Genomic DNA, 72,089 nt, shown 5'->3' on the forward strand with positions numbered 1-72,089 from the left:
AACCACACTTTAAAAAATACCAAGTACACAAAGACTTCCATTCCCTGCAATATCCTGGGGGAAAAAAACAAAAACAAAAACCCTACAAGTACAAAAAAGAAAAAAAATAGGCAGGCTCACTGGTGCACGCCTATAATCTCAGTGGCTCCAGATGGATATATACCAAAAACAAAACAAAAAATTTGTATGTTTTTTTTTTTTTGTACTGGGGGTTGAACTCTGGGGCACTCTACAACTGAGCTACATCCCCAGGCCTTTTTTTTTTTTTTTTTAGAGAGAGAGAGTGAGAGACAGAGAGAGAATTTTTTTTTAATATTTATTTTTTAGTTTTCGGCGGGCACAACATCTTTATTTGTATGTGGTGCTGAGGATCGAACCCGGGCCGCACGCATGCCAGGCGAGCGTGCTACCGCTTGAGCTACATCCCCAGCCCCCCCCCCCCAGGCCTTTTTATCTTGAGATAGAGTTTCCCTAAATTGCCAAGGCTGGCCTCAAACTTAAAATCTTCCTTCCTCAGCCTCCTGAATAGAAGTAGTCAGCATTAAAGGAATATGCCACCCCACTAGGCAATCTTTGTTGTTTAAAGCCACTAGATTTTAGGGTTTGTTTCCAAAGCATATCCTGGCTTACCCTGATGGGTGCAATTCGGTGTTATAAATGTAGAATCTAATGACCCCAGAAACAATCTGTCAGCTTACAACTGATGAGAAATCAACATTCCTAAATGTAATGTCAAACTTACATTTTTTGAATATTAACATTTTAAAATCAATAAATAACAGTTATATATTTTGATCATGCACAGCATACAGTTATGAAATATGAATACATTATGCAGGGCTGGGATGGTGGCTCAGCGGTAGAGTGATCCCCTTACATGTTTGAGACCTGGGTTCGATCCTCAGCACCACATAAAAATAAATAAGTGAAATAAAGGTATGTGTCCAACTACAACTAAAAAATAAATATTTTTTAAAAATACATTATGTAGTGGCTAATTGAATACTAACATTTTCAATTAAAATTATAGTAAGATTTTTAATTTTTATATTTCACATATTCTTTTATCTTAGAAGTTTATTATAATATGGTGATATTGTGCTTCAGCCAGATATTGATTTGTAACATTCTGCCAAAATACATATTCAGAGCCCCTCTAAAAATTATTTACTAAATTAAAATGATATGAATAAAATCTTGGCTATGTATTCTTTATTTAAAATAGTAGTTACTTAACTGAAACCTGAAATGATTTGTGAATTAAGTCACGATTTTTTTTCTATGAAAAAATACCATGATTTTTAAGAAAAATTTAGAAGTTCTTTGTTGCCATTGTACATCTTCTATCATGTCTGTTCTGCTGCCACCAGCTGGCTTCCAGTACTGCTAAACTCCAGTAACCAGCAGGATTCAATTCTGTGCTTTGTTTTGACCGCTGGGCTCCTGATGAGAACACCAACTCAGTTGAATAACTAAATTTTAGGTTGGGAACAGAAAAGCACAATCAACTCATTTCCTCCATATTTTAGGTTATCAGATAGCCACAAGGTAGCTGGTACTGGTCTCAGCAAGTAGTCCAGACAAAGCTTCTGGCTAACACAAGAGTAGCCATTTCAATCCTTAAATTAGTATTTTCTTCCCAGGGAAAAATATTATTAAATGTTAGAGTCTTGGGGCTGGGGCTGTAGCTCAGTGATAGAGTACTTGCCTAGCATGCATTAGACACTGGGTTCAATCCTTAGTACCACATAGCAAATAAGATAAAGGCATTCTGTCCATTTACAACAACATTTAAAAAAAAAAAGTCTAAAATACCAAACAGAGGTCAATTCAAATACAACATTGCACTGATAGCTTTAGTGTAATTTTAGGCTTTAATAACTTCAAGAAGTATGAATTCTATGAATTTACACAAAACATCATTTGAAGGTAAAATTATTTCAATTTCATGATCACTTGGTTTTGTGAATTTTTGAACAGTAAATATATTTTAAATTTTTTGTTTCAGTCAATATTTGCCATCGTGTTGGGATATTAAAATTCAAAATTATTTGAAATTCACAAAATTAAGTAATGGAGCAGCTCAGGAGGCTGAGGCACGAGGATCACATGTTCAAAACCAGCCTCACAACAACAGGCACTAAGCAACTCAGGGAGACCCTGTCTCAAAAAAAAAAAAAAAAAAGGGCTGGGGATGTGGCTCAGTGGTCTAGGGCCCCTGAGTTCAATACCTGGTACCAAAAAAAATGGTGGGGGTGAGGTTGTGGCTCAGTGGTAGAATACTTGCCCTGTACACATGAGGCGCTGTATTCAAACCTCAGCACCACATAAAGTAAATCAATAAGTAAAATAAAGGTATTGTGTTTATGAAAAAAATTAAGTAATGGAGATTTAAATGAGTTTCAAGGAAATTTAAATTAAGAAAATTTAAATGAGTTTCAAGTGATGGTTTTTCTAAGTGTTATCATTTCTACCTAAGAAGTTCTCAAAGTTTAAGACAGCACTAAGACCTTTGGGATACCTGTATGTGAAAATGTGGAGTGGGGGGGGACAAACATAAACTTTTATAATTTATACTCAGCTATGTTCAAAGAAAATTGACAGTAGAATGAGACGGACATGGGCTGGGGATGTGGCTCAAGAGGTAGCGCGCTCGCCTGGCATGTGTGCGGCCCGGGTTCGATCCTCAGCACCACATACAGATGAAAGATGTTGTGTCCGCTGATAACTAAAAAAATAAATATTAAAAAATTCTCTCTCTCTCCTCTCTCTCTCTCTCTTTAAAAAAAAAAAAAAAGAGATGGACATCATTACCCTAAGTACATGTATAAAAACACAAATGGTGTAACTCTACTTTGTGTACACCAATAAACATGGAAAAATGTGCTCTATTTATGTAATATGAATTGAATTGCATTCTGCTATCATATATAACAAATTGAAATAAATAAAATAAAAAAATTAAAAAAGAAAATTGAAACCATTTATAACAACATATACACACATATAAACAACAAGATGTAAAGCTGAGTCAAAAAAAGTATGGAAGCTAGAGAGACATGTTTCTAAGTGACTGAAACATTAGGAAAAGTATGGGAGAATGATGCAAGTTAGTAGCATTATCTGTAAAACAGTTTTCCTATATTATACTACATTTTCACTTTGAAGGGGGTTGAGGATGCATTTATATTTGGGATACTTGTCCTAAAGATAGTATTAAGACCTTGATATTTTTGTATTAACACTATTATTGCTGATGATGCTGTCACAGGAAAGCAAGGAGCTGGAAACTTCAAACCTTGATTCTTGTATTCCGACAAAAGAATTTTTTTAATGTTTACTTTTTATTTGTAGGTGGACACAACACCTTTTTTTAAATTTTATTTGGTGCTGAGGCTCAAACCCAGTGCCTCACACTTGCTAGGAAGCGCTCTCCCACTGAGCCACAACCTCAGCCCCTGATGAAATAAAATTTAAAGTCAAACCCCAAAAGTCATGCAAGAGAACTTTATTATAAGTGAAAGTTAAACCTAAGTAAAACCTAAGTAAGTCTCATACAGGGAGCACTCTGAAAATTTCAGAGTGGGCCATCTCTGAGCAGAGAACGGCAAGGAGACAATGCTGTCTACAAATTTATTACTGTTTGATGTTTACCAGGAAAACTGGGACCACCTTCTGTACTGTACCCCTTGCCAACCAGATGTTCAACTCCTACTTCACATGGGGTGGTTGAGTTTTTCACCTTAGTTGGTCCTCTCCAGAACTGTCATGGTGGCCATCCTATTTAGAGGGGCTTCATTTATAAGTCAATCCCATGTTAATATGGGTGCTAGGGTCAATAGCTGGTCAGAAGTTACCTTAGTGCCCTGCTAAAGGAATCTTCCTTCCCAGACAGATGGAGACACTCAGAGTTATAATTCCTAACTTCACATCAACCTCAGCGGAACCTGTCAAGTTAATTCCATTAATCCTTTTCTCTTGCTGTGTTTCCCCATTAGCTCATTTGTTTCTGTTTATTGTCTACAAATTAAGTATAACCCTCCGTTTCTTATCTACTTTGGAAGTAGTTTAAGAAGACCCTAAAGTAATTTAAAGAACACTCCTGACTTTGCCATGCATTTCACTTCTCTTTGCTAGCTACCATTTAACAATGCTTTTCCAGAAAAGGTGAAACAATTAACTTTGAAAGATAAACAATAAAAGAATGCAGTGGGGGGGCTAGGGTTGTGGCTCAGTGGTAGAGCACTCACCTAGCACATGTGAGGCCCTGGGTTCGATTCTCAGCACCACATATAAATAAATAAAATAAACGTGTTGTGTCCACCTACAACTAAAATATAAATAAATAAATATTTATATATAATATATGCAGTGGGGCTGGGTAGAGTACTTGCAACCATGCGTGCGGCCCTGGGTCCCAGTGATAGAAGAAATTGCAGAAAAACACTTAATAAATATTAGTTTTCCTTCCCTCTAATAGAGATTGTCTAGTTCAGTGGTTCTCAACCTTGGCTCCACAGTGGAAAGACCCCTGAGTTTAAAAAACACAGATCTTGGGTCCCACGGAGCTTTGGATTTAATTGGTCTGGGTTACAAAATGAGCATCCAGAATTTTAAAGCCCCCTGGTGATCCTAATGTGCAGCTGAGGTTGAGAAACACTGCTGTAGTTCAGTATATAATCAAGTATATGTCAATATAAAAATATGTGCACATGTTCAGAGCTCCAATTTTTAACAGTAGCATCAATCTCAAATTTTATAATCAAAGAGGTTGGGGAAAATCAGTCAACAATCAACATTAATAAATCTCAAAAAATATGTCAAGCAAAATATGCCAGACATAAATGGTGTGATTCTATTTACATAAAGTTAAAAGAAAAGAAAACAGAACGGGGCGGGGGGGAGGTTGGGGGAATCAACTGAGGAACACTAGAGGGAAATTCCTGAGATGGAAAAGTTCTACATTTTTGATTAGGGTATATGGAAATACACATTTATTAAAACTCATCGAAATGGACAATTGAGATCTGTGTGTATGATTTCGCCATATGTAAATTACAGTTCCGTAATAAGAATGAATAAGTAAACCTGATTAACTTAAATGTGGATACCTATGACCAGGTCGGGGAGGCAGCGATAATAATTACTTCAGATGATCCCCCAGATCTTACTAGATTAAAAGGAACTGCACACCCCAGATCAGAACCACTGAGAAGGGAGAGCACACAGCAGAGACGGGCAAAACCTAACAAATCTCCACAAGACTGGTAGTCGAAAACAAGGGGTTCCCAAGACAGCGGCGCCTAGTGTCACAAGAATATAATCCCCTACGCCATTTTCCGGTACTCGTAAGTGCGACCGTGTATCGGCACCGGAAGAATCCGGAGGGAAACGTCTCCACCGCCTTAAAGGAACCGCAGGTAACTTGGTTCCCGCGCGGATGTTGGAGCTGTAAGGCGCCTGGCGGTCGGCGGCTGCAGCTCTGAGGGAGGAGGAAGCCGGGGCTCATCTTCTCTCCGCTGCCGCCATGATTCCAGTGTCGCTGGTGGTGGTGGTGGTGGGCGGCTGGACTGCCGTCTACCTGACCGACTTGGTGCTGAAGGTGAGGGCCTCGGGCCTAAGACCCAAGCCGGTGGTGACCAGGGCCCGATCGCAAGGTTCTGTGTCGCCCGAGGCCTTTCTCTTCCCCTGCCAAGAGCCTTCGGGGCTAGAAGCCGCACCGCCGGTGCCCACATGCGGCCTTTTGCGTGGCGCATCCGCCCGATGGAGTAAATAAAGCACGGCTGGCTGCGGGAGGGGTGTGGCGGCCCGCGCAGCTACCGCTGCCGCATTGCGGGTGACGGTCATCGCTGCCTTTGATCTTGCCGGGAAGGCGACAATGGTGGGCTAGGGGATGCGGGGAGGGTCTTGCTGGACCCCACAGCAGCAGTGTACCAGGGAGGAAAATAAAACATCTGTAGGAAAGGCTTTCTTTTCCCTCATTGTTTTAGGGTTACGACCCTCTAGAGACAATGGTATTGGAATGAATCTAAATCAAGTCATGATTGAAATCACTGATTTCAAACTCAGAGGTGCAGAGAGTCATCTTGGGGTTCCGGTTAAAAATGCAGATTCTGATTCAGCAGATCTGGGAAGGTTCCTAAGATTATGCATTTCTAATCCGTTCCTGAGTGCTACCGATGCAGCTGGTCCCCAGACTATTATTGAAAGTAGCACGCTCAAGTATCAAGGATTTAGATAACCAGTTTTCTATTATTCGAATTCTGATTTGCACCCTGCACCTTCTTCACACTAGCCACACACCCTCTGGGTGCATGGTCCATATTTGAGTTATTTGGGAATGGTAGCAAAAAATAGCAACAATTTTCTGACCACGTGCTTCAAGAACCTTTTCCAGTCGAATATTGGGGGGGGGGTGTGAGGGTAACTATATGTGGAATAAGATCATATATGTTCTCAATGGTTTAATAAAAACACCAATTATGAACAGGAAAACCTTTATGTAATGAATACTGTTTTAAATAGAATGCTGTAGTATTGTGTGTCTTAGATATAACAATAAAATGAAGTGATGCTTGTTCGTCATTATTTTTAAACTTGCCAAGTGCAAGAGATTATACACGTAGTTCTTAGGAGAGCTGGGTGCTGCCACTTCCTAACCATTTTGACTGGGCAAATTACTACCTGTGCCACAGTTTCTCATCTTTAAATAGGAATAATAATAGGAAGGATCTCCTGAGATTATAGAGAGGAATATGTTAGTACATCCACATAAAGGCTTGTTATACAACCTAAGGTGTAAGGACCCCATCTCAAAAAATAAAAGGACTGGGGAGGTAGCTCAGTGGTAAAGCACCCCTGGGGTTCAATCCCCAGTATCGCGTACACACACACACACACACACACAAAGTCAAATCTATACAGTCTTTCATCAAGTGTATGAGGTGATCAGGATGTCTCTTTAATTTCAGTAACAGCCCTCAGCTCCCTAAGAGTATTAATTCTCAATCAAAAGACCTAATGACTCATTCAGAGTGTCTGCCTAGGGAATAGAGAGACCTTAACTTCAGGAGCTTGTACCTTCAGCTTCTCTGCTTCTAGCTTGATCTGCTATTCCACCCTTAGTTGTTTTTTGTTTTGTTTTAGCATTTTTTGCAGTACATATCTGCTGGAGGGGTATGTCACTCTCCTTTTAAAGTCTTGGAAAGCTAAGAGGTTTTAAAAGCTACCCAAAGACTGAGATGAGAAAACCTTAGATATGTATATTCAGACTCAGGTCACTTTTTAATCACTGTGATAGGGCTGAAATAACCTTCTAGGACAAATAAGCCTCATATAGGTGAGCATCAGTTATATCTACTTACAGTCCTTATTATAATTGTCAGATATATAACATAGCCTTATGTTATCTATAATCCTGTATTAGTCAAGTACTTCAAACTCTCCTAAATATAAAACTATTGTAGCTGTGTATAAGCAACTATTCCCACAACCCCCAGAGAATTTAAGAGATGTTACTGAGACCAAGATGGCTTTAGGTAAGTTCTGTACTTTTACATGTTGGAAGTTGGCCTAACTTAGGGTTTCTCAGAAGATAGAAAGCACAGATTATAGCTGAGCATGGTAGCACATGTTTCTAACTGCAGCTACTTAGGAGGCTAAGGCAGGAAGATCACATACTTGAGGACAGCCTGGGCCTGTCTCAAAGCAGAAAATAAAAAAAAGGGTTGGAGATCTACCTAAGTGATAAAGGACCTCCGGATTCAATCCCCAGGGTAGCAAAAAGGAAATTAAAAAGAAGGAAAGCACTGATTCCAACTAACCTATCCTTTGTGTTGAATTGATTGTAACATAAGGCCTCTTTCCTTTCTGTGGTAAAAAGGAAACCTGTGCTGTCCAATATGGTAGTTATTGACCACATGTGACTATTAAGCATTTGACATGGAGCCATTCTGAATAGAGATGTGCTGTAAGTTTAAAGTTAATACCAGATTTCAAACAAAGTCAAAACCAGTATCTCAATATTTTATTATATTCATTACATGTTGAAATGATATCTCAGATATTTGGGGTTAAAATACATGCTAATTAATCACTTTTTGATTATTTAAAATTTGAAATATAATTTAAATTTATATGTTGTTAACATTTGTGGCTCACATTATATTTCTGTTGGACAATACCATTCTAAGCAGAGGTCAGCAAACTTCTTCTATAAAAGATTTTAGTCTTTGTGGGCAACACAGTCTATCTGTCATATATTCCTGTTTGTTGTTGGTTTTTAAAATCCCTTAAAAGTGCAAAAACTAGGCTGGGTGCAGTGGCGCACACCTGAAATCCCAGCAGCTCATGAGGCTGAGTCAGGAGGATCACAAGTTTGAGACCAGCCTCAGCAACTTAGCGAGGTGCTAAGCAACTCAGTGAGACCCTGTCTCTAAATAAAATACAAAATAGGGCTAGGGATTTGGCTCAGTGGTCGAGTGCCCCTGAGTTCAATCCCCAGTACCAAAAAAAGTGCAAAAACTATTCTTAGTTCACAGGCTATACTAATACAGGTTGTAAGCCATATTTGGTTTGTGGGCCATGATTTGCCAGACCCTAACTTTAGCAGCTCAAACCTTTAATACTCTGAAGAATAAACAGAAAGCTTTAAAAGACATTTGAGCAGTTCAGCATTGTGATTTCTTATAGAAAATACTTTTTTCACTTCTTATATGTTATAAATTGTTCTTCAAAATTAAGTGATATGAAATTTTTTTCTTTCTCTTATAGTCATCTGTCTATTTTAAACATTCTTATGAAGACTGGCTGGAAAACAATGGATTGAGCATCTCCCCTTTTCACATAAGATGGCAAACTGCAGTTTTCAATCGTGCCTTTTATAGTTGGGGACGGCGGAAAGCAAGGATGCTTTACCAGTGGTACTCTTCATCTTCTCTTTTTGATTTAAATTAGTCATGTTCATGAGGAATAGCTTGTTAAATTAGCCATTTCTATCATATTTTTGATCTACCAAGTTTTTGAATATTGGCAGTAGAAAATTTTTCTAGTTTTTAATAACTTTATAGGATTGTATCATTGTGCTTTTACATACATTAAAAATCATGGTTGTGCTGGGCATAGTGGCAAACGCCTGTAACCCCAGCAGCTCAGGAGGCTGAGAAAGGAGGATGTAGACTTCAAAGCCAGCCTCAGCAACTGTGAGGCACTAACCAACTCAGTGAGGCCCTGTCTCTAAATAAAATATAAAATAGGGCTGGGGATGTGGCTTAGTGGTTGAGTGCCCCTGAGTTCAATCTCTAGTACACACACACACACACACGCGCGCACACACACACACACACACAGTCATGGTTGTACAACTATAATGCACCAATAAAAAATGTGGGGGAAAAATTGTGTTTTATGGTTTGGGTTTACAATGATCTCTAGGATACCCCAGATCCTGACAGGTTCTTAGCTGAGGGAAGGTGGGGTTGGAGGGTGGTCTGAATTCCTTTTTGTTAAAAATATAGCTCCAGATAGATTACAGCTAAATATAAACAATTAAATCATCAAAGAGTTAACAGAAAATGCAACTAATGCTAATCAAAATATACAGTAGAACAAAGGAAATAATAAGAGCAGAAATTAGTGAAATAGAAAGTATACAATAAAGAAAATTGGCAAAGCCAAATCTTGGTTCTTTGAAAGGATTAATAAAAGTAACTAATCAAGAAAAGAAAAAAAAAAACACAAACTCAAAGTCAGAATTGAAAAGAGGATGTTACTACAGATTCTGTAGACAAAAAAGAGACTATTAGGAACAAGTCTACAATTATAAATTTGACAGTTTAGATGAAATGAACCAGTTCCTTGAAAAACACAACTTATCAGAAAGTTAAAAAATAAGCTGGTTGTGGTAGCACACACCTATAATTCCCAGCAACTTGGGAGGCTGAGGCAAGAGGATCTCAAGTTTTAGGCCAGGCTCAGCAATTTATCGAGGCCCTCAGCAACTCGGCTACTCAGCAAGACTCTGTCTCTAAAATTTAAAAAGGCAGGTGGTGCACCTGGGAATATAGCTCAGTGGTTAAACACCCCTGGGTTCAATATTTGGTACAAATAAATAAAATAAAAACATTAGGATGGGCTCAGTGGTTAAGTGCCCCTGGGTTTAATCCCTGGTACCAAAAGAAAAAAAAGAAAATGGAACATATTATTCTCCACTATAGCACAGTAACTTCTAATTATTAAAAAAGTAGAAGAAAATGAACTATTAAATCTTCCCATATTAATATTTAGACTAGTTTATCTCAAAGTAAAGCTAAAATACAATGCAGACAAAAATAAGTGAAAAACAATGGTATATAATGCCAAGAGTTGTCCTAACTATGTTCAAATAAGATCAAAATAGAGCTGTGTAAATGAGCAAATACCATGAGAGGAACCCAACTAATTTTTTTTTAATTGGGATCAACACTGAGCCTCTCTGGGTACCAGAAAATTATAAATTATTATAACTGCTTAAAGAAATTAGCGCCAGTGCTAGAGTCAAGTATTTGAAGTTCAGAGAGGAAAACGAGACAGAGTTGTTGAACATTTAGCCATTATTTTAAAGCTATGAAGTGTGGTTGGGCAGTGAATTTGTTACTGCGCAGATTGTGAAGAGTTGTACATTTATATGATTTTTTTTTTTCGTCTTGACAGGTTCAATTTTGGAATGGTCTTTGGTGTAATTGCCATGTTTAGCTCTTTTTTTCTTCTTGGAAAAACATTGATGCAGACTTTGGCACAGATGATGGCTGACTCTCCCTCTTATTCTTCCTCTTCTTCTTCCTCCTCCTCTTCCTCTTCTTCTTCTTCCTCTTCTTCCTCCTCTTCCTCCTCTTCCTCTGCTCTTCACAATGAACAGGTGTTACAAGTTGTGGTAAGTACCTTCTTTTTGTTTTAAATAACTGTTGAAATGTAGATACAAGATTTCTTTCTGGCTAGTATACCTAGTATCCATAATATAAACATGAAAATAAAAGCCTTAAAATTTTTCAAATTACTTGCTTAAATAAAAAATACTGGGGACTGGGGTTGTGGCTCAGTGGCAGAGCCTAGCATGTGTGAGGCACTGGGTTCAATCCTCAGCACCACATATAAATAAATAAAATAAAAGGTCCATAGACAACTAAAAAAAATTTTAAGTAAAAAATACTAATTAGTAAGTAATGAGAGGAATTGTGATATTTGGTAGTAGCATAATAGTTATAGCAGTGAACAAATGGGCCAGTATCAAAACTGTCAGCAATTACAGAGATATTCAGCTTAATTCATATTGTCATCTTAAGGTGTTAAATGATTGTTGCTTTCAAGGAATAAGCATGCTGACTTAAGGTATCTATAATGTACAAGTAAATTGTATTTTAGTCTTATGCAGAGTGTTCCCCTTTTCATTCCATGGCTTTCAGAGTATAACCAATAATATCTTTTTAATTAAAAGTATAGCTGGGCTGGCAAGATGGTGTGCCTATAATCCTAACAGCTGGGGAGGCTGAGACAGGAGGATTGTGAGTTTAAAGCCAGCTTCAGCAAAAGTGAGGCACTAAGCAATTCAGTGAGACCCTGTCTCTAAATAAAATACAAAATAGGGCTGGGGATGTGGCTCAGTGGTCGAGTGCCCCTGAGTTCAATCCCCAGTACCCGCCAAAAAAAAGTATAGCCAGGCGCATGGCATGGACCTGTAATCCTGGTGGCCTAGGAAGCTGAGGCAGGAGGATCGCGAATTTGAGACCAGCCTTAGCAACTTAGCGAGGTGCTAAGCAACTTAGTGAGACCCTGTCTCTAAATAAAATACAAAAAAAAAAGGTTGAGGATGTGGGTGAATGGTTAAGTGCTCCTGAGTTCATTTCCTGGTCCAAAAAAAAAAAAAAAGTATAATACTGGGATTGTGAGTGTTACTCAGTGGTAGACTGCTTGTGGGCATGTGTGAGACCCTAGGTACAATCCCTACCACCACCACCACACACAAGAAAAGAGGTATAACACCTTTCCAAATAGTCACTGTGATTCTTGATGTAAAGAATAATGTGCTGAATTGTACTCCTTTGACTGTAATCTATTTACAATAATTCTCACATTAAAGAACATGTGTATACCTATACCTACCATTCCATGGTAAGCCCTCTACCAACTGAACCATATCCCCAGTCGTCCCCCCACCCCTTTTTTAAGCAGAACTGGGGATTGCACAACCCAGGTCCTCAGGCATGCTAGGCAAGCACTGTGCCATCGTGCTACATCCCCAGCCCTAGTTGGTTCACTTTTATTTCACATTTTTAAATTTATAGTTCCCATTCCATGAAGCATGGATATTAAGTTTTTAATCATGTTTTGTTAATGGAATATACTGTTTAAGAGTCAGTGACAGTTATATTTGCAGACTGGGTTTTGAACCCAGAGGTGCTCTACCACTGACCTACATCCCTAGCTTTTTACATTAAGTTGCCCAGGCTGGTCTCAATCTTGCGATCCTCCTGCTTCAGCCTCCTAAAATTAGCTGGGATTATAGTTATGCCAACCATGCCCAGTTCCTCTTTCTATTTTTTTAAACTCATTTCTTTGTGATCTCTGCTAGGCTCAGTAATTATGGGAAGATTTAGAAGTCATTTATAGAGAATGATAAATAGTCAGTTTTTTCTTAGAAGTAAAAACTATTCACCGGGTGAAGCACTAGAAAAGTATAGCTAGGCCCTATTTACGTGGGGGACAGAAATCCAATCCTGGCAGAACTTTTAGAAGGATAGCTTTTATGATTGCACTACAGTTGAACATCATATAAGGTGCTGTGGGAACAGTATAGGAATGCAAGGTGAGCCTGGCACTGGGAAAAGAATAAAAAGACAATCTTAACTCTTCTCGAGTTCACATTGACTGGGAAAGGAAGATAGAAATTGGGCATCTCAGTAATGAAACAATGTAACATAGGAGGGAATAATCATAGTAATAATAAGACCTAGTTAACATTCAGCGCTTCCTGTGTGAGCTTTCTGTACCTTTTTTATTTTACTCTTGTGATTATCCAGAGGTAACTGTTGGTGTTCTCCCTGACTTACCGATGAAAAAAATCAAGGCACAGAGATAGTGACTCTACCTGTGGTCACAGCTAGTAAATAATAGGTCCATCATCACTGACCTTAGAGCCAACACACATTATGTTGTATTCCTCTGGAGGACAGATATTTCAAGAAAGTATAAATAATATTGACCTATATCTATGAATTATATGGTGGAAGAATGGGTAGGAGGGTCAGCAAGAGAACAGGACAATGCAGGAGATAAGATGGGAAATATAGGTAGGGTCTAGGTTAGGAAGGACCATTCTAGGAAGTTTTAGTTTTACCTATACATAATAGATATGTGCAAAATGGAGCAAAGTTGGCTAAACTAAAGATAGGGAGACCATTTAAGAAGGCTATTAGAAATGATGAAGATCTAAACTAAATTAGTGGTATAGGAAAAGGAAGAGATGGATTCAAGTTATCTTTTGGAGTGCAGTTTTTAGACTTAGTGGCAGATTGAATGTGAGGTTAGAGGAAGAAGGAATAGTTCATGATGACTCTCAGGTTACCTGACTGGTTATTGCTCACCAAAAAGAGGATAGGATGGAAAGAAACTGATGGAGAAAACATGATAATTGACAGATGTATCTACCTTCTAGATTTTGAATGACAAAATGTTGTGTAGAGAAGAAATTGTTTCTTCTTTCTGATTTTCAGTTTATTCTAGTTTTCACAAAAATATTCATTCTATTAGGCAAACTGTGCTTTGGAACCATTAAGTTAGCAGCCAGCTCAGGAGGCTGAGGCAAGAAGGTTGTAAGTTCAAAGCCAGCCTGGGCAACTCAGTAAAATCCTATTTCAAAATTAAAAAATAAGGGGCTGAGTGTGTAGGTCAGTGGTAGAGTGACCCTCAGTTGAATCCCTAGTCCCTACCCCTCACATACACACAAAGAAGTCAGCAAACCTGTAGTCCACCATGCCTATTTATGTGTAATTAAGGACATTATGTCTGATGGGTGCAGTGGCACACACCTGTACTCCCAGCAGCTTGGGAGGCTGAGGCAGGAGGATTGCAAGTTCAAAGTCAGCTTCAGTGTATAGAGTATAGTGAGGCCACAAGCAACTTAATAAGACTCTGTCTCAAATTTTTGAAAAAGGGCTAGGTATGTGTCTCACTGGTTAAGTGTCCCTGGGTTTAATCTATGGTACCCCCAAAAAAAGAATTTTTGTCTCCTGAGTTTGATATAAGCCATTGTAGCTTAAAGAACATATATTCAGTTTACTGTTTACTCTAAAATTCAGTTTACTCTAAAATTCCCTACACACCATGTTCAGTATTAATTCCTCAAACCCTGGCACTCTTGTGTTACTGAGAGTATTCTGTATTCAGTATTCTGATACAGCTAATACCCTGTGTGATCACAGCAAACAGATGGGCCATTTTGTACTGTTGCCAGCAAATAAGACCTACCATCTGTTGGTATAGTCACACACTAAAATTCTTACCTTATCTCACTTATTATTACATCCAGAAGACAATAAAGAGAAGGAACAAATATCCTATTAGATCAGGCTTACTGGTTTATTTGAAAGGAAGGTAAGGCAACCTGGATATTTTGTGAGATAGAGGATATGAGAGTGAATCTTTTTTTTTTTTTTTTGGTACCAGGATTGAACTCTCAACCACTGAGTCACATCCCCAGCCCTTTTTAAAAAATATTTTTAGTTATAGATGGACACAATACCTTTATTTTATTTATTTATTTATTTTTATGTGGTACTAAGCCTCACACATGCTAAGCAAGTAAGTGTTCTGCCACTGAGCCACAACCCCAGCCCCTCAGCACCCCCCGCCCTTTTTTAAGAGACAGGGCCTCACTAAGTTGCTGAGTCTGGCTTTGAACTCATGATCCTCTTGCCTTCACCTCAGGAGCCGCTGAGATTACAGATGTGTGCCACAGCACTTGGCCATAGTACATAAATTTAGAGAAGGGTCAGAGAAAACTAAACAACAGAATTGAACAGACCTTTAACAACATGAGACTGGAGCAAGTATGTTGAAAAGGGATATTGATATTTGTGAGAAAAAAGTAGCTCAATAGGGTCAAGTAAAGAGAACTTCAGATAATGAGATATTATGCATACATTACGAATGATGATGAAACGGATTTTATAACCAGAGAAAGGAGGCATGGAATTATTGGAATTTGGAAAATGATCAAAGCAGCATTCTGTGAATCTCCTCTTCATTTAATAAAGGAGGCTTAAAAGTGAAACTCCTGGGGCTGGGATTGTGGCTCAGTGGTAGAGGGCTCGCCTAGCACGGGCCGGACCTGGGTTCGATCCTCAGCACCACATAAAAATAAAGGCATTGTGTTGTATCCATCTACACCTAAAAAATAAATATTTAAAAAAAAATGAAACTCCTCTGGAGCTGTGGATATAGCTCAGTGACAGAGCACTTGTCAAGCATGCGCAAAGCCCTAGGTTCAATCCCCAGTACAAAAAAAAAAAAATCCTAAAAAATGAAACTCCTGCTGAATAAATTCTGATTGAGTTGGAATTGAAACTTTAAATCATAAAATTCTTTGAAAGAAAGAACCTCAGATTATTGTTATATGAACACAGAACGAGGAAGGCGTAAAACTAATGTCAAAGTATGAATTTTATGTAACAGTAACACCTTTAATTTTTTTAATTTTAAAGCTGTTTTTTTTTTTTTTTGTAGAGAGTTTTAGATTCCTGGCAAAATTGAGAGGAAAATATTGAGTTTTCCTATATACCTCCCAACCCCTACACATGCACAGCCTCTTCCACAATCAACAACCCCCACCAGAGTGATATATTTGTTATAATTGACAAACCTACACATCTACACTGGTTGGTCATCACAACTCAGAGTCCATAGTTGACATTGAAGTTCATTCCTACCTGTGTACAGTGGTGCACGCCTATAATCCCAGCAATTTAGGAGACTGAGGCAGAAGGATCACAAGTTTGAGTCAGCCTCAGCAACTTAGCTGACACTGGCTCAAAATGAAAATTAAAAAGGCTCAGTGGTAAAGTGCTTGCCTAGTATGTGTGAGGCACTGGGTTCAATTCTCAGCACTGCATATAAATAAATAAAATAAAGTGCATTGGCAAGTAAAAAAATATTTTTAAAAAAGGACTGGGTTGTTGCTCGGTGGTAGAGCACCCCTGGATTCAATCCCCAGTATTAAAAAAAAAAAAAAAAACTCCTAGTATTGTAGGAAATGATGAATCTTGATAGATTTGACTACATTAAATTTATTTATAAATGAAAAGCAAGATAAGATTACAAGACAAACTAGGGAATACATTTGTGATGTATTACAAAGGTAACATAGGAGGGAATAATCATAGTAATAATAAGACCTAGTTAACATTCAGCGCTTCCTGTGTGAGCTTTCTGTACCTTTTTTATTTTACTCTTGTGATTATCCAGAGGTAACTGTTGGTGTTCTCCCTGACTTACCGATGAAAAAAATCAAGGCACAGAGATAGTGACTCTACCTGTGGTCTGAAGTAATCTTAAATATTAGTGAGGAAAAGATGAATATTTATTTTACTTATTTTGGAGCTGTGGGTTGAACCTAGGGGTTCAGACATGTTAGACAAGCAATCTACGCCCCTCAAGATGAATACTTTAGGATTTTAAAAAAAGGTCATAAGATCATAAGTAGGCAACTCACAAATGTCAAAAATATTGACAAAAATATGAGGGAATTTCAGTTTTACTAATGAACAAAAAAATGTAGTTCCATCACAAATTTGAATAAAATGAGCTTGTCCAAGCTTATGGAAGGGTTGGCTTTTGAAGAACAGTGTGATAGTATGTATCAAAGTTGTTAAGGTTTGGATATGACATGTCCCCAAAAAACTTCTGTGTTAATTCAGGAATATTCTGAGGTAAAATGATTGGATTGTGAGAGCTGTAACTTAATCAGTTCATCCTAGTTTGAATGGACTGACTTGATGGTTACTATAGGTGTGGGGCATGGCTGGAGAAGGTGGGTCACTGGGTGTGCCTTAGAAAGGTGTATCTTCCCTCTAGCCCCTCCCCCAAACCCTCTCTGCTTCCTTGTTTCCTTGAGCCAAACACTTTCTTCTGCCACGCCCTTCCTCCATGATGTTCCGCCTCATTCTAACCTAGAGCAATGAAGTCTGCTGCCCTTGAAACTGTGAGCCAAAATAAGTTTCCTCCTCTAAGTTGTTCTTGTCAAGTATTTTGGTCATAGAGACAAAGCTAACACAAAAATCCTTTAAAGTTTGAGAGTAAATGTTTTCTTCCTGTGAGGCATAATGTTAACTAGTGGATAAAGATTAGCACATTTAATCCTCAAAATGCCCTTTTATGCAAATTTGGTTATTTCCATTTTAATGATATAGGAAATTGAAATGTTGAGGAATAATATGCCAACTTCCTCAAGTTCATTTATTTAGTTATTGATAGTCAGGACCTGGAGCCCAAGCAATATACCTCCAAAACCTGAGTCCTTAACAACTATGTTCGTCTAAAAATTTATTCCCCCAAAATATTTGGGTATGTGTATCCATATCTTTATCATATTATTTAGAAGAGCAGAAACTTTTTTTTTTTCAGTTTTTGGCGGACACAACATCTTTGTTTTGTATGTGGTGCTGAGGATCGAACCCGGGCCGCACACATGCCAGGCGAGTGCGCTACCGCCAGGGCTTGAGCCACATCCCCAGCCCTGAGCAGAAATTTTTAAAACAATTAAATGCACAGCATTCCATTTCAAAGACTATAATGTGACTATTAAAACTCGTGTAAAGCCTGGCGCAGTAGTGCACACCAGTAATCTCAGCAGTTCTAGAGGCTAAGGCAGGAGGATCCCAAATTCAAAGCCAGCCTCAGCATCTTGGTGAGGCTCTAAGTAATTTAGCAAGACCCTGTCTCAAAATATTTTAACAACAGATCTGGAGGTATGGGCTGGGGTTGTGGCTCAGCAGTAGAGTGCTCACCTAGCATAGCAAGTGAGAGGCCCTGGTTTGATCCTCAGCACGGCATAAAAATAAATAAATAATAGTATTGTGTCCGACTAAAAAATAAATATTTTTTTTAAATCTTAAAAAAAAAAGAAGTGGGGGTGTGACTCAGTGGGTAAGAACCCCTGTGTATCAGTCAAGGGGGAGGGGTGCGTGAGGTGGGGATGGGGCTTCAAGGAGTTAGGAAAGCATTGAAAACTTTAAAATTTTTTTTTTTGTATTTCGCCAGCAGGATTATACACTTCAATTTTTCTTTAAGTTTTCCAGTTTTTCTTCTTTAAACATTCTCAATTAATATAAAATAATAGTAATGAATGAAAGATGGTATTTTCTCCAGAAAGATAACATTTGGGTCACAACTCTTAGACTGTGAGAAATAGGTGCTCATTATGGAAATTACAGAATCTCTCCCTAAAAGATAGTGTAAGTTGGGAGTGATCATTTACCTTATGAGAAGACTGTGGACTTACTAAAAGAATGTTATAATATCCAGCTCTTATAATAGCAAACTTCCTTTATATATGCATCAATATTTATATGCACAACATTTTAGGGGCACATGATTGCAAGACAACTCCTGCTCCTTGTGTCCATAATGTAGCTGTGTTCCAAGTGTCTTAATTTCTGCATTAAATTTCAATTTATAGGGCTGGGGTTGTGGCTCAGTGGTAGAACACTTGTCTAGCATGTGCGAGGCACTGGGTTTGATTTTCAGCAGCATATATAAATAAGTACATAAAATAAAGGTCCATGAACAACTAATAAAATATATATTTTTTAATTTTATATATATATACACACACACACACACACATACACACACATATATATACGTGTGTGTGTGTGTGTGTGTATCTTTTTGGTACTATTTTCTGACCAATATAATTGACAAACTGAATAGAAGCAATGAAGGGCATTGTTTTCCCATGCTGATCAGATGTTTTATTACACTAGCTTTCATTATCAGCTGTCCTATAATTTAAGAATATTAAAATGAAACTCACTAATTTGGGGCAAGGGCAGGTGTTCTGAATCACTCCACATAAGTACTTAAAACCATACAGTAACAGTAACAATTCAGAGGAAGGATTTATAATTTTTTAAGGACTATAAATTTTAACAAATATCCTCAAATCAAGTATCCAGCCTTTGAGGATGGATCAACTGCTGCCTCCTTCACTGTCACTCTGTACTCCCTGCCACTATGCTGGGCTCTCTCATGGTGAGCTCTTCAGGAAGCTGAAGTTGCAACTTTTTTTTTTTTTTTTTGTGTTGGGGGGGGGATTGAACCCAGGGCCTGTGTGCATGCGAGGCAAGCACTCTACCAACTGAGCTATATCCCAGCCCCAATAAAGTTCCAACTTTTTAACCTAGTGTCTCCTTTTCACTTTGTATTGGTGCTGTGCTTGTTCCAGACAAACTGCCAATTCAGAAACTGACTGGTGTTTCTGCTTTTAATTATGGTATAGATGAGTGAATCATTAATGTTCATGTTATCTTTAGTGTACAGAACATGCAGTTTGGATGTCTAAGCTTTAATACACAGTGAATATCATTATCTCTTGGTGCCCAAGCTCCCTTGCACCTCCAGATGACAGTTACTGCCATGTTGTGTCTATGAACAGGTTCCTGGAATAAATTTACCTGTCAATCAACTGACCTATTTCTTCGCTGCAGTTCTCATTAGCGGTGTTGTACATGAAATTGGACATGGAATAGCAGCTATTAGGTAATGATATTTATCTTTGTTCTTTTCTACTACATGCAAAGAAGCTTTTCATTTAGGAGGGTTAGTTACTAAAATCTGCTGTATTTAATAACTATTAGTCTTTCTCTGGAAATTGCCCAGTGCATATCCCTCATGTATTACTTTGAGGTAGCTTCTTTTTTTCTAGAAAAGATTAATATATTGATGAATGTGCATATCTATAATTTGTGTCTTTCTGCCTTTTGCTGGCATGGTTGTGGCTTCATGGTGCTTCAAGGTTTTTCATCCCATCTTGAAAGCTAATGTTTCTGTTTGTCATTGGGTTAGAATGATAACCATTGCACTCAATCTCCCTCACACACCTTGCTACTTTCTTTTTTTTTTTTTTTAAGTTGTCAATGGAACTTTATTTTATTTATTCATATGTGGTGCTGAGAATCAAACCCAGTGCCTCAAACATGCTAGGCAAGAATTCTACCATTGAGCTACAACCCCAGCCCCCACCTTGGTACTTTCTTTGGCTTATTAGCTGAAATAATTTCCTGCATCTGGTCATGTGCAGTATTGGCTAGAGTAAGAAAACTAAAAATGCTGATTTAACAAATATCATAGCCTATCTAGAAACTCAAGTGGAAGATAAGAAGAGGATGAAACCTAGGACTTCCTTTGAGAATCATGTCTTGGTAGTCTTTAATACCCAAGTATAATCATTCTAATTATACCTGAGTAATTAAAAGCCTACTAAAATTATAAAATCACAATGGAGCCAGGCATGATGTTGCACACTTGTAAACCCAGCAGTTCAGATCACAAGTTCAAAGCCACCTCAGCAACTTAGCTAGACCTTGTTTCTAAATAAAAAATAAAAAGGGGCTGGGAATGTGGCTTAATGATTAAGCCTAATGATTAGCCCTAGGTTCAATCCCTGGTGCCAAAAACAACAAAAATCATAGTGGAAAGAAGGTACATCACAACTTCCTTGTCACCCTGCTGATAATTACTGCTATAACCAAGCATGCTCACAGGAATGTGTTTCATCCTTTTGAGTATGTAGCCGAGAGAAAAGGCAAACTACTATTTAGAGGAAATAACTTGATTGCTTCTTATTATTGTCCAGTTGCTTATGAACTAGAGTCTGTTGGCAATAAATCCTCATCTTGACAGAACATACACTGTTGCACAGATGTGCATGGTAGTGATTTAAAGGGCAATTAACTTTTATTTTAACTCTCACCTTTGCTTTTATTTTGCAGTCTTTTAGGGTTTACATATAGAGGTGTTGTTAACAACTTAATAGTATAACTTGGGTAATTAATTTTTTAATAAAATCTCAATTGCCAACAAAAGTAAATTGTATTGTCTTATATATTTAGTATTGACAGCACAATATATTAGGGTGCTGCTTTTCTTTTAGAGTAGCTGTTTGGTCTTATGAGACTATTAGTATAATGCTTATTTTAGAAAATAAAGTGATAAAAATAGTTCTCTTAAGGACAATCTGAGCATTATATATTTTCAAAAATATTTAACATTACCTCAATAGGAATAAATCTCCCCTGCTATTTGTAATAGCTAAGATAATTAGAATTATTTGATAATTTACTTGAATTATATATTCTTCTGTGTCTTTCTCTAAAAATAGTTCATAGGAAACCATAAAAATTATTATCATTTAATTTCTCAGCAATAACCATCTGTTTATATATATGTCTAATTTCAATTATTATTCAGCATAATGAAGTTGTTAGTCTATATCAGAATGCTCTCTGTTTTATAATTTTTAATTTCTTAGACAGCCAAATATATACTACACTATTCTAAAATCATGATTATATATTGTATCAACACAGTTTTTTAGATTCCAGGGACTTGGTTTTCAAATCAAAATTTGAAATTAGAGTGATTTTTTTTTAAATTACATAAATTATTAATATGACAAATGCAATAGTATTAGTAAATTCCTTTTTCTCTTGTGATTTCTTAGGGAACAAGTTCGATTTAATGGCTTTGGGATTTTTCTCTTCATAATTTATCCTGGAGCATTTGTGGATCTGTTCACTACCCATCTGCAACTTATATCACCAGTTCAGCAGCTAAGGATATTTTGTGCAGGTAACAGACGACTTTTTCTTTTTTTTTTTTTTTAACATTCATCTGTGGTTTTTGTTTTAGTTTTCTATGGTTAGTGGTTTTATTGAAAGTACTGACATCAAAAATTACATCTTTTGGTTAATAAACTCAGCTTATAAGGCTACCTTAAAAGTAGTACAATAAAATAATTTATAATTATTTCTTTAATACCAACTGAAAGAACACAAATGGTTAAAATTTTAAAAACGAAACACAGAAGAAAGCTTTGTTTTTACTGACGCAAAAAATGACCAAGGGGTGGGGATATAGCTCAGTTGCAGAGCACCTACCTAGCATGTACCTAGTTCCTGTGATCCCCAGCACTACAAAATAAAAGAAAAACAGAGCCTGCAAACTATGAAGAATGTTACTTCAGCTGAAATACAGGGCAATTTGCTCAAATCAAAAGAGAACTTGAAGAATCAACCAAGAGATAAAGGAATTCAGAAATGGAGAAGAGATAGCACTCAAGGATGGGGAGGATGGATAATGACTTCTAACATTGTCAGAGTTCAGAGAAACAGAATCACTTGGAGATATACAGCTACATAGGAAGAAATTCTGGGATACATAGATCCATCTGAGTTAAATTAGTATATGACAAATTCATCACAATTCTGCATCTCTTTAAAAGGAATAACTGAAGCTAAGCAAGAGTGTAATTATAATTCTTTTTTTTTTTTTTTTTTGGAGTGGGATACCAGGGATTGAACTCAGGGCCACTCAACCACTGGGCTACATCCACAGCCCTATTTTGTATTTTACTTAGAGACAGGGTCTCATTGAATTGCTTAGTGCCTCACTTTTGCTGAGACTGGCTTTGAACTTGCAATCCTTGAACAGACTGTGATTATACAAGTGTCCAAAAAAAATTGGAGGTGAGGAAAGTAAAAACAGGAAGTCTAAGTACTAATGTTCTCAACTTCATCATAGTGGAAAGAGAGTCTACCTGAAGTTGATAAATCAGAAATAGAGGCTTGACTGTACCACTTAAATGTAAACATTACAAGATCTAAAGACACACATAAAACTTTCAAATTACAATAGTGAAAGCATGAAACAGGTCAACAAAACTGATATCATCAAAAGATAAAATAAGCTGGGTGTCTCAGGAGACTGAGGCAGGATTCCAAAGCCAGCCTCAGCAAAAGTGAGGCACTAAGCAACTCAGTGAGACCCTGCCTCTAAATAAAATACAAAATAGGGCTAGGAATATGGCTCAGTGGTCAAGTGCCCCTGAGTTCAATCCCCAGTACCAAAAAAAAAAAACCAAAAACAACCAGAGCTGGGAATGTAGCTCAGTTGGTAGAGTGTTTGCCTTGCATGCACAAGGCCTCTGGGTTCTAATCCCCAGAACCACACACACAAAATAAATAGTGCCAGACAGCCAGAAGAATGAGAAATTATACTCCATTATATGTGATGTATCCAAAGTGCATTAAGTGAGGCATAGGAATCACTTAGTAATAATGAAGAATATAAGATAATATGAAAACATAATAGTGGGGCTGAGGGTATAGCATTGGCTTAGCATGCAGAAGCCTTGAGTCCAATACACAATACAACAAGGGAGAAAAAAGAAAAGAAAGAAAGAAAGAGAAAAATAAAACAATAGGGGCTCGGGATGTGGCTCAAGTGGTAGCGTGTTCACCTGGCATGCGTGAGGCACTGGGTTCAATCCTCAGCACCACATAAAAATAAAATAAAGATATTGTGTCCACCAAAAACTAAAAAATAATCATTTAAAAAATAAAATAAACAATAGTTATGAATCTTGTTGTATGAAGTAACAAACCATCAAAACTTAGAAAAAAAAAATGGAAAAGGCTCAAGGAGAAACAAATTTAATAAAGATATTCATCTTTCAACACATAATGATAAGTATAAGAAAGACAAGCTATGGAAGCTCAAATTAGTAAAATAGGCAAATCAAATTCTATAACATAAACACAGAAGACAATTTACTTTCAAGTGCCCATGAAATTAAAAAAAAAAAAAAGACCATGTATTAGTTCACAAAAAAGTCTTCAATAAATTACCAAAATAATAGTAGGAACTTAAGTTCCTAAATTAAAACAAAATTTAGAATTTTGTTTTAATCACATGTTGGATCAACTTAAAACCAGAATTGCAGTATAAAAATGATGATAATTAAATCATTTTACCAGAATAAGTTGTGAAGTTTTGCTAAAAGTTTGCCATAAGGAAAATTCACTATCTTAGGTGATTATTATGCAATTAGAAATGGAAATAAATAAGTTAAATATTCAACTTGAGTATGAAGATCTGGGGTGTAGCTTGGTGGTAGAGCACTTGCCTAGCATGGATAAAGCCCTGAGTTCAATCCTTGGTACCGAAAAAAAGGAAAAAAAAATGAAGAGTAGGAAAAGAGCTATAAAATAGTTTTTAGAATGAAGAAGTAATAAGAATATAGGGTCTGGGTCTGTAGCCCAGTGGCTGAATGCTTGCCTACACATATGAGGCACTGGGTTCTATCCTTAGCATAAAAATAAGCAAATAAAATAAAAGCCTATCCATCTACAACTACAAAACAATTTTTGAAAAAGAATAGAGGCAGAAAACAATGGAAAAAATAAAATTAGAACTTAAATCTAAGAGTTATTTGAAGAAAAAAAGATTAAATGATGGGAGGAAGCATCTATAGACAGAATTAGTCAGTGTGGGAATTGACAGCTAATGCAGAGAAAATTAAAACAAAGTTGATGAAGAATGTCCCTATAAAATTCACAGGTAGAATTCTTTAATTTTTTGTGTTACCATGGATTGAGCCCAGGGTTGCTTAACCTCTATAGCCCTTTTTAGTATTTTATTTAGAGACAGGGTCTCACTAATTTTCTTAGGCCCATGCTAAGTTGCTGAGGCTGGCTTTGAACGTGCAATCCTCCTGCCTTAGCCTCCCCAGGCACTGGGATTACAGGCATGCACCACCACTCCGGGCTCTTTCAAATCTTGAATGTATAGATTTTCTTTTCTTTTTTCTTTGGACCAGGGATTGAACTCAGAGGCACTTAACCACTGAGCCATATCCCCAGCCCTTTTTATTTTTTGTTTTGAGACAGGGTCTCACTAAGTTGCTGAGGCTAGCCTTGAACTTGTTTTCCTCCTGCCTCCCTCTTCCAAGTTGCTGGAATAACAGGCTTGTGCCACTGCCCCAGCAAAACTGAGACTTTTTTAAAGTCAATATACCAATGATATATCTTTCGTGTATAGAAAATTTATAAGCATATGGCCTATCTCAAGAATGCAAGGATGGCTCATCATTAGGAAATCTATTTGACTGTAGTAAATATTTTTCACCATTAGGGGAAAAACTTTCCTCATCTCAGAAGATACTGACAGTGTTTAACAAAATTCAAAATCTGTTTATGGTTTGTAAAATACTAAAAGTAGGAATAACTGTATATTTCATACTGGTTTAACATTTAGAAGCATTTCTATTAAAGGACAAGACAACGAATCCCACTATCAACTATTGTTGATACTATTAAATGTTGATCTGTAAATGTGGATCAGTGTAATTAAATTAGAGGAAATAAAGAAGCTTAAATATTAAAAATGAGTGGCTTTTCTTTTTTCCCCAGATACTTAATTATAAGCCTGGTTGGGGGGGTTACAAAATCAACTGAAATGAAATGCAGAAAAATTCAGTAAGGATCTGGACAGCAAAATTAATGTTCAAACAACAGTAGCGGGGCAAGAAAGCCGGACGTTCAATGCGAACACGCGAGCACAAGCACGTGGGTATAGAGGAGCACGTGGGCATTGACGTGGGTATAGACGTGGGCACGCGATTGCTCAGTGGCCGGAAGTGCCTGCGTGTGGTGCCCAGGCGCATGCGCTTGGTGTTCCCAGAAGAACGAGCGTCTTCTGACTCAACCGCCTGTAATTTGCCTTAGAGCCCACGCTTTCTTCAAGCACACACGCTTTGCAAGCTCGTGCCTTCCTCTGCAGTTCGTGGTTTTGTACCTGAACCTGCGTTCTCCTTGGTTCTCCGCCATCTCCTGGCCTGTACCAGCTGCGCCTGGCCTGTACCAGCTGCGGAGTAGCTGAGACCACTGCAAAGTCTCTGCCATGTCTTCAGACAACGTTATCTACATTACCACAGAAAATTTGGAGATGCCTGTAGATGTTGTAGAACTGCACCAGATTAATGTGGAAACGGTTCCTTTGGAGACTATGGCCGTGCAAACCATTGAAGTGTACGAGGATATTAGCGGTAATTGGGCCCACGGTGGCCACAACCACCCACTGCTAATTGCACTTCAGCCTCTGGTCACTCCCACTGCCAGCCACGGAGAACACGATCAGGAAATGATCATGGTGCAGACCCTAGAGGAGGTGGTGGGTTACTGTGATGCAGACAACCTGCCAGCCAACAATGAGCTCGAGGGCGAAGTGGTTGACCCAGTCGGCGGTGAAGATGTCAGTTTCCAGCAGACCCTAGCATCTCTTTCTGGCTCCACCATGTCCTCAGCCTGTGGTCACAGTGGTGGGAAGCACACCAGCCAGAGTGGCAAGCACAGCAGCAAGAATGCCAGCAGTGAGACCAAGGTAGGAAACGGCAGCTCTGAACTGGGCAGTAAGAAGTGGGAACAGAAGCAGGTGCAGATGAAAACCCTGGAGGGAGAGTTCTCTGTCACTATGTGGCCCTCAGTTGACAAAGGAAACCAGGGGACAGAGGTTCAAGGACAGACTGAAAACTCACCTCCTGATTATTCTGAGTACATGACAGGGAAGAAACTTCCTCCCGAAGGAATACCAGGTATTGACCTCTCTGATCCCAAGCAGCTGGCAGAATTTACCAGAATGAAGCCAAAAAAACCCAAAGAAGATGGCCCAAGAAACATCGCTTGCCCTCATAAAGGCTGCGTGAAGATGTTCAGGGATAATTCTGCTATGAGAAAACATCTGCACACCCACGGTCCCCGAGTCCACGTATGTGCAGAATGCGGCAAAGCTTTCGTTGAGAGCTCCAAATTAAAGCGACATCAGTTGGTTCACACTGGAGAGAAGCCCTTTCAGTGCACCTTTGAAGGCTGCGGAAAGCGGTTTTCTCTGGATTTCAACTTGCGCACCCATGTACGAATCCACACTGGAGACAGGCCCTATGTGTGCCCTTTTGATGGCTGTAATAAGAAGTTTGCTCAATCAGCTAACCTGAAGTCGCATATCTTAACGCATACCAAGAACGAGACCAGCCAGTGAAAAAAGATCCTTCCCCAATTCGGGAAGTATCTTCCACTGGTATGGTTGAGAGTATGTCTGCCCTTTGTTGTTTGAGGGAAAAAAGGTGTTTTCCAAGAAAAAAGGAAAATGTATCCTGAATATGCAAGGTCATGTTTTGATAGAATAGTTAAAGTTAAAATATTTCTGAAAAAGCAAATTTTATGTAGCATAATATTGTTAAAATGCACTCACTGCCTTGTTCTGTAATGATATTTCTGTGAAGTTTTTTCCCTACAGGAGAATGATTGATGAGCCTGACATCAAAGGACAGCTTGTTCAAGCTGAGTTAGAGACTTTTGTCATTCTTAAAAATATGAAGTTCACTTATTGCCTATATTTTAAATTTTTATTTTCCAAATGTTCATCTTTATACTCTTAGAAATATGTTTGGGAATACTGTTTTGATTTTTTTTTTTTTGGAGGTGAACAAGTTTGAGTGCAGAGGTTTTCTTTAAAAGAATGAACATTTACATACTTAGGTATTTTCCTGCTGAAGAAAAGTAACTTTTATTTGCTGTCTTAATTTTGGTTTTATTCTTTGATGTTAATACATTTTGCATAACTAAGCTGCATTGAATTGAATGACATTGAACATTAGATGATTTGGTAGTATTAGTCAGTTTGAGCCTATTTTGGTCAATTTTATTTTCCAAAAAATATTACCAAATGTTATCATCCAGTGTGATTTCTTTGCTTGTTAGAGTAGTGCTCAGATGGAGAATATATTGTTTGCATGTTGATTTTCAACACATTATATACATCCTGTGTAATAGAAAAAAGCAAAAATAAAATAGCTGTTCTAAAAGAAGGGAAATAAAGCTTGTCTGTATAAATACAGTGTCTAGGAAATGTAGGAAAAGTGAAGGGTGCTACTGGTGTCTGATGGGTATAGGGATAGAGTACTGCTAAATGTCCTATAATGCATAGGACAATCCCCCACGACAAAGAATTATCCTGCTGAAATGCCTGCAGTACCAGTGTTAAGAAACCTGTTCTAGACAGTCAAAGTTGTAACAGTTTTCGTGTGTGCTTATAGACAAATCATTAATGGATGAGAAGGTTAGAAAGAAATTTGTTCCACCATCCCCATTGTCACTTAAGCTATCGTAGACAAATTCAGAATCTAGAGGGGTGATAACGGTACTAGGCTGCATGCCTGGCAAGAAATAGGAGACCACCTGTAGAGTCAAGGAATCTATGCAGCTGTGTGCCCTTACCTTCATTCCTTTTGTTCATGCCTTGTTTCTTTGACTAGTATTAGCACCATGGGGTTGGGAGTGGGGGTGGGGAGGAAGATGGATAAAGGGATAGGTGCGCAGCAGGGGCATGAGGGGGGCATGAGGGGGGCATGGGGAGAAAAAGGAGTCACGGAGAGGGAGGGGGAGCCCGTGGAGCCGTGGGGGAGGGCACGCACCCGCAGTATTCCGAATTCATTTTCCCAGAGTGAATTGAAGAAATTAGAGGGTTTTTTGTTTTACTTTTGTTAATAAAGCTATGAAAGCTGTATAATAAAACACATGTGAGTATCTTTTGTAATCTTAAAGTGGAAAAGACTACAAAGGAACCCACTGACCATGCCAAAACTTAAAATGCCTATAAATGCAAAACTACAAAACGAGCCAAAGAAACTCAGAGGAGAAAATTATAATACCTATTACAAAGGACTAAATTCCTCTATTTATATTTTATAAGTAATAATGTATGCAAATTAGGTTTTTAAAGGAGAGCGCTTAGCAAGTGACCAAGGATGTATGCAGGCATTGGATGGAAATATGCAGCTCTCTGAAGAAATATGAATAGCCTTATAGAATGTGTAGGATCTTTCATGAGACACAGCATCAAGCCAGGTGTGGTGGCGCATGCCTGTAATCGGGCTCAGGATTCGGAGGCAGGAAGGTTGCAAATTCAAAACCAGCCTTAGCAATTTAGCAAAGCCCTGAGCAATGTAACAAGGCCCTGTCTCAAAAAAATAAAAAGGTTGGGGATATAGCTCCCTGTTTAACTGCCCCTGGGTTCAAACCCCAGTACCAAAATAAAATAGAAATCAAGACAGATTTCATTTTTCACCCAGCAGATTGTATCAAAGACTAAATTTAATGATAGTATCCACTCTCTTCAGAGGGAAGAGAAACTTCAAATATAGGAACATAAATTAATGTAAATTTGTTGAAGGTCAATTTTATTTCACATACTTTTTTGATCCAACAATTCCATTTCTAGATAATTTTCTATCTCCTTACGGATACGTGCTTAATTAGATGCATAATAAAAGCAAACCTGTTGCCAGGCACTGTAGTGTGTGCCTGTAATCCCAGCATTTCTGTAATCCCAGCTGCTCATCCCAGCAGCTTGTGAGGCTGAGGCAGGAGGATCAGGAGTTCAAAGCCAGCCTCAGCAACAGTGAGGTGCTAAGCAACTCAGTAAGACCCTCTCTCTAAATAAAATACAAAATAGGGCTGGGGATGTGGCTCAATGGTTGAGTGCCCCTGAGTTCAATCCTTGGTACCAAAACGGGGTGGGGGTTAGTCATGACTAAATATGGGAAAAGGTCTAAAATATAGTATAATACCTAATGTAATACCATTGCTAGGGTTTTTTGTTTGTTTATGTTGCTGGGGATCAAACCCAGTGCCTAGCACATATCAGACAGCTGCTCTACCACTGAGCACACCCCCAGCCCACCTTTGGTGTTTTTAAGGATGTATCTGTATATAATAGAAGATATCATTTACCCCATAAATTCTAGACCAGACTTACTCTGGATATTTGTAGAATTAACCACTTAGAAAACTTTTTAAAACAATTTGCAATGTGCACATGGTAAATGGAACATGTGTTTACTAGGTATCTACCTGCTTTAATAACTAAAATAACAGTGACCTAAATTATCATAAAATTTTCCAAATATAAACAGTTCAGTGTTGATATGATGATTCTGTGATTTGGCAGACTTTTGGGCTCTTCCTGTCTTGTGAGCTCTTCTATTCCCAGCATTCAGCTTCTTTGTCACAGACTCAAGTCCAACTCCATCATAGTACATTCCAGCGCAGAGTTGTTCCTGTTACTTCCACTTATACTAATAATGCACCTACCCTGGTTCTAATAATTCCTCTATCCTGTCGATGAGAAAAACTGTTATGGAAAAAGGGAAGACTGTATATAGGAGGAGAGTATGCTAGTGAATGCTTAACTCCTGGCTCTGGAGGGTAGGGTGGGAAACCCTGATACTAGCATTTGCTGGTTTCTATGGTGTAAATGCTCCCACCATGATCAGTTTCAAGCGACTGACCTACAGTTTCTGAAGAAGGAATTGGAAAGAAATGTACACAATTGACCTGGCAAGCTGGTAGGAACAGTTCTACCACACCAATGAGTTCATGTAATTATCTCTGCCACAGGATAAGGTATAAGTCCTAAGAGAAAAAAAAAAATGAGTTTTTTTATTGGTTGTTCAAAACATTACAATGCTCTTGACATATCATATTTCATACATTTGATTCAAGTGGGTTATGAACTCCCATTTTTACCACGTGAACAGATTGCAGAATCACATTGGTTACACATCCACGTTTATACATACTGCCATACTAGTGTCTGTTGTATTTTGCTGCCTTTCCTATCCCCTTCCAATCCCCCCTCCCCTCCCCTCCCATCTTCTCTCTCTACCCCATCTACTGTAATTCATTTCTCTCTCTTGTTTTTTTCCCCTTTCCCCTCACATCCTCTTATATGTAATTTTGTATAACAATGAGGGTCTCCTTCCATTTCCATGCAATTCCCCTTCTCTCTCCCTTTCCCTCCCACCTCTCGTCCCTGTCTAATGGTAATCTTCTCATGCTCTTCCTCCCTGTTCTGTTTTTTAAAAAACTATAAAACAGGGCTGGGGTTATGACTCAGTGGTAGAGCGCTTGCCTAGCATGTATGTGTGAGACACTGGGTTCAATTCTCAATACTGCATATAAATAAATCAAAGGTCCATTAACAACTAAAAATATATTTAAAAAACACTAAAACAGAAGGTTGGAGTGTAGCTCAGTGGTAACGCACTTGCCTAGCATGCACAAGGCCCTGGATTCCATCCCCAACACTGCAAAAGAAGTATGTTTAGAATCTGGGGGTATAGCTCAGTAATATATCATGTACTTAGCTTGTGTGAGACCCTGGGTTTGATTCCTAGCACCAAAAAGGAAAAAAAAAAAAAAGGAAGGAAGGAAGGAAGGAAGAGAAAAAGCCAAAAACCTGTATCCAGTTTTTTTTTTTTTTTAGGTTTAAATTCCCATTCACTTTTTTAAATTTGTTCTTTTTAGATACACATGACAGTAGAGTGTATTTTGACATATTATGTATACATGAAGTATGAATTCCTATTCTTGTGGTTGTACATGTATATTAGTTGTGTATTCATAATGAACATGGGAATGTCCGATTCATTCTATTGTCTTTCCTATTCCTATCCTCTTTCCCTTCCCTCATTTCCCTTTGTCTAATCCAATGAACTTCTACTCCCCAACCCCACCCTTATTTTGTGTTAGCATCTGCATATCAGAACATTTGTCCTTTGGTTTTTTGGGAATGTCTTATTTCACTTGGCATATTTTCCAGTTCCATTTACTGGCAAATGCCATAATTTTATTCTTCTTTATGGCTGAATAATATTCCATTGTGTATGTACAACACATTTTCTTTATCTATTCATCTATTGAAGGGCACCTAGGTTGCTTTCATAGTTTAGCTATTGTGAATTGAGTTGCTATAAACATGATGTGGCTGCATCACTGTAGTAGGCTGATTTTAAGTCCTCTTCAAAAACCTGTATCTTAAAATGCCCTTTATTGTGTTTGTATACATATTTCTGGACATTCACAATGCATCATAACCTAGAACTAAACACCACATTCATTCTTCAATAATTGTAACAATACAGATTTTAAATGGATAATTATCTTATGAGTCCTTTAGCCAGCCAGTCATAGTAGTGGGTGCCTGTAATCCCAGCAACTCAGGAGGCTAAGACAGGAGGTTTGCAAGTTCAAGGCCGGCCTCAGCAACTTAGTGAGACCCTGCCTCAAAAAAATAAAAAGGGCTGGGGATGTAGCTCACTGGTAGAGCCCCGCCCCTGAGTTGAATCCCCAGTACTGCGGGGGGGGGGGGGGGGGGGGGGGGGGGAGAGTCTTTTAAAACCATTCTTAAGTATCCTTAAAGAATTATTAGAAAACATTCTGGTTTTTTTTTTTTTTTTTTTTTTAAATAAAGTTCGTTTCTTTTTTTTTTTTTTAAAAGAGAGAGAGAGAGAGGAGAGAGAGAGAATTTTAATATTTATTTTTTAGTTATCGGCGGATACAACATCTTTGTTTTGTATGTGGTGCTGAGGATCGAACCCGGGCCGCACGCATGCCAGGCGAGCGCGCTACCGCTTGAGCCACATCCCCAGCCCAACATTCTGGTTTTTACCTTTGGATAAATAAATATATGCATAAATATACTCACATACTTGCTGGTGTGGGCAGAGAAAATTTCAGGAGGGATAAAAGGAAAATGTTGAATATGTTTACTGTGAGTGGTGCTGGTAGGTAAAATAGGGAAATCTTTTTTTTTTTTTTTTGCAGTACTGGGGATTGAACCCAGGACCTCACATATGGTAGGCAAGCACTCTACATTCCCAACTAGGGCCAAAGAAAGTTATATGTCTCCAGCAATAATTGGGTCCACATATCTCCTTCAGAGTTTACTAATTGGCATAGGAGTAACTAGTCCTGCTATCTATCTACCTAACCCGTCACCTTGTCATTCCCAGTTGGAAGTTGTCAGCCTAGTGGAGAATGAGGTGGCTTTGCTCTGCCTTCTTTCCCAGGCAGAGGGATAAGGAGAGGTGGAAGGGGGGATATGCTCATCTTGCCATAAAATCAATAGAGGGCAAATTCAAAGATTTAGAATTATCTGTAAGAAGGGATTGATCAGAGCTGTGGTTGTGGCTCAGTGGTAGAGCACTTGCCTAGCATGTGTGAGGCACCGGGTCCGTTCCTCAGCACCACGTAAAAATAAATAAATAAAATAAAGGTCTGTCAACATCTAAAAAATATTTTTTAAAAAAAGGGATTAGTATCTCATTCCCTGCTAAATAGTTACTGATCTGTGGGCTCACCTTGCTGTTACCCAAAGTGGAAATGAGCAAGGGGGAATATACATAAATTACATACTTAGAGAGAGAGAGATAACAGATTCATGTGCACATAATGCCTAGCTTATTGATTTTAAACTTAATAATTTCATTGCTTCTAAAATGTCTTCCCACTTCCATGTAAAAAGTCCAGAATATTATTTATGGTAGTCTACTGAAGAATACTTAATTCTGCTTTTGTAATGCTACTTTTAAAGCACTGCATATGTAATAGCTACTGTTTTTGAAGTTTTTGTTTTGTTTTGTTTTTGCTTTTGTTTTTGATACCAGGAATTGAGCCCAGAGTCTTTTAATAACTGAACCACATCACCATCTCTTTTTATTTTATTATTATTTTTTTAAATTTTGAAACAGGGTCTCACTATGTTGCTTAAAGTCTCACTAAATTACTGAGGCTGACTTTGAACTTGTAATCCTCTTGCCTCAGCCTCCTAAGCCACTGGGATTACAGGCATATGCCATCGTGCCCAGCTAATAGCTATTTTTTAAAGCAATGAAATACATACTGATTTTGAAAAGGAAAATCCAGTAGCCATATATCTGAAATTTGGTGAGGAAGAGAGATGAGATAGATGCTTCCTGAGCAAATTTTATAGGAAGGTGTTTAAATTTTGAACTAAAGTATAAAGAATTTTCAGAAGGGAGATTAAATAGTACCTGCTGTCCAATCCTAAGTGAAGAGCAAATTGCTTTTAAAAAGTTCTTGGAGCCGGGCATGGTGACACACTCCTGTAATCCCAGCAACTCTGGAGGCTGAGGCAGGAGGATCAGGAGTAAAAGCCAACCTCAGCAATTTAGCAAGACTCTGTCTTGAAATAAAAATAAAAAGGGCTACGGATATGGCTCAGTGGTTAAGTGCCCCTGGATTCAATTCCTGATACCAAAAACAAACAAACAAAAAAAAAAAAGTTCTTGGGCTGAGGGTTTAGTTCAGTGGTAGAGTGTTTGCCTAGCATGTGTGAATGTGTGAGCCCTGGGTTTGATTCCTAGCACTGCCAAACAAAACTAACTAACTAAACCTCTATGCCTTGCTGCTAAAAAATCACTTTAAATAATAAAGAAAGTTTGACTATTCTGGCTCTATAGTTAAATTTTTTAAAATCTTAAATATTGAAAATCTTGTTTTTATTTATATCAGCTAATTGAAAGTTATTTATGGGGTCAAGTAAAAATATTAGTGAATCTGGAAATGATAATGTAATTATAGTAAGCAATGGTCTTGCTAGTCAGTTTATATTCCTTCAGATATAACTACTATGGATGATTCTAGGAATAATAATGTGAGTTGATTTTTTTTTTACCTATTAAGTCATCTTGTGTCCTAAAAATCACTTAAAATCACTTCTGTGTGTTTGAGAATTGAAGTAGTTGTGTTTTATTGTTTCCAAACTATACTGAACACAAGTAGGGCTTGATTGAAGTAAACATTAGCCTCTTCAGTAATGATTACCAGCCTCAAGGCAATGGGTACCTTGCTGCTTTGATCACAGCAATAGATTTTCTTCTCCCTTGATCCATGATCTCAAACTTAAACCCTGGATCACCTATACTCATATTTTTCTATTTTTACCCTGATCTCATTGCTTAGTATATAAACCAATTCCATCTAAGCCCTGATGTTTCTTGTTTCATTAAAATCCTGAAGGAAGCAAGAGAAGACGTGCTATCACAACTATTTAACATTGTTCTAGAAGTTTTAGCCACTGCTACAAGACCAAAAGAGGGGCTGGGGATGTGGCTTAAGCGGTAACGCTCTTGCCTGGCATGCGCGGGGTGCTGGGTTCAATCCTCAGCACCACATAAAAATAAAATAAAGATGTTGTGTCCACCGGAAAAAAAAAAAAGACCAAAACAGGTGGGATAGGGAGGAAATAAATTATCATTATTAGAAGAATTTAGAGACCATGCAATTCTATATGTAAAATTCATTTTGGTGGTTAAGAAGTAAATGAGTGTAGTGTTCCTGAAACAACCCAACAGCATCCTAGGAAGAAAAGATCCCATTCAGAGAATTATACACTGTACTAAAAAAAAGTTAACTTTTTTAAAGAAATATATAGGTCCAATATAGAGAAAACTACAGATCTTTAGTGAGAGATGTAAAAGATTTGAGTAAATGTAGATATGCCAAGATCATATGTTAGAAATACAGAATTGTGGATTCACTCCTAGTTATTGTAGTGGTATTAGAAATGCTATTCTGAATACTATTCGGTGGTTGCAAAAATGATTCTCAAATTTTTCAGAAAGAATAAAGGAGAAATAACCAAAATAAAAAAATTAAAATAAATTGAAGCTATTTACTTGCTAAATACTACAATATTATTACTACCAGTAATTATGACTGCTTTATCGTCACTTAAATAATCTGAACAGTGGAAAAGGGTGGAAAATTCAAAAGCAAATCAATGAATGGATGCAAGTATACTATAGGTGAAAAGTAACATTTAATTTAATGAGGAAAAAATATTAAACATTTGAATAAAATCATACTTATAAATCACAACAACATACACACAAAAATTCCAAATGATAAAAGACTTAAATGTCAAAACAAAACTATTTAAGACCATCTTTCTAAACAGAAAGAGTAATTACTTACATAATATTAGGGATAGGAAAAGTCTTCCTTTGAATGGCTGCAAATGTTGAATATATGATGGAAACGATCAGCAGATCTGGCGGTGTAAATATTAGCTTTTTTTTTTTTCCTGGTTGTTTTTTTTTTTTTTTTTCTGATACATGCTTGACTGGTACACTACCACTGAGCTACATCCCCATCCCTAATTTTAGCTTTTTTTTTTCTTTTTAAAAGAACCAGTTCCTTTATAAAGGTCTGTTGCTTTATAGTCTGTGACATGATATAAGATACATAACTAGTTGTTCCACCAAAATTACTCTTTGTAATAGTTCAATTCTTTTTTTTTTTTTATTTTATTTTTATTTTTATTTTTTTTTTAATTTTTTATTGTTGGCTGTTCAAAACATTACATAGTTCTTGATATATCATATTTCACAATTTGATTCAAGTGGGTTATGAGCTCCCATTTTTACCCCATATACAGATTGCAGAATCACATCAGTTACACATCCATTGATTTACATATTGCCATACTAGTGTCTGTTGTATTCTGCTGCCTTTCCTATCCTCTACTATCCCCCCTCCCCTCCCCTCCCCTCCCCTCCCCTCTTCTCTCTCTGCTCCCTCTACTGACATTCGTTTGTCCCCCTTATATTATTTTTCCCCTTCCCCTCACTTCCTCTTGTATGTACTTTTGTATAACTCTGAGGGTCTCCTTCCATTTCCATGCATTTTCCCTTCTCTCTCCCTTTCCCTCCCACGGAAACAATCCTTTTTTCTAAGTGCCACTTGGGATTTCATATCCCAGTTTGGCAAGATTTTTTTTTAATTTTGTCATAACTTTCACTTGAATATATTTGAGATTTCCTTCAAATATCACAAATATGTTTAAATTAATGATGTATAGATTTTGTGAAGAGAATAGTAGAATATATTAGTTCTATTGGTATTAAATATACTAGCATGTGGTCTTTCTAATGTGATATTAACAAGCCCATTTTAGATATTGGTATCTGAATTGAAGGTAGCGTCTAACAGAACATTTGTCTGCTATATTAATCAATAGCTCTCTCTACTTCACAGCTTCTTCCGGTCACTTTACTAATTTATCAGAATACCTACATGTTGTAAAATCCAGCTACCTATGGCACTCTTGCCCCAGTTGAGCTTACTACTTTTTTTCTCTCTTTTCAGGTATCTGGCATAATTTTGTTCTTGCCCTCTTGGGTATTTTAGCTCTTGTTCTACTCCCGGTAATTCTCTTGCCATTTTACTACACTGGAGTTGGGGTGCTTATCACTGAAGTTGCTGAGGTAAATAATGGATTACTGGTACTTGGGGCACTCTTTCTCCAGATGATATGATCTAATACTTAGCATTTAATATCTGGCATTTTATTCAAGTTCTCATACACAGAATGCTCAGTTTCTTCTGAAGAAATTAGTGCAGTTCTTTCAAATCTAAATATAATGTTGGGAAATACTTTCACTCACTTTTTCTTTCTTTCTTTTTCTCTTTCTCTCTCTCTCTCTTTGTTTCTCTCTGTCTTTTGCTTTATCTTTCTCTCTTTGTCTCTCTTCTTTGTCTCTCTCTTTCTCTCTTTATCTTTCTTTCTTTATCTCTTTCTTTGTCTCTCTTTCTTTGTCTCTCTCTCTTTCTCTCTCTTTCTTCCTTCCCTTCCTTTCTTTCCTCCCTTCCCTTCCCTTTCCTTCCTTCCTTCCTTCCTTTTTATTGTGACTTGAGGATTCAACCCAGGACACTCTACCACTGAACTATATCCCCAGCCCTATTTATTTATTTATTTATTTATTTTGAGACAGATTTTTACCAAATGGCCCAGATTTCTGATCCTCCTATCTTAGCCTTCTGAGTTGTTAGGATTATAGGTATGTGCCACCATGTCCAGCTCTTCTATTCTTTTAAGGTATTTTTTAAAATTATTTTTTAGTTGTAGTTGGACACAATACCTTTATTTTTATTTTTATGTGGTGCTGAGGATTGAACCCAGTACCTCACACATGCTAGGCAAGCACTCTACCACTGAGCCACAACCCCAGTCTAAAGATTTTTTTTAATGTGTCTACTGCTGGGGTTTTGTTTGTTTTTTTGTTTGTTTGTTTGTTTGTTTTGCAGTACTGAAGATTGAACTCAGGAAAGCTCTACCACTAAGCTATATCCCTAGACCTTTTTATTTTGTATTTGGGGACAGGGTCTCGCTAAGTTGCAGAGACTGGCCTTGGACTTGTGATTCTTGTGCTTCAGCCTCTGAGTCACTTGGATTATAGGCATGCACTGCTAAACCAAACAGATATAAAGGTTTTATAATACTAATTTGAGTATCAAAAGGTTTTGCCTTTTAAAAATTCCATGGAAATTGTTTTGTTCTGAGTTACAAAGATAATATCAAGATTATCTATCTCCATGTATTTTGTTAATAAAATTAATTGTTTACATTTACTGTTAATTTTTATACCTCTGCTTTTGAGACAAATGTCATTTCTCCTAAGTAGTAAGAAAGATGAAACCTAAGCTATCCAGACAAAACATTTTATAGGAGTTTAAGTTAATATTTTCAACTTTGTATTTCATTCCCTTATACATGACTACTATAATTGCACCAGATCTTCTCTTCAGACATTTTTAAAGAGGAAAATTGCTTTTGTGAGCTTACCTGTTTATAGTGCTGATAGTATTGTCTGCATATTTGGGATTATATTTATATACGGACTTATAAAATTATATGTATTTTGAGAATATGGGAAAGTTTCTCCAAAATATGGTAAAAGCTGTGTGTGTGTGTGTATGTGTGTGTGTGTGTGTATGAGAGAGAGAGAGAGAGAGAGAGAGAGAGAGAATATGAGGCTTGGTATTGAAACCAGGGCCTCACATATGCTAACAATTCACTCTCCCAGTCCTTTGTCATTTTAGTCTTAATGGTCAGCAAGTGGATTTTTTTTATTGTGACAAAGTCAAAATCTTGGAGACTTAGAGAAAGCAACTGTAATTTTTGGATTTTATTTAGGTAATTTTCTAGGACTATAGGTTTTAGATTCAAATCTGGATTATTTTCTGCATTTAAAAAATATTCTACTTAATTGACTTCATGTCTTTTACTATTGTTTGCTCAAACTAATCATAGCTTGTCTTCACATGTTGTCTGATTTGTTTTTTCCCTCTTCCCAAGGACTCTCCTGCCATTGGACCCAGAGGCCTTTTTGTGGGAGACCTTGTCACTCATCTACAGGACTGTCCTGTTACTAATGTGCAAGATTGGAATGAATGTCTAGATACTATCGCCTATGAACCCCAAATTGGTTATTGTATAAGTGCCTCAACTTTACAACAGTTAAGCTTCCCAGTTAGAGGTATGTGTATTTTGTCAGTGAAATATAATGCTTTGAACACAACTACCTTCTATTCACTAATCCTTAGACCATGTCTATAGATTTATTCTCTTCTAATATTTTTAAAGCAAGTCAGCAAAATAAACAAGCCCAAACTAAGCATTATTCTTGGTAAACTGGATACTAAATATATGTTTCCTTTATTGTATATTATTGTTGAACTTCTAATTTATAATATCATATTTGATTTTTTTCAGGGGAGGGGTACCAGGGATTGAGCTCAGGGGCACTCAACCACATAGCCACATCCTCAGCCCTATTTTTTGTATTTTATTTAGAGACAGGGTCTCACTGAGTTTCTTAGCGCCTTGATGTTGCTGAGGCTGGCTTTGAACTCACAATCTTCCTGTCTCAGCCTCCCCAGCCCTTTGGATTACAGGCGTGTGCCCCCACTCCTGGTTTATATTTGACTTTTAGAATTACAAAATTCTTTCTGTTCTTAGAAAATTTGCAGTGGCACACACTTAAAATCCCAGTGACTCTGGAGGCTGAGGCAAGAGGTTTGCAAGTTTGAGGCTAGCCTCAGCAACTTAGCAAGACCCTGTCTCAAAATAAAAAATAAAAAGGATTGGGGACACAGCACAGTGGTAGAGTGCCCCTGGGTCCAATCTTTAGTACACCACTCCTCTCACCCCAGCACATGCCTGTAATCCCAGCTACTCAGAGGCTGAGATAGGAGTGTCAGCTACTCAGAGGCTGAGATAGGAGTGTTGTAAGTTCAAGGTGAGTCTGGACAATTTAGTGAGACCTTGTCTCAAAATAAAATTTTAAAAATGGGCTGGGATAGCCAAGTCATGGAACCAGTCTAGGTGCTTGTCAAGAGATGAATGGATGAATAAAATGTGGTATATATACTCAGTGGTGTTCTACTCAGCCATAAAGAAGAATGGAATTGTGGTATTTTACTATAAATGGATGGAACTGGAGAACAACATGCTAAGTGAAATAAGCTAGACAGAGAAAGTCAAGGGTTGAATATTTTGTCCCATATACAGAATCTAGACCAAAATAAAGAGGAGAAAAATGGGGGATCCAATGAAAATTAAAGGAAGATCATTGGAGCAGAGGAAGAGAATTGAAGGGAGGGAGGAGGAACAGAAAAAGAAGAATAGTGGAATGAAATTGATCAAATTTATACACACATCATGGTGAATTTTACCTGTATGTATATCTACAATGCACCACTTAAAAACAAAAACAAACAAACAAACAAAAAAACAGTAAATAAATAAAAGGAAGACCAGTAGAGTAGAGGAAGAAGAATGGGAAAGGGAAGAGGGGAGGGAAGGAGGAAGTACTGCGGAATGAAGTAAATTATATTCTATATATGTATGATTATGTCAAAATGAAACTCAATATTATGTATAACTATGATTCATCAACAAAAAAAATTTTAAATATAGACTGGGGATATCATTCAGTGGTAAAGTGCTTACCTAGCATGTGTGAAACTCTGGGTTCAGTTCGCAATACCATAAAAAAAAAAAAACTTGTTAAGGGGCTGGGATTGTGGCTCAGCAGTAGAGCGCTTGCCTCACACGTGTGAAACCCTGAGTTTGATCCTCAGCACCATATAAAAGTGAAATAAAGGTATTGCATCCAACTACAACTAAAAAATAAATATTAAAAAAAAAATTGTTAAATCAGTACTCAAACTCAACCATAACCAATTAACTAAATTTAATTTAATTAATTAGGGGTACTTAAATACCCTAATATAATATCTTTATGTGTAGAGATATAATAGTATTTTCGTTTATATAATTTTGAAATTAGTTTAAGTAACAAGAAGCAATTTTCCTTTGCATAAACTTTCCCTTACATATTCTGGCTAAAATATACCTAAACTTAAACAATTCTAGTGGTAGCTGTGTGTGAATGGTGGCATATTTAAAGCTATTTGGGATAGAGTTATTTTATATATTTTAGGTGGCAGAAATCCAGGAAAAGTTTTCTTGGCTAATGAAAATACCCCTTGAGGTCAGATATGTTGTCCTGTGCAGCAGGTAACAGGACTAAAGTAAGTTTCTTCTCAGGACCCACTAAACATTTTGAGTTCTCTCAGCTCTAAAAAAGTCAGCAACTGGGCTGGGATTGTCACTCAGCAGTAGAGCGCTCACCTAGCACATTAGATGCCTTGAGTTTGATCCTCAGCCCCACATAAAAATAAATAAAATAAAGATATTGTGTCCAACTACAACTAAAAAATAAATATTTTTTTAAAAAGTCAGCAACTTGGCTGGGTGCAGTAATGCATGCCTGTAATCCCAGTGTATCAGGAGGCTGAGGTAGGAGGATTGCAAGTTCAGCAATTTAGTGAGGCCCTAAGCAAATTAGTGAGATTTTGTTGCTAAATAAATACATACATAAATGTGTGAGGATGTGTGTGTGAAAGAGAGAGAGAGACAGAGACAGACAGATAGATTGTGTTGGGGGCTTGAGAGTAAGAGAGAGTACTAGGGATGCATGTAGCTCAATGGCAAAGCATCCCTGGGTTCAATCCCCAGTACAAAAAAAAAAAAAAAAATCAGCATCTCTATTTCTTTTCTTTTTGTAGTACTGGGAATTGAACTCAGAGGGCAATCTACTACTGAGCTCTATCTCTAGCTGTTTTTTTAATTTTGAGACAGGGTATTACTAAATTTTTCAAATTGGTCTTAAACTTGTGATCTACTTGTTTCAGCCTTGTAAGTTGCTGGGAAATCATCAGTACTCTTTTTTTTTTTTGTTGTTAGTTGTTGATGGACCTTTATTTTATTTATTTTAATGAGGTGCTGAGGATCAAACCCAGTGCCTCACACATGCTAGGAAAGCACTCTACCACTAAGCCACAACCCCAGCCCCATCAGTATTCTTTATACAAAATTGTTGGGCCCAAATTTTTAAAGTGTTCCAAAATACAAATTATGTTCACAACCTGTATTTTTAGGTCAAGAAATACCCTAGATATTTGTCCACAACTACTGGTATAGGTAAATATGATTAATATTCGAGAATAATTTTACTATGCAACAGAGGCAAAGTAGTGAAAACCATATTTTAATTTTTTTCTCAAATTTAGTCTTCTATATATAACTTTATTTTCAGTGCTTGGGATTGAAGTCTACCATTAAGCTACATTCCCTGCCCTAGATAACACACTTTTTAAATTTTTTTAAAGTTGTAGCTGGGTACAATACCTTTATTTTATTTATTTATTTTTATGTGGTGCTGAGGATCGAACCCAGTGCCTCAATGTGCTAAGCAAGCACTCTACCACTGAGCCACAACCCCTGAGCCAAAACCCCTGTATAACCCATTTTAAGAACATTTTATTAATAAATAAATAAATATATAAAAGCCAAGAGTAGTATAAACAAGCCTTCATGGACCTTTTTTGTCACTTTTGTCATCTAAGCAGCCCACTATTGGGAGGAGTATTTTAAAGCATATCCCACCCTATCAATTCACCCATAAACTTAAGCCTCTTTTTAGAAGGTGATTACTCTTTAAACATGAACACAATGCCATTATCACACCTGTTTTATTCAGCAATTTTGCTGCTGCGACTAAAGGGTCTGACCAGCACAATTATAGAGGAGGAAGAGTTTATTTGAGGACTCACGGTTTCAGAGGTTTTAGTCCGTAGAAGGCCGGCTCAATTCCTCAGAGCTCAAGGTGAGGCTGAACCTCATGGCGGGAGAAGATGACAGAGGGAAGCAGCTCCCATCACCAAGATCAGAAAGCAGAGAGAGGGACTCCACCCTCCAGGTACAAATACATACCCCAAAACCATGCCCCAACTCCCACCTCCTCCAGTCACACCCTACCACTTCAGTTATCACACAGTTAATCCCTACCAGGGTATTAAATCACTGCTTGGGTTAAAACTCTCACAGCCCAATCATTTCTCCTCTGAATCTTGCATTGTCTCACATGTAAGCTTTTGGGGCACACCTCACATCCAAATCATAACAACACCTAACAAAATATCTTATTGCTGTTCAGTTTTCCTTAATTTCTTTTCATGGTGCTGGGGGGTTGAACCCAGGGCTTCACATAAACAAGGCAAGCACTCCACCACTGAGCCACATCCCCAGACCCCTAATTATTTTTTAGTTGTAGGTGGACACAATAGCTTTCTTTCTTTCTTTCTTTCTTTCTTTCTTTCTTTCTTTCTTTCTTTCTTTCTTTCTTTTCTTTCTTTCTTTCTTTCTTTCTTTCTCTTTCTTGTGCTGAAGATAGAATCCAGTGCCTCACATGTTCAAGGCAGGCACTCTACCATTGAGATACAGCCCCAGCCCCGCTAATTTTTTTTTTAATACTTGGTTTGTTTAATTTGGCTTCTGAAAATCTCTTTTAAGTTGTTAGTAGTTTCCTGACTGTTTTTGAAATGGTATATGTTTATTGAAGAAACTGAACCATTTAAACTTCATTTATTCTGGGTTTTTCTATTTATATATCCTTTTGATGTCACTAATATGTTCAGATGCCCCTGGTTTCCTATAAACCAGTGGTTAGGTCTAGAGGCTTGATTTGATTCAGGATACTCCTTGTTTTTTCTTTTAGCAGAAATGCTTCATAGGTAATACCTAATATTTCCTATTGATCATAACAGGAGGCACTTGTATTCTCCCATTTAGTAATGTTAAAATTATTCAGTGGGCCAACCTGATTCTTTTTTAAAAAAATATTTTTTAGATGTTGATGGACCTTTATTTTATTCATTTATTTATATGTGGTGCTGAGAATCAAACTCAGTGCCTCACACATGCTAGGCAAGCAGTCTACCATTGAGCCACAACCCCAGCCTGCAATCTGATTCTTTAAGGTTGAAATATTTGTCAATTTTCCCTATTCTCAAGATTTACTATCTTCCAAAACCTCTCAGAAGTAGATAGGCCCTCTTCACTATCTACTTCAGAAAGGGTTATTATTATAAAACCTACTGAAATCCTGTAACTCCAACTTTATGGGTGGATAAGTTTATGAGGACAGCTTACCTAGGGTTAAGTGCCACTTTTGATTTCAAATTGGATGAATTGCTTTTTATAATGTAAAATCAAACTGCAGCAATTAGCTGTCAAGCTAAACACTGAATTATGCAGCTTCCTGATTCATATGCCATTTTATTTACTTTTTGCCTTAAAAAAAGCAAACTTTTTATTACAAATATGTAACAGATTCTAATAATCAAATAAGCACTGTTTCTCTTTAGCATACAAACGGCTAGATGGTTCCACTGAATGCTGTAACAATCACAGCCTCACAGATGTGTGCTTTTCCTACAGAAATAATTTTAATAAACGTTTGGTAAGTTGCCCTGAGGCAATCTTGCTTGTCTGATATAATTATAACAAAATAAGCATAGAAAGCTATAATGGAAATTATGAAAATTTCTCCCTTTTTTCTCTGTTTACTTTGTATCATTTTATTAACATCTCTACATTTCATGTCACATTTTATCTGAGAATCTTTAAAAATTTATACTAATGTAATATCTTATATGACCACGGTGGAATATTTGAAATTAATTTATAGTGTATGTACATAAATGGCAATTCCTTTATGTGAACTTCACTGCTAATATGCTAGTTGACATGAAAAATATTGATAAAATGTAACTTGAATTTAATAAATCAATAAATCATTTTAATATTTACTAATTAATATTTTATTCATAGCATACATGTCTACCCGCCCGGAAAGCAGTTGAAGCCACTCAAGTTTGTAGAACCAATAAGGATTGTAAAAAAAGCTCAAGTTCGAGTTTCTGTATAATACCTTCTTTGGAAACTCACACTCGCTTAATAAAAGTAAAACACCCACCTCAAATTGATATGTTATACGTAGGACATCCACTACATCTTCACTATACAGGTGGGTATTATTGTGGTGGACCTGTAGGAAACTGTTAAAATCACCTATATTTTTAGTGTAGAAATTCAGTAGAAGTCCTTGCATTAAGTTTGTTTATTATAAATTTGATCACTTGTCAAAGTCTTATTTTCTTGTTCTTAAGCATTAAATGAAATTTAGGCAGTAGGAAAATAATCTGAATTTCTGAAGCAAGAAAGAGCCTGCCCATGAATAGTGATGAATTTTTACCTTCCCACTATTTATGTCTAAGTCAAATAGGTGATGTCTTAGAGATGTTCTCTGTGAGTTTATTAAATTATTCAAGCTCCCCCAAATAGTAGCAAGAGCTCCATACCCTAGACAACGCCATGATGTATGGGCATGTATGCATGACACATGAACGTAGGATTACAAAGTTGGGCCAGCATAGTCATTTTACCAGTAGCAGCCTGATTGAACTAAATATATAACTTCTTCATATGGCTTATATAGTCCAACTCATTTTATTGTACAAGATTCCTAATGTTATTTTTTCTTATAACAATTCATCATACAGTTCACACTTTTAAAATGTACAAATCAATGGTTTTTAATATGTCTTTGTCTCAAAATGAAAAATAAAAAGCTGGGGATATAGCTCGATGGCAGCATGCCCTGTACCAAATAAATAAATCCTTAGTATCAAATAAATAAACATAAGGCTTTTTCATTGCTTTGTAGTCATATCCTGATAAACAAATCTGGGTCATTTTTCTTATTTATTCATTTGACACTAAATGACTCTAGACTGCAATTATTCAGTACACCCTCAACATATGAAGATATGTCCCAAGTTTAGATCATTCATAAATGTGTACTGTGGGTTCTGCCTAATTACAGGATAGTTTTAAGTGTTTTGAACAAAGACAGGATTTTGGAATCCATGGAAGAGGAAGGACTTTAAAGATTGCCTAATCGTAATCCTTGTTTTAGCAATGAAGAAAAAACTGAGACCAAAAATAGATTAAATAGCATAATAATTGGAGTAAATGTGATTTTAAAGTTATAACTCTTTGAAAGGGTAGGAGTTCTTTAATGTAAACTATAAAATGTTTTTTCAAACTCCGTATTTAGTAGTCATATTTGGTATATAGTCCCCTTTATCTTACTCTTGCTTCAAATTATAAATACATACTGGGACATGAATTCTTTCATTCCAATCATTTTATTAGCTATTCTGGAATAATAATTGCTTTTATAGACTGGGCTTTCTCAACCTGTTTAATAGCTAGCCTACATTTTGACCTTATGGTAAAATTTATAATGCTATTGCTTATCTGATATAAATAATATGCATTATTCCTTGTTTCTCCTTTTTAGTGAGCATCACCAGTTTTATCCCACGTTTCAACTTTTTAAGCATAGATCTGCCAGTGATTGTGGAGACATTTGTTAAGTATCCTTTCTGGTATGAAAAAAAAAAAAAAGTTTTCAAAGCGTTGTTTGGAGATTGGTCAGTTTTACTTTGAATAGAGTATTGGAACCTTACAAGAATCACTTAACTACTAACAACTAAAAAGGAGACTTTAAAGAAGTTGAAAGAGCTTAGACTGTACCTGGGAGGGAAAAAGGAGGGAAAAAAATTATCAGAAAGGGAGAAAGGTTAAGATCTGTAAGGCAAGGAACCCTGAATACAAATTAAAATTTGAATTTACAGGTCTAAAACCTTTTAGTAAGTTTATAAAGGATGAAAGCTTCAGTTACTAGTAAGGTGATGAATTCTGCCCATCTGAGCTTGTTAGTTTTGACTAAATGGAGGACAATTCTTACATACATAACTAGGAATTATGTAAATGCATTTCACTGGTCCACTAAGGAATGCCTAAGGAAGATAAAACCAGTTTACATTAATAAAATAGCAATTCAGAGGACAAAATCTCATGTAGTCTATAGCATATCCTGTTTGCATATAAAAGGTGAATTTTTTAAAAGAAATTGATTATTATGTAATTGGAAGAGTTCTTTATTTTTGTCACTTTTAAATCTTTAACTTTCTTTCCTTGATGATTTGGATCAAAATGAAATGGAGAACAAATGAGCAGTTAATTAAAAAAAAAAGTGTATAATCAAGATTGTATCTTGGAGACTCTGCAACTTTGTCAGAGATACTTAATGCTATAACCTTATAGATGATAATAAAATAAAGCAAGGTTCAAGGGTCAAAAGCTTCATTTCCTCAAATGAAGGAAGTCTTTGTAAAGACCAAAAAGTAATTTGGGGACTGGGGGTAGAGCTCAGTGGTAGAGTGCTTGCCTAGTATGTGTGAGGCCCTGAGTTCCATCCCCAGCACTGTCAAAACAAAAAAAGTAATTTTCCCCCAATTTCTTATTCCTTCCACATTTCTTTCCATGGTGTCATTAAAGGATTAGAGAAGCTTAATCTTTCTAGGAGTTCATTATAAATTGGTTTGTCTATAAGTGGTTTGCCTTATTTTTCTTGTCAAGATTTCTGAACTTCAAAATAATATAAACTCTTTTGTTTTAAATAATAGATATAATGGCAGAGATGTTAAAAAATAAAAAGTAGAGAAATCCTTCATAATCTCAAATTCAGTCCCAGAACAGTATCTTCTTGTGACTCTCAGAAAGGTAGTTTCTACTCAGCTCACAGCTGGCTCCTTAACTGATTTTAACTCAGGTATCTGATTTCCCTCTCCGGAGCACTGGCTATTGTTAATGCAGTGCCCTGCTTTGCTTTGGATGGTCAGTGGATTTTAAACTCTTTCCTGGATGCCACCCTTACCTCAGTGATTGGAGACAACGATGTCAAAGATCTGGTAGGATTTATCATCCTACTTGGTGGCAGTGTACTTTTGGCTGCCAATGTGACGCTAGGTCTCTGGATGGTTACAGCACGGTAATATTTGCATTCATCTGACAAGTCTCTGAGTTACAATATACATCTACGTGGTAATGTCCATTGCCATTGAAATCATTACTTGGTATGAAATGTAAAGTGTTTCCTTAAAATTACATTTTGGCCTACATCTTTATGCTCCTCCTGTATCCAGAGTACCCAAACTAGTGGTAGAGGATGAGCAAAAGAAATGAAAGGCATAAATCCCTAACTACTCTAGTTTTATTTTATTTTTTTAAATTTTTTATTGTTGGTTACATTCTAGTTTTAAAGACTGAATGTATGCATTTCACATGCTTGTGGAACAATTTTTAAACAAGTGAAAATTCATTCTTTTAATATCATTTTGTGTGACCACATACTGTCTTGAAATAGTATAAAGGAGAACAGAATCAGGTGAAAGTAATTAGGAAAAACTTAAAAGCACCATTAATCTAGATTTAAGGAAGACCAGACTTTGGCCAAGTGGAAGGGTGAATGTGTTCTTGGTCTACATCACTTGTCATTTTTCTTGAAAAGTATTTTATAGTTTATTGGTGTATTATTTTGTACTTTGAAAACTGTGAGAAGTCTGATTTTAATTAAATTAATAAACTTCTAAAAAAAGAATTTGCTTACATGAAAGGGAAAATCTTTCTCAAATGATAGCAAATAAAACCAAAATCGGAAACAGGGCCAATGATATGAGATGGCTTTGTCCCACAAGCATTATATTCATTGATGATGTATCTCCACATCATGAAGAAGCACTAACCTTTGATATTCAGAGCCAGCTGCATGAAGTGTCTCACACCAGCAGCTTGTGAGCTGAGGCAGTTAGGACCAAACCTCAGAAGTCAACTGGGTCCTCTGACAGATCACAAGACGAACCCAGGATCTTCAGTAGACCTGGTTACCATTCTCTTATAGAGGTTTGAAGCTTAGAGCTCTTCCAGGGTAGACATTTTCTCTTGTGCTACCAAGGCCATCTGGGGCCTGTCTTTAAAAAGCAACAACTTTAAACCCTGAGCCATACTCTGTCCTCACCAGCGGCTCCCATGTTTCTCTGTGTTGGGTAGTTAAACACCTAGTCCTTGCTTTCTATCTCCCCTAAGCTACCTCTGCGGGTCCATAGAAGACTTGGTAGTATATTGAGAATGGCTGCATGTGAAAGGGGACAAATTTGGATTAGCCAGAGCCTAGGAACAGATTCTTGAATCTGAAAGAGCCATACCTGGTTTAAGGTCTTATGGAATGAAGATGCAGCACTGGGAAGTTTGGGAAGTCAACAGGCCATCATGAAGCAGTTGGTCTTTGAAGTGTTATGAGCATGCTGGTTCTTTGATGAAAAATATACACTTCTCTCATACACTCAAGAAGTGATAAAAGGCAATAACTTATTAATAGCCATGTATCCAACTTCTTCACTAAGTGAGGTACTCTATGGATTACCTTTGTGAGATCATTAGTTGCTCTTTCAGCACTAAAACTTTTAAATCATTTTTAAGAAACTTTTTAGATTGTATTAGAATTTTACCTTGCTTCTTAAACAGAAATTATATTTTGAATAATTTTAATCTTTTATTAATGACTTGGGTCATCAGTCAATACCCCAGTACTAAAACCATGCAAATTATTGGTTATCCCAGAAAACATGGCATTTGTTCTACTCTTAGGTAGAACAGTCATTCTGGACCAAAATGTATTAGCCTAGTAATGCTTAAACCTGTTTTGGTAGTAGACCTTAGAGAATGCTCATGAAATACTTATGTAATTAACTTGTTTACATTTGAATTAAGCAGTTTACTAATGAAAATGTATGTGTGCAAGTCAATTTTTAAAAAATTTAGGGAAAAAAATTATGTGTGTGTGGTGCTGGGGATTGAATCCAGGGCCTCATGCATGCTAGACAAGCGTTCTGCCACCGAGCTATACCCCAGCCCAAGAAAAAAATTTAATACAGGAAATCCTATCCATTAGCTTCTTTTTCTGGATAAAAACAAAAACACAACCTTATATTATTTTAGCTTTTAAATACCTTGCTCTGTTGATCCATAGGGTTAGGATTTGGAAACACTGTCATAAGAAATTGAGCAGATCAGTACTGTTTGTATAGAAATGGCCTCATTGTATAAAAAAGGAAATGTTATGTGTTGTTTTTTTTAGCTTGACTATGGGCTCTTCTAGATCAAGGACTATGTCATATTCAGCTTTGCATCCCTGGCACAGTGCATGAGACATCATAAGTACTTAATTAATGTGGTTGGATGGATGGTGATTAGTGTTATTTATGGATTAGAAAAGCATGTTTCTATTTAAGCTGTAAAGTATTATTGAATATTTACTGTAAATATATGTTAACATAAAAAAAGAAAAAAACCTTGGAAGCTCTTGTCCCTGGCATATTATCATCTTTCTGGAAAGAATTCATTTTGGTTTCTGTAAAGTGATTAGAAAAAATTAATTATTTTGAGGATTTGAAGAAAGTGTTCTGTGTTGTCACTTTGTTCAACAGTTAAATTTTTATTCTCAGTGTTCCTACTCTGCGTTGTTTACATTTTTGAAAGTTTTTTTTAATCACCTACACTCTGTAGAGAATGTATATATATTTTTCAGCATCTCAGTTTGAAAAGACACGCAGTTAAACCTGACCTTTTAATAATATAATAACTCTGCTAGGTCTTTGTCTGTTCTAATAGCAAATTGTAAATGTGTGCTTCATGGTTATGTGATTTTCAGCCATCATTTTGTCCTATGGTATTTATTGAATGTCCACATACTGATGGTACACAGGTATTTTTTTTTCTGTAGATCTTTTGACCGTGCTGTAATTCATTCTTAAGCTTTAACTTGAAGGTATCATAATTGCCAGTGTTTGGTGTTTAGCAATAAAAAAATAAATGTTTATCAGCATTTTATGTTTGTCATAATCTATGTGTTGTCTTTTTTAAAAAATTGTACTCTGTTCTGTCAAAATTGTTCTGCTTACATAGAGTAAGATCTTAATCATTTAAAAATTCCTGATCTAAAAGCAGCCTTCAGTTTTTATTCATATAAAAGTTGTTGCAGGCCTTGAAAAGAAATCTTTTAAACAAGATTCCTGTGTTCACTATTATCTTGGAAATGGCTGGTTTATGGATGAAGAAAAAGGACTATCATGTTTCCTTAGTGTGGACAGAATTCTCCTGTAAGTTCATCTGTGTTTTGGGGAATTCCTGAAAAAAAGCATTTTAACTGTAACATTTGGTTTCTTCTTGACCTTTTGCCCCCCTGCTTCCTCCCTTGTTCCTAGGGCCAACCTTCCCCCATCCCTGCCTTCCTCCCCTCTCCCTGTGTGTGTGTGTGTATGTGTGTGTGGTGTTCTCTCAGCTGGGAATTTAGCCCAGTTCCTGATTAGCTAGCCTCATTCACTCCTCACCTCTGATCATGTTACACTACAGTTAAGAGCCACAAGACTAAGTGACTGATTAGCTAAACCACTTTTTTAAAAACACCTTTATTGAGGGGCTGGGGCTGTAGCGAACGTGCCTGGTATTTGTGAGGCACTGGGTTCGATTCTCAGCACCAAGTATTAAAAAAATAAAGATCTATCAGCAACTAAAAAATATAAACAAAAACATCTTTATTAAGATAAATACTATAAAATCCACCCATTTGAAAGTGTGTGATTCAATGTAGAATCATTTTTCTTTTAGTGTCTTATCAAACAAAAGCATATATGTGTGTTATGGTTTGGATATGAGATATCTCCCCCAAAACTTACGTTAATGAAAGAATCTTCAGAGTTGTAATGATTAGATTGTGAGAGCTGTGACCCCCTAGTTTGAATAAACTAACTGGGTGGTAACTGTAGGTAGGTGGGGCATGGCTGAAGGAGGTGGGTTGCTAGGGGCATGCCCATAGGGATTATATTGTTTTCCCCTGGCTCCTCTTTTCTTCTTTCTCTGCTTTCTGGCTACTGTGAGCTGAGCAGCTTTCCTTCACCACACCCTTCAACCATGATGCTCTGTCTCATCTTCCACAGCAATGGAACTGACCAACCATGAACTGAACTTCTGGAACTGTGAGCTAAATTTTGTTTTCTCCTTTAAGTTATTCTTTTCAACTATTTTGGTCACCGCAACAAAAACCTGACTATATACTTTACTTTAGTCTAACTGAATACTTGTACCTGTGATAAGACTGGGAGGAAAACAATTACATTCAATTATTTCACAACTATATTAACCTGGGGTGGTTTTTAGCGCCAGAATAAAGTTGAAGTAAAGGCAAAGTATGCAGATACACTTTCTTTGGGAAAAGCCTTTTTAATCAGTACACTTCTGAACTCCTCTTACTATTTAGGAAACACTAATTTGAATAATCCATTGTATATTTTATCAGGCCATGTCAGATGAATTCAATGAAAGGAAAAACTATTTCGGAATCTAGTGCTACAATAGGTTACACTCAGAGTGGAGGTAGAGAAAAATGTCTAAAGGAAGTTGTAATTCTAATTACAAAACAATTAATAATATTGTATATTTCAATTTCCCACTAAAGGGGGGAATCCTTAATAAGTTTATTTAGCTATTAACAGATAATCAATAATTGTCCTGTCTTATTAACTGAATACCTCTCAAACTTTTCTATTGATGTGTTACATTGTAATAGAGGGAAAACCCAGAAGGATCTAAGAATATAATTCTGTAATTGACCCTCCACAGTATAAAACTGAAGTCTCACTTTATCTTAAATTCAAGTGGATTTTGCATTCCATTAATCAGCTATCATAAAGCCAGCTCTCCTCTTAAAGATATGAAATGCTATACTATAAAAGGTTTAGATTGCAAGAATATTAAGATTTTCACCCTTCTAAAACCTATTGATGTAAAGTAATTTATAGCAGCTGATCTATATATTACTGTTATCTATGATGGTACTTTGGTCCATCTGTAGTGAAGTTAGAAGAAGATTGTGTATATTTTCTTTAGTTACAACAATGTATGTGTGATGCTATAAGTCTGCCTGCTACCCTTTATCAAAGTGCTCCCCTTTATTGCAGTGTGGAAACAATTTTTTTAGCACTGCCAGATTGTACTCTATAATGGCTTTTTTATAATTGACATTTTTAGGGACAAAGCATGAGGTTTCTATGTTTTCCTATACCCTTATCTCCTACTAAATTATATGACTTCCAGGTTTTGACAAATCTATTGGATATAAATTGACAATTCTAAGCAATTTATGTTTCTTAAATTATTCCTTTTTCATGGCGGGGCAGGTACCAGGGATTGAACTCAGGGGCACCCAAACACTGAGCCAAATCCCCAGCCCTATTTTTTATTTAGAGCAGGGTCTCGATGAGTTGCTTAGCACCTCGATTTTGCTGAGGTTGGCTTTGCATTTGCTATCTTCCTGCCTCTGCCTCCCTTCCCAGCTGCTGGGATTACAGGTGTGCAACACTGTGCCTGGCTTCCTAGATTATTCTTAAAGTTGCACACCCATATACTTATTTGTCCATTTCGATTTTTCATTCTGCCAGTTGCTCATTAATATCCATTGCCCAGCTTTCCACTGGGTGTCCTAATTTCTCTTATTGATCCATAGGAATTCCTTATATATTCTAAATCATTGGTCAACAGACTACAGCTTGTAAGCCAAATCCTGATTACTATGGATTTTTGTAAATAAAATTTTATTGGAACACAGCCACATTCATTCATTTACATATTGTCTGACTGCTTTTTTTCTACAATGGCTGAGTTGAGCAATTGCAGCAGAGACTGTATAGCCCACAAAGCCTAAAGTATTTGTTATATTTTATAAATCCACAAAAGAACCCATGTTCCAGATATCAATCTCTTGCCCATTTAAGATGTTGCAGATCTATTCAGCAGGCTGATGCAGGAGTGTCACAAGTTTGAGGCCAGCCTGGGCAACTTACCCAGACTCTGCCTCAAAGTTTATAGAAAAGGGCTGCAATTTAGCTTAGTGGTGGAGCACTTGCCTAGCTTGCACAGATTCCCTGGGTTTGATCCTCAGTAGCAGGGAAAAAAAAATGTTGCAAAGGATTTTTCACAGGCTATTATACATCTGTTAATTTTATTTATGAGGTCCTTTGTTGAGTAGGATCTTTAGTTTGATACAGTCAAATTTATTAATTTCTTGGTTTATTATTTGTGTTTTGTGCATCTTATTTAAAAAGCCCTATCCTGTCCCAAAGTCATAATAATATTCTACATTTTCTTCTCTATTTTAGAGTTGTACTTTCACAAGGAGATTTTTTTAAATAACTTTTTATTTATTTATTTATTTTTATGTGGTGCTGAGGATTGAACCCAGGGCCTTGCACGTGCCAGGCGAGTGCTCTACCGCTGAGCCATAACCCCCCAACCCCCTTTAATATTTATTTTTTAGTTGTAGTTGGACACAATACATTTATTTTATTTATTTATATGTGATACTGAGGATCGAACCCAGGGCCTCGCACATGCCAGGTGAGCGCTCTACAGCTAAGCCACCCCCGGCCCTGCACAAGGAGATCTTTAACTCCTAAAAGATATGGTATAAAGTAAGGAACCCAGACTTATTTTTCTATGTAGACTTAACTATACTTAAAATAGACATGATAGTATTTTTCATTATAAGATTATTGAATAAAAATTTAAAGTTCTTAATATGGTACCTAGCATACTCAAGTGTTATATACTTAAATGACTTATTTTCAGAATACAGAATTATGATATGCTTTGTCCTGATAGTTCAGTCCTCATTAGTGTTAGGTGCTGCCTTATTTTGGTATGCCTTCGAGATTTCCAGTGCTTTCAGACTGGTTCTGGTTTTCCAGAGTATCTTCCAGGCCTTGCCCACCCCACCCCACCCACTTTTTTGTGGTGCTGGGTTAGAGCCTTATACATGCTATGCAATCATTCTACCATTGCACTGCATCACCAGATCTTTTTATTTATTTATTTATTTTTTAATTTTGAGACAGGGTCTTATCAAGTTATCCAGGTTAGTCTCAAATTTGCAATTCTTCTTCCTCAGCACCCCAAGTAGCTGGAATTATAGGCCTGTACCACTGCATCCAGCTGGCCTTGGTCCTTTTAAGTATTTCTTCCCCTGATCAAAATGGACCAAAAATCACAATATTTAAGCTATTGGTTAAGGATTTTGCTTATTGAAACTGGTCAAAATAAGCCAGGTGCCGTGGCTCATGCCTATAGTCCTAGCAGCTCTGGAGGCTGAGGCAGAAGGATTGCAAGTTCAGAGCCAGCCTCAGCAAAAGCAAGGCGATAAGCAACTCAGTGAGACCCTGACTCTAAATAAAATACAAAATAGAGTTGGGGATGTGACTCAGTGGTTGAGTGCCCCTGAGTTCAATCCCTGGTACCAGAAAAAGAAAGAAAGAAAGAAAAAGAAACTGGTCAAAAAATAACCTGTGTTCAAGGGAATGTTCATTGATGGTAACATAACTAATATTTAAATCTGGTTTTATGAAAACAATAGCTTAACAGAAGGAGACACTGCAGCAAATAATTATTGGAGAGAATTTGGGCAGGATATCCCTTTTTTATTAATTAATTTTATTTTTACACAAATGGAGCATAACTTTTCATTTTTCTGGTTGAATATGATGTAGAGTCACACCATTCATGCAGTCATACCCATACATAGGATAATAATGTCTGCTTCATCCCACCATCTCCCCTGCACACACACACACTTCCTCCCCTCTCCTCTCTTCTTTCTGCTCAATCCAAAGTTCCTCCATTCTTCCCTTGCCCCCCACCCCCATTATGGATCAGTATCCACTTATCAGAGTAAACATTTGGCCTTTGGTTTTTGGAATTGGCTTAATTCACTTAGCATGATGTTCTCTAGCTCAGTCCATTTACCTGTAAATGCCATAATTTCATTCTTCTTTATGGCTGAGTAATATTTCATTGTGTATATATACCACAGTTTGTTTATCTAATTATCTATTGAAGGGCATCTAGGTTGGTTCCACAGTTTAACTATTGTGAATTGAGCTGCTATAAACATTGAGGTGGCTGCATCACTGTAGCATGCTGATTTTAAGTGCTTTGGATATAGACCAAGGAGTAGGATAGCTTGATCCTTTGAGGCCACCAAATCAGATAGCACAAAACCCTCTGCTCTGTGCATGATTTGGGGTATTGTATTGCAAACTAAGCTCTTTTTATGTGTTCACTTAAATTTTCTTTTCTTTTTCTTTTTTTTTTTTTTTTTGATTAGAAAGAGATTAAACTTTGGAAAAAAAAAAGGTCTGTCCTTTCGTAGATTGTTTATCTACATCTTTTGCCCATATTTTACTGGAACAATTGTTACTTTGTTGCTTGTCATGAATCCAGACTCACATTTTTAGAGTGTTTATAAACTTCAAACTTTTAGACCCTATTTTAACTCCTTTTTTTTTTTCCTGGTACTGAGGATTGAACCTAGGGGTACTTAAACACTGAGCCACATCTGCAGTCCTTTTTTATACTTTATTAGATACAGGGTCTCGCTGAAGTGCTAAGCACCTTGCTAAGTTGCTGAGGCTGGCTTTTAACTCATGATTATCCTATCTCAGCCTCCTAAACCACTGGGATTATAGGCATGCACCACAGTGTCCGGCTCTATTTTAATTTCTCTTATAGTCTCTGTCATACTTTTTTCAGAGGATTCTTTTCTTACCTTTTGACCCCTTTGATTCCATTCCTTAATGGCTTCTAATTTTTTTTTTCCCTAGGCTTTACGTATCACCAGAAGTCTAAAATGTAGGTAGTACTATGCAATTTATAGAATGTTTACTTCTCCCCTTATCATTCATGGAAATTTCTAGGAAAAAGATATAGGTAATCAGGGGTTTGTTTGGAGAGAATACAATTGGAATTTTAAAAAGAATGCAATTGAGGGCTGGGGATATAGCTCAGTTGGTAGAGTGCTTGCCTTGCATGCACAAAGCCCTGGGTTCAATCTCCAGCACTCCTCTTCCCCCAAAAAAAGAATGCAATTTGAGTGGCCTTTATAGGAAAATTTCTTTCTTGCTAGAAAAGAAGTACCAAGTGTATTATAGAAAACAAGTTAATGAAAATAGTGATTTATTGAAAAAATAGGATTATATTATATATGAACCAGTAAACTGCTGCTTAAACTTGACAATGTATTATTACAATCATTTTTCCATGTTATTAATATTCCAATGTTATTTCAATGATCATATAATATCACTATGCAAAATATGCTATAATTTAATCAATTCCTATTCTTTCCAGTTTTTAAACATTTATAAGTCACTAGGAATATCCTTACAATTAAATCTTTTAAGTCTTTTTCCATATTTATGATTATATATAATTCCAGAAAAATCTTAGGAAAGTTCTAGAGGGAGCATTTCTATCTTAAAGTAGGAATAAAGTTATATATATATATATATATATATATATATATATATATATATATACATATACATATACATATATATTGCCTTGTTACATTTGAATTTTTATCTGTTAATTGGGTATGCAAAAATGACCTCATACTTTAATTTGTACTTCTTTGATTAGGAAAAATGTTGAACATTTTAAAATGTGTCAATTGGCTATTATGGGACTTTTTTGTTTATCCACATTCTTTGCACATTTTTCATAGAAGTGACTATTTTCTTACCGCTTTTCTCATACACTCAACTGTACCATTTGATTTGTCATGTGAATATATTATAACTTTAAGTGTAATGCTATCTTTATGTTTTATATACCCTGATATGCCATTTCTTGCCTATGTCTTCCACCTTTGATGATACATTTTGAAAGCCTTACCCACCCCAAGATTTATAAATATTCACAAACATGATTTGTTTCAAACATTTAACTCTTTAACCCACATATAATATATTTTAATGTTGGTGCAAAATAGGGATATAGCCTTATATTTGTTTTCCCCAAATGATTAACAAGTCCTCCCAAGGAGATGGTAATCTTCAAAGATATTTCATACCAACTAAGGAAAAGTGTGAATCTTTTTCTTTGGAGAGAATAAATATAATTAGTGAAATTATCTATTGTTTGAAAAATAATTCTTATTTGTATAGGAGGCAACTATTTATTATTTTACTTTCTCAATCCAGTAATACAATAAAGTAAGTATATGGCTCATGTATTTTTTCATTAAAGTGTTTTTATTTTTATAGAAATAATGTTTCTCATTCCTAAATAATACAGATAAGTAATCTGAAGATTATACTTAACATATGTCATTATTGAAAAATACTGTTTTCATCAACTTCTTAATTTGAAATATTTTTGCTTCATAAATTTCAAAACTTTTAATTCCTCTGAGGGTTATTTAAGACTAGTTTTTAAAGGTTGAAAAAAATCTGTCTTTAGAACAGATATCCTGATTTTTAAAAGTATCTTCGTGTGTTTTAGTTATATAATGATGAAGTACAGAGTGCTGAATTCCTTGTTCACTTGTTCAAATACATTTATTAATTTTTACCATCATAATTTAAATTTCAAAAATAAGGTATAATGAAGATACCATGAATTTATATTTTCTTATAAAAGTTTAATAATTTTTCCTATTTATAGTAAATCATCAGTTTAAAAGAAGTTAATTAAGTGGCGTGGTGTGTGTGAGAGTATGTGTGTGTGTAACTAGGAATTGAACTTAGGGCCACCCTACCACTGAGGCCACCCAGCCCTTTTTTATTTTGAGATGGGCCCACTAAATTGCCCAGCCTGGCCTCAAATTTGCAATGCTACAATTTTGCCTTCTGAGTCATTGAGATTGCAGGTGCATGCCGTCACATCAGGCTTAACTTACCATATTTTACAATATGAACCTTGTACGTATGTTATACTAAGAGATGTGTATTGGATAAAAATGGTTCCATTTTTTCCCTGCTTGTTACCATTCTTCAGTCACTAGAACTGATACATACAATCTCTCTCTCTCTCTCTCTATGTCTAGCTCTCCCTCGCTCTCCGTCTGTCGCTCTCTCTCTCCCTCTCTCCCTCTCTCCCTCTCTCCCTCTCTCCCTCTCTCCCTCTCTTTCCCCCTCTCCCTCTCCCTCTCCCTCCCTCCCTCCCTCCCCACCCTTTACTGAGTCTTGAACCCAGGGACCCAGGCACACTAGGGAGGTATTCTCCCACTCAGCTACATCCCCAGCTTTCTTTTTTTATTTTTTATTTTTTAATTTTTATTTTAAGACAGTGTCTTCCTAAATTGCCTGGGCTGGCCTCTAACTTGTAATCCATCTTCCCTTAGTCTCCAAATTGCTAGGAGTATTGATGTGCTGATGTGCACCACCACACCTGGTTACATATAGTTTTTTGTTCATTTAATAAATACTTACTACACACCTACTATGTGCCAGGAACTGTTCTTCGTTCTGGGAATGCAGCAGTCAATAAGACAGTTTTTCTCTTTAGTAATGTGTAAGAAAAAAAATGCCATTTGGTTTTGAACCAGTAAATATGCTAAGCATTACTGAATTTTGTAAGCATACAGTGGAAGCCTTCAATTGAGAAGGTTGGTAGAGGCCAAGTTTTAGAAATACATTAAGGACATGATAGGCTTTAGTTTCACTGCAAATAGAGAGCCAGTGAAAATTTCATGCAAGAGAATTCTGTAAGAAGGTAAAGCATAATGGGAGGGAAGCAAAACTGGCAACAAGGAAATTGGTGAGCAGACTGTTTAGTAATCTCTGGCAAGAGATGATGGCAATATAAAATGAGGTGGTGGCAGTTGAGATGAAAAGAGAGAAGACAATGAGGACAAATTCAAAAGTAGAATCCACTGTACTTGATAGTTTGGTATAGAAAATTCAAAGAGGGTCAAGAAACTGAGCACAGTAATGCATGCCTGTAATTCCAGCCTCTTGTGAGGCTGAGGCAGGAGGATGGTAAGTTTGAGGCCAGCAAATTAGTAAGACCCTGCTGAAAAAAAAAAAAAAAAAAAACACGTGCTGGGAGTGTAGCTCAGTGGTAGACTACTACTAGGTTCAATCCTTAGTAAAAAAGCATATATATTTTTTTTCATTTGAAAGGGGAGCAGAAAAAGGGTGTAGGACCCAGAGAATGATGTAGGGGGAAGTTGTTATTGTGTTAGCAATGGGAGAGTCACATGCATATTTTTGTTGCTAATGAAAGGACAAGATAAAATGCCCAAGGGAGGAGCTGGGATCCAGAGCACAAGTACAATAGCAGCCTTCAGTAAGAGAGATGCCCTTTCTATAAGGAAGTAAAGAGGGGGGAAATGGGTGCAAGCACAGTTGTCTGTGGGTTTGATGGAGAACGTCATGTGGGTCTCTGTCAAACATCACATGAATCCAAAGTGTCTATAATGATGTTTGGCATAGAGAAGGCACTTTAGAAATGTTTGGTTAGAGATTTTTTTGAATCTGGTCTTGAACAAATTTAATGATGCAGGGGGCAAACATTAGTAAAAGGCCTATGACAAGGAAAGGGGTCAGGAAAGAAAGTGTTACTGAAGAAGGGGGTTACTTAACTGCCATCCTCCAACAGAGGAGAGCTGTTGTTTCTGACCTTCAAGGTCCTGTTGGAGTTGTTTTATCTCGTCTTTGACTATACCAGATTGATTGACATAAAAACAGCATTCCTCCTGTAGGTATAGACAAAGTCTGCCTTTCTCTGCTATTAACAGGTCCAGTCCATAGCTGTTTTATTATAGGACCACAGAGGCTAAGGAGTCCAGTTGATTCTGGAGGGTTAGTATAGACTCAGTTACTTGTTGGATATCCCCTATCAGCTGATTGGAGAGCTGATGAAAATAGGTAATGGTTGTGGTTATTCCTGCAGTTTCTGTGGTGAAGCTTGCCATAACCCCAGGGAGGCTAGTAGGGAAACAAATTGAATAGTCCATTTGTGTCAAGGGCTCATATGAGTATGGACTTACCAATGAGCTGTTTAGGCTAGAATACCTGCTATTAAGTGAAATAAGCCAATAATCTCTCACCAGGAGGTGTGAGGGCTAAGAAGTTGTCCCTATAACAAGGTTGGAGAGTACAAGGCCTTTATTTGGGGACATAAATCTTTAACATAGCCAGAGTTATCAGGAATGCAAACACAACAGTTACCTTTTAATGTTACAGATGTCCATCACCATAAGATGTAGTTAAGCTACTTAAGTGTCATCTGATCTCTAAAACCTTTCTACTGATGTGACCTCTGTGTCTAGTAGAGAACCTTTTATTGGGGCTGGGGTTGTGGCTCAGTGGTAGAGTGTTTGCCTAGGTTCGATTCTCAGCACCACATAAAATAAATAAAGTAAAGGTATTATGTTCATATACAACTAAAATATTTTTAAAAAGAGAGAGAACCCTTTATTTCTGTCACTTAGGGCTAGATAATCATGTTAGAAGATATTAATCCTACCTGTGTAGGAGGTTAGGAAGATCTGTAGGCCTTAAACTGACTAAAACCTTCTGACTGAGCAGTTTCACTTGATAGTTATTAGGCATACCTTCCTAAGAATCTCTCTTTTGTAGCCTCCAGACTTACTTATTTTGGGGGGTTAACACAAATGTATATCCTAAGTTACATTTTACTATTATTATTATTTCTTTTTTTTTTAAATTTTTTATTGTTGGCTGTTCAAAACATTACATAGTTCTTGATATATCATATTTCACAATTTGATTCAAGTGGGTTATGAGCTCCCATTTTTACCCCATATACAGATTGCAGAATCACATCAGTTACACATCCATTGATTTACATATTGCCATACTAGTGTCTGTTGTATTCTGCTGCCTTTCCTATCCTCTTATTATTATTTCTTAAAATGCTCAGGAATGGCTGTGTATTGGTTTTAATTTTTTTTTTTTTTTGCTAGGTATTTATGATGAAGCAGGTCAAACTGACTTTTGTTTTTATCTGCTGTTAAGAGTCAGCTGAGTTCCCATTTAGAAGTCACTCTTGGGGAACTTGAGAGCAGATTTTTAGCTCTGCTAATGCCTTTTGCACCAGGGTGGGTCCAGGTCTTGCTAACCATGTGGCTTCCCTTGGAAGCATCAGGGATGTCTCCCTTCTCCAATGACCTTCCTGTTCATAGCAAGTGCACTGATTGGCTTTCAGTTTTCTCCAGGGGTCTCATTAATCTCCCTAATCAGGAGATTATGTGGCTCAGAGTTGCAAAGCTCTTTAGAGAAGGTCCCTGTTCCCTGGATTCAGACTGACTCGGAGACAAGAGCCAAATTTTGGTTCTTGGCCCTTTTAACTTTAATTTTTAAGTCTTGATCTTAAACATCTAGTAACTAAGTCTCATTAGTCTTAAATTAAGAGTATTGGGCTTTAACTTTAGTCTATAACCTTTCAGTCATCTACCCCTTTTATTAATTGGGATCTATATTATCCTATCTGTAGGTGATGGCTTATTATCTTAAATTAACCAAAGTTGTGTGTCCTTAAAGCAATACCTCTGCAAAACAATAACAGGCAACATTTAGACAGAATATAAGGAAAATATAAAATAAAATTAACAAGAGTAAAAACATATTTATTCTGTGTAATAACTATCTTGAATTTTGGCTGAGTTATATATTATATCTCCTGTTTGAGATCCTGGTAATCTTTTTTTTTAATATTTTTTGTTGTTGATAGATCTTTATTTAATTGTTTCTACATGGTGCTGAGAATCTAACCCAGTGCTTCACACATGCCAGGCAAGTGTGCTACCACTGAGGCACAGCCCAAGCCCCAAGATTATATTAATCTTAACAACAAAAATCAATCTTTTGAATGTAACTTTAAATGAACTGAAGTCTAGCTTACTTTGGAGTCATCTTAACATGTCCTAAGGTGGTGGGTAGAGTCTTATCTCAGGTAAGGTGGGGCTCCTCACAAATCTTAGGTCAAGTGTTCTAGTTCTACAGCTGATCTTTGCCTTTTTCTTATATAACACTTTACAAGGTTCACATATATTATTTCTTGAGTTCACATGAAAATTAGTTAACACAATATGATATTACATTTAAAACACGAATTTAAAAAAGGCTGAGAACTTTTAACTATTTTGTGGAAAAGTAGCAAAATGCTTTTGTGCTTTACAATATTAACCTTTACATAGATAAGGCTCTCATTAACTTAAAAATACATTTAAATTGTACCCCAGTGTAAAAAGTAACATAAAACTTTATATCTTATTGATAACAGATCTAGTTATAGAACATTAAAAGATATAAATAAATCTCCAATAATATTTATTATCCTCATAAGCCTAAAATTACCATACAGCTTTAGTTTGGAGAACACCAGCTTGATCTAATGCTCTTTTAAAGTTTCTACCTTAAAGACTTGTATACCTGGAAGATATGAACACATTTAATATACAAAGAGGAGTGATAGCATCACAATTATATTGATGGTTTTATATTAGTCAAGTCTAGCTCTTAAAGAAATAACATATTACAATATTCCAAAATAACAGTAACAACTGTTTAACCACGGTTGTATAATCCTTAATTCCTTCAAGATTACTTACTCAAAAAAAAAAACAAAACAATAAACACAATGTATGGGTAAATTAATGTTTGAAGAAATCCTTGTCCTTTTAACACATAGATTAAGCTTTGGTTTATATCAGTACATTAACATTTGACCTTAGGAAAAAACACCTTATATAGCTTTGATTGATTATTTCATATACATATATAAATAACTTATATAGACGATCTTTATCACTTATTTAAATCCTCTTATTTACTTTATTACTTAAAGACTTTCTTATCCAGAAACACTTTAATTTCCTTCTATTAAATGTGGTTTCCATACCTAGAACCTTCTAATTTCTCTTTCCCATCTGTTAACCCTCTTTTCTGTTTACTTTCTGAAATAATCCTTGTAAATTTATGAATTTAGATAAATTATTTCATTTTAATAAAATAGAGACACTTTATGTTATCTACAGTACTCTTAATTGCAACAGTTGAAACTTTGGGCCTTTGTATATAGAAATCTTTCATAAACCTTTGTATATAGAAAGAATCACATCTGTTTACCATTTCATAAAAACACAATCTTCAAGTATATAGAATTATAGCTGTTGGGACTCTAAAATTTTTAGTAACATTTTCCCAGTGATGACAAAACAACTTTAACCCCTTTTTTTTCATTTACCAATTTATGAAAACATCAATCATATATTCAATGGAATTCAAGGAGTTAGGAGTACTTGATGGTATATTTAATAGTTAGCATTTTAAACTTGTAAATTTAATCAGATGTCTAACAAACACATTTATGAGAAATCCCATGTCAAATCTTTTTATTTTTACCAAGATATCAGATAAGTATACTGAACAGTATTAGCCATTTCTTCCTTGTTGAAGAAAAGTCCTAGAAACAATGGATATTCAACATTTTATAGACATCAACATTTTATTCTTTGTCCACCTAGATAGACTTGTGAGTTAAGTTTAATTTTAAAGACAGTTTTACTTTCATCTGTTTACCCAATTTAAATTGAACCATTTTAAATCATGTGCATTAAAGGTATTTGGATCCATTTTTTTAAATTTATGAGCACTCATTTTCAATCTGCCAATTTTGATATCATGTACATGACATATGGACACACATATGGACAGACAACACAACACACAGTGTGCACACATACAAAAGTAAAGACCTTGTAGCTTTTTACAGGTGAATCTCCATTGCAATGTTACAGATGTTTAAAAACTCGGTAGTTGAATAAAAAAATAGGACTGATCAGGAAAACATTAACCTAGGTACATAGGACCAAAATTATGAGTTCAAAAAATGTGGAATTTTTTTTAATATTTATTTTTTTAATTTTAGGTGGACACAATATCTTGATTTTATTTTTATGTGGTGTTGAGGATCGAACCCAGTGCCTCATGCATGCCAGGCGAGCACTCTACCACTTAAGCCACATCCCCAGCCCCCAAAAATGTGAAATTTAAGAAAAACAAAGAGTCCTAGAAAAAATGACCAGCTGATAATTAGTAAAGTACCATACAATTTACTTTTTGGTTTAGTATAGTATGAGGCTTCTTCCATTTATATTTCCATGTAAGTCCTGACATAAGTCTGGAAGGAGCTGGGGAAAACTGCTATTCCCAAACTCTTCTGCAATCCTCGAGTAGGAAAGTTAAATCGTATTACTGGGTTAGGTATTGGAATTCCTTAATGTAACCTGAAGGATTGGAGGTGAAAGACCCCAGCCTTCTTTTAATTTGGGAAAGGTCACTAAGGGAGAAAGGGACATGTACACAGACAACTCCCTCCGACCCTGCTGTTTCACAAAAGGGAAGCAGAGGTGCGAGCTGGGTAGATGGGGCAGGGCGAGAGCAAAAGCGAGTAGCAGTGGACTGTAGGTGAAGGAGATCCCAGAAGAATCAGAGCAGAAGGTGGAGAAGAGTAGGGAGGGGGTTCGTCAGCGGGTCAAAGTCTGGGGTTTCGCGAGGGTCCTGAGGTCAAGAAGAGAAGGTTTAAGAGCCAGCAGAACCTGGGCGGGAGAATAGGAAGAGCAGAAGGACAATTTGGAAGGAAGGAAAGAGAAGGCCTGAGGGTAGGGGGTTCTCTTTCCATTTTCCCAAAAAGCTCACAATAGTTAAAAGATCCCTGATAATATTGGGACCTAGAGTGCCGTTAAGTGGCCATTTAGAGTCATTATCCAAAGGATATTGAGGCCAGATCTGATTGCACAAGCATATATGTTTTGGGGGGTTTAGGTCCTGGTGAGAGAGAAACTAGGTTAGCCAGGAGGCAGCCTAGAGGACTATGGGAGGGAATGGATGAGGAGCCACCCATGGTGAGACGTAGGAGGTGAGTTTAGAGGAGGGGCATCCCTCAGTCTCTAGTATCACCTAGTCGAGAGGATGGTTACGCTCAGGGGTCGTCACCACCGCTGTGTAAGTGTCAGGGCAGGAGCCCATAGAGGCACTTGAGCACCTGGCTAGGACTACGTAGTAGGGGCAGAAGCCTGTAGAAGGGGCAAAAGCCCATAGAGATTAACCCACAGCCAAGAGGTAGTCTCACCAGGAACAACTCCTAATCACCTCTGGTGTTTTTTTCTCAAAACCCAGGACCCAAATATAGCTTCAGGTGACAGGAGGGATCAGCTGTAGCTGAGAAAGCTGTGGCTGGGGGTGCCCTCACCACACAGTAACCCTGGGAGTACCAGAGGATCAACGGACACCTCCCAGGATCTGTAGGTCGTTTAGGTCGACCAGAGACAGTCTTATCTGAAATGTCCAGTGGTGAGTGCAGAGAGGGCATTCGGCAGAATGGAGAGCCTGGTCCCACGATGGAATCCAGATTGGGGCCCAGGCATGCTCAGTGACCCTCGAAGAAGGGAGCCGGCTCACCATGGAACTCGATCCTAGGTATCAGCACCAAAATGAAAGGAAAATGAGAAAGCAAGAGATGGGCGAGTGAGAAATGAAGGATGGAGACCAGGCAGAGATACACACAAAGGTTTATTTGTCAAAGCTGACAAATAAAGCCCATCTCTATAGAGAGGAGAGAGGCCCCAAGATGTTCAGGTGTTCAGCTTTTGTGGGATAGGGGTTTGGAGTTGTAGCAGTGGTGCTATGGGATAGGCTCAGGGGTGCTTGTGTCAGAGCTAGGGAAGTGGGGATAGCATGGGATTGGCTTAGGTCGATGGCACCATGGGCCATTCCAGAGTTAAGGGGTTGTGTCCTTTTGGGATTGGATTAGGATTATGGTACCATAGGGGGAGGTCACTAATGGGGGTGGGGGGAGTTTGGGTAAGAGGAAGTACAAGAAAGCAATTCTTATAAGATGGTGGTTAACATTTAAGATGGGTGCTCAGATGTTAAATCAAGACCCTATAAGATGAGGCTGGGGCTGGGACTCAGTGTTAGAGTGCTTGCCTAGCATGCGTGAGGCACTGGGTTTGATCCTCAGCACCACATAAAAATAAACAAAGATAGTGTATCCACCTATAACTAAAGAATAAAGTAAAAAAAGACCCTATAAGAGCTTTATCAAATGTTTCAGAAATATTGCTTTTTCTATGAGTACCTACTTTTCCCCTGTCCCTTCTAAGAATGCATTTGTTCTCCCAGAAGTATCCTCTGCTCCTCCTCATTCCCTATTAAGATGGCATATAAGCCCCAAATTCTAACCACCTCCTTGAGTCACATTTTTTTATGAACTCCCATCCCTACCTACATAATAAAAAACTGTTTTCTATATTACTACTCTATATTTTATCAGCTTAATTTGCAGGTCTCCAAGAACATAGGAACATAAGTTTTTCCTCCTTGACAATATAAAACAGGTATGATGTTTGAAGTTTACTCTCAAATGATTCAAGGAGAGATAATAAAGCATATAGAGCAAAACATCAATAATTGTTAAAGCTGGGTCAATGATACAGAATTCTTTTTTTTTTCAGAATTCTTTGTACTCTTGAAATTTTGCTTGAAATTCTTTCAAAATAAAATTATTTTTTAAAAGAACAAGTGTCTGCATTTATTGATCAATTCTCCTTTTTTATTTTCTATTTCATTCTATTTCCAATGTCAATACCTTTTTATTTCACAACTTTCCAAGGGTGCAAAGGGTAAGGTATTTGAAAGATAGCTGCTTTGGGGGCTTAGACAAATTTTGTATCTTCATTTCTTGCTCTTTAGAACAGGGATAATATCTTCTAACTTTTGCCAAGTAAACTGAAATGGATGCACAGTAGCTCTCAAGAAGTACTATTATTTACTCTTCCAAAACAAATTCAAGTTACATTTCCTTTATGAATCTGTCCCTCATTGCTCCCATTATACTCACTTAATTTGTATCACACCACACATTGAGCTAAATTGCTTATCATATATCTTTGAATTCTTTCAATAACCCTCCAAGTTATAACTTTCTCTACCTTACTGGTGAGGACATTTAATGAAGTTAAATGACATGGCTAAGGTCACACTGCTGATGTAAATACAGGATGTGAACTCAAGTTCTTTTATCCCCTAGTCATATTCTTTATGTTATATTACAATTTGATATTTCTCCTTCTCAAATGTTTTTGGGGTTTTTATTTTATTATTTGTTTTGTTACTTTTGTTTTGTTATCTGGTTTTTTTTGTTTGTTATTTGTTATTTGTTATTACTTGCTATGTTGCTCAGGCTGGCCTCAAACTGGGCTCAATCAGTCCCCATGCCTCTGCCACGTGAGTAGCTGGGACTACAGGCACACACCACTGTGCCCAGCTTCTTCTTCTTTGTTTTTTTTTTTTTTTTCTTGGTTCTGGGGATTGAACCTAGAAGCACTTTACCACTGAACAACATCCTTAGCCCTTTTTTTTTTTTTTTAGACAGAGTCTCACTAGGTTGCTGAGACTGGCCTCGAACTTGTGATTCTCCTCGAACTTGTGATTCTCCTATCTCAGCCTCCCCAGTCACTGAGATTACAGGCATGCACCACTGCACCCAGCTTATGCCCAGCTTAACGTTATTTATAATTGTGGTAAAATACATATATAAGTTACCATTTTGAAGTGTACAGTACAGTGGCATTAAGTGCATTCACATTGTTGTGCAACCATCATCACCATCTATCTTCAGAACTCTTTCATATTGCAAAACTGAAACTCCATACCATTAAAAAGTAATTCCCCATTGTCCCCACTTCTCCCACTTCCTCTGCCCCTGGCAACCCCCTTCTACTTTGTTTCCCTGTGAAACTAACTATACTATATACCTCCTATAAGTGGGATCAAACAACATTTGCCCTTTTGTGATTGGCATATTTCACTTAACTTAATGTTTTCAATGTTCATCTGTACTGTAATGTTAAAGTTTGGATCTGAAATGTCCCCCAAAAGCTTATGTGTAAAAACATGGTCCCCAATAATGGCACTATTGGATGGTAGTGTGACCTTTAAGAGGTGGGTTCTAGTTGGACAAGGTCAGGTCATTGGTGGTGTGCCCTTAAAGGCAATATAGATACTCTGGTCTCTTCCTCTCCCCGCCCGCCACCCTCTCTTTGTCTCCCAGGTGCCATGAGGTGTCCACCACATGTTCCCCACCATGATGTATTGCCTTGCCACAAGCTCAAACGCAATGGAGCCAACTGATGTGGACTGAAGCCTCGGAAACTGTGAGCCAAAATAAACCTTTCCTCTTAATAAATTTATCTCTGAAACCATGAGCCAAAATAAACCTTTTATCCTTATAAGTTTATTTTGTGATAATGACAGAGAGCTGATAAGCAAATGAAGCAAATGTCTTAAGTTTTATAAACACATGTTCATGACATTCAGGTATAACCTCATGTGTCCTATTTACTTTCCTGATTTATAAACTCCTTGAAGGCTTAGATCTCATGCTTTCTCTTGGTATCTATACTCCACCACTGAGTTGCATCCCCAGCTCTCCAACCATTTTTTTTTCTGTCTTGAGACAGGGTCTTCCTAAGTTGTCCAGGCTGGGCTTGAGTTTGTAATTCTCCTACATCAGCCTTCCCAGTCACTGGAATTATAAGCATGCTATTACTCAGCTATAGGCTTTCTTTTTGTTTTGTTTTGTGGGTTTTTTGTTTTGTTTTGTTTGATTTTTTTTTTAATTCTGAGGATTGAACCCAGGGGTGCTTTACCATTGAGCTACATCCCCAGCCCTTCTTATTTTTTTTTTTTAATTTTGATACAGGGTCTCACTTAGTTGCTTAGGGTCTCACTAAATTGCTGAGGCTGACCTCACTTGCAGTCCTCCTGCCTCAGCCTCTGGAGTCACTGGGATTACAAGTATATGCGACTGTGCCAGACTCTGGCTATAGGCTTTTAAATTAAGGAATAGTCTCAAAAAATATGTATTGGCACTCACTTTCTGTTACTTACCCCCAAAGACATTCCTGTCTCTCCTTCCCCTCCTGCAGAGTCTACTTCCTATGATAGCAGCTAAAAATGCCAGATCCTCTCTTTGCCACCTTGCAGGTAGAGCTAGCCATGTGACTCATCTAGTCAAATGAACTTTTCAGCAGCACTTTCCCAAGAAGTTTCTGGAAAGATTTTCCATCCTGACAAAAGCAAGAGCTATTCAGGGAGGGCTTTCTTTCCCTGCTCTTCCTTCCTGTCATTTCATAGGCATTTTATTTCATGGGAACTGTGGAAATAATATTGTGGCTATTAAGCAGTAGATAAGAGCTAATGTACTTAGGATGGTAACATGCAGGGATGAAAAAAGCCTGGGTCACTGTTTACACTGGCCTGGGACCATTAACCTCTAATGTCTTTTTACATAAGGCAAACACAATTTCCCACAGGATTTGCCACTTTTAGTTGGATATTGTTACTCAGAGCTGAAGGCATCTTTTTTTTAACTGCATCAGATTTTAAATATAGTGCAGGGAAAAAAATATTTTGCACCAAGTATTTTACTAAAGTTTCCTCAGATACTATGAGGGTGTGCTACTGAACATAAGCATATGAAAAAATCTGCTGGGAGCCATTAGCCAAGTAGGTATGACAATTTCCTTGCCAGCGTACCCCATGTTGCTTAGTGGAAGGACTCCTGGAAACAGGACATTTTGCAGTGACATTGCATCTAAGGTGACCTTGCTCAAGGACCAGGGCGGATCCGGGTTTAGGGTGTTCCCGGTTTAGGATAATCCGTGTTTAGGGCGTTCCAGGTTTAAGGTTATTCCTGCTGGGAATAGGGCGTATCCTGCTGCCTGAGTTCCCCTTGAGTTCTCACGGGATTCAGACAGTATTTTTTGGGAGACAGAAGCCCAGTGGGGGTGGATTTGGGCAGAGAACGTGGATTTCCCCAGAACGTGATTGTAGACGGCTGGTGTGAGTTCGGGAATAAAGAGTTGCTGTTTGAATCTACAAGCTGTGTGGTGGCTCGTGATTTTGTGCCCAGCCAGACTGCGGCAAAAATCCTTGACATTATAAGAGTCTCTCAGCTTAGATCCCCAAAAACATGTGGTCCTGGCAAGTCTCGGGAATTATAGAAAGACTTGTTCATATGTGTTGAGGAAAAACACACTACAAGAGTGAAAATACAGGACGTTCTGAAGCGAGGGCCCGGGAGGAGACAAGGACACGGTGGTGGGAAGCCATGCCTTTCTTTGATGTGCAGAAAAGGTTGGGCATTAACTTAGATCGTCATCTAACAATCCAAAGTGCTGATCAGCCCTACAAGATTCCTTCTCGATGCCATGCTTTTGAAAAAGAATGGATAGAGTGTGCACATGGAATTGGTAATATCTGCGCACAGAAAGAGTGCAAGATAGAATATGAAGATTTTGTAGAATGTTTGCTTCGGCTGAAAACGATGAAACGTGTGAATACCATCAAGAAGCAGCGGGATAAGCTAATAAAGGAAGGGAAATACACCCCTCCACCTCATCACTTGGGCAAGGCGGATCCTAGGCCCTGAGCAGAGCAGCTGCTGATGGCAGGAGGCTGATGTTTCATGTTTTCTTTTCCATTGAAAGATTGTTTACTGAAAACTTCAAAGCATATAAAATAAAGGATTGCTCCATCTTAAAAAAAAAGAGTGAAAATATACAATCTTTTTTTGGCTAAATTTATTGGCACAATGATAAGAATATAATCTAGACATAATTGCTTTAAATTTGGGAGGCAAAGACAACACCACTGATCTTCATTGGTCAAAGGTTTTCTTAAGGATTCCTATTCAAATGAACACTTTATTCTGGTTATTGGGAGTGTTAAATTTGGCTATTTGAGGCGCTGGGGTTGTGGCTCAGTGGTGGAATATTCACCTAGCATGTGCTAGGCCCTGGGTTGAATCCTTAGCACCACATACAAATAAAGGTATTGTGTGCAACTACAACTAAAAAATAAATAAATATTTTTTTTTAAAAAAATTCTGCTATTTGAAATGCCATGTAAATTTTCCAGGTTAAAGGTAGAATTCATACACAAGTAGTTTTGAAATGGTTTCTATAATGCCTGAAAAAATAATCTGACTTTGTGTTTTACTTAATAAATCTGAAAAGGCTACTACTGATAAAATTTGTTATTCACAATTATATAATGAATAAATTCCTTGTTTCTATCTAATATTTGTCAAGAAAACTATCTTCATTAGAATTTTAGGTT

At 37.0% G+C, this 72,089-nt stretch overlaps 3 protein-coding genes across 3 annotated transcripts; all 3 read left to right on the forward strand.

Annotated features, from left to right (window-relative positions):
* The first annotated feature begins 5,397 nt into the window (after positions 1-5,397).
* On the forward strand, positions 5,398-50,937 carry Mbtps2 (membrane bound transcription factor peptidase, site 2). The gene is made up of 11 exons (XM_046430588.2): positions 5,398-5,602; positions 8,773-8,921; positions 10,690-10,909; positions 19,685-19,788; positions 21,752-21,879; positions 37,098-37,216; positions 39,088-39,268; positions 44,505-44,599; positions 44,971-45,166; positions 46,505-46,580; positions 47,822-50,937. Exons 1-11 carry the CDS (start codon positions 5,528-5,530, stop codon positions 48,042-48,044), a joined length of 1,566 nt encoding a protein of 521 aa, XP_046286544.1. The 5' UTR covers positions 5,398-5,527; the 3' UTR covers positions 48,045-50,937.
* On the forward strand, positions 25,503-28,397 carry Yy2 (YY2 transcription factor). Its single transcript, XM_046430589.1, has one exon. It carries the CDS (start codon positions 25,990-25,992, stop codon positions 27,121-27,123), a length of 1,134 nt encoding a protein of 377 aa, XP_046286545.1. The 5' UTR covers positions 25,503-25,989; the 3' UTR covers positions 27,124-28,397.
* A 20,069-nt stretch (positions 50,938-71,006) lies between the features above and the next one.
* On the forward strand, positions 71,007-71,512 carry LOC124083853 (NADH dehydrogenase [ubiquinone] iron-sulfur protein 5-like). Its single transcript, XM_046430595.2, has one exon. The coding sequence runs from the start codon at positions 71,080-71,082 to the stop codon at positions 71,398-71,400; it is 321 nt and encodes a 106-aa protein (XP_046286551.1). The 5' UTR covers positions 71,007-71,079; the 3' UTR covers positions 71,401-71,512.
* The last annotated feature ends 577 nt before the right edge of the window (positions 71,513-72,089 follow it).

This window comes from Marmota monax, unplaced genomic scaffold (assembly GCF_021218885.2).
Source record: "Marmota monax isolate L192 unplaced genomic scaffold, Marmota_monax_Labrador192_F-V1.1 WCK01_AAM20220418_F8-fsc00307, whole genome shotgun sequence".
Taxonomy (NCBI): Eukaryota; Metazoa; Chordata; class Mammalia; order Rodentia; family Sciuridae; genus Marmota; species Marmota monax.

Coding starts and splice junctions, on each gene's coding strand:
- Mbtps2 (XM_046430588.2), top strand. CDS start 5,528: ATGATTCCAGTGTCGCTGGTGGTGGTGGTGGTGGGCGGCTGGACTGCC. Junction 10,910..19,684: donor AACAGGTGTTACAAGTTGTG/GTAAGTACCTTC, acceptor GTCTATGAACAG/GTTCCTGGAATAAATTTACC. Junction 44,600..44,970: donor ATAATTTTAATAAACGTTTG/GTAAGTTGCCCT, acceptor TTTTATTCATAG/CATACATGTCTACCCGCCCG.
- Yy2 (XM_046430589.1), top strand. CDS start 25,990: ATGTCTTCAGACAACGTTATCTACATTACCACAGAAAATTTGGAGATG.
- LOC124083853 (XM_046430595.2), top strand. CDS start 71,080: ATGCCTTTCTTTGATGTGCAGAAAAGGTTGGGCATTAACTTAGATCGT.